Raw genomic sequence first — 72,089 nt, 5'->3', positions numbered from 1 at the left:
TGTTTAAAGCAAATTGTCAGAGGACAGAATAATTGAAAGTATTGCATGTGCACAAACATAATGGCATCTCTGAATTTTTAAAAAGTTTATGGGATTATAGGGTCTATAATAGAGTTTACAATTAAATGTGTGTTAAACACAACAATCAATAACTTTGTTTCATAGTAAACATGCATTGCAGATATGCATTCATTTAGGACTGCTGTCGCAGAGGGAATGTGTATTTAGAATAGTGTGAATTACAATAAAATCAATAAGTGGTTTCTTAAAGCTCTTAGCTGGCATTCAGTTTTGCATGCCTTGCAACAGCTATATGAGAGCTATCCACACATGTATTTATACTCAAAGTAAGCACATCTTTCATCAGAGTGACATCAGAAATATCATGCATGCATATCAACACTTGACTTTAGGCATAACAAACACATATATTGTACATTTTTTCTTTAAAATCAATACTGATTTTGTCGGCACCGATAGCCTAGTGGTTGTGCCGACATTGGTGCAAATGTGTTCATGGCGACCATAGTTCGATTCCCGTCTCGAGGTTCTTTGCCGATCCCGCTCCCCTCTCTCCACCCAATACTTTCCTCTCTGAGGTCCTCTCCGAATAAAGGCACAAAAAGCCCATAAATATAACTTAAAAAAAAAAAAATCAGTATTGATTTTGACCAAACCAACATTATTGCTGTTTAATGCAATCTAAAATCTGTAAAAATGCTAAATTAGCTGTTGTTCATTAAATGGTCACTAGGAGTGTGTGTGTGTGTGTGTGTATATATATATATATATATATATATATATATATATATATATATATATATATATATATATGTTGAACAACATTTACTGAAAATTCATATTATATTATATTTATGACGCTTTTGTTAATTGATCAAGCTGGCACAAAAATATAGGCTGATTAATCATTGTGACAAAGCAATACATATAATCATAAAAAGCAGTATTAACTTACCTATATGTATTGTACAACTTAAAATTAAATGTTTGTATTGTTATGGGTGTGATGCACAAAAGTTGTTGAAAAAAATAATTAAAATGTTTGTAAGAGAATTCATGGAGATGAATCAGACTTTTGCTAAAGAGATTTAAATCAGAGATCCTATTTAACTAAAAAAAAAAAAAAAAAATCCCACTTAAATCTCTGCAAATTTATAATTGCATAGTTTTTTTATTGCCACAAAATCATTATGAAAAAATAACATTAAAAATGTTCTATATATTGCCTAGTAAATAACAGTTATTTTAAAGCAAAGGATCATGGAAAAAAGGATGCAACATCATGATATGAAGAATAATACATTTGTATTTTTTATTTAGTAACACTGTACAGCATATCCAAGAGATTGTAAGAGCTTCATGAGCTCTAGATGGAGACCCACATGGACGGACGATCTTATAAGGCAGATGTTTATGACTCGTTATTTACAAGCTCTTTAATCTGGCCAATTTCCTTGCCCTTGGCAGTGGACAGGTCTATGGGTCGCTCCGGCTGAACCCTCGCGCCGCTGGTCATTCATCTCCTAGCGGGCAGCTAATGTGGGGCAGTCGCTGGAGCGAAAAGCTGTCAGAGCTGTTTTTCATTCATCGCCTGTTTTCCCGCATACATTTCAATTAGAGGAGCTTCGAGATGCTACCGGTCTGTTGTGGGAAGGTCTGGCAAAGCCCTCGTTTAATACTCCCATCTGTAAGATAAATATTAGCCCCGTCGCTGCCTGTATCGATTTGCGCTAAGGTTAAAAGCTTTGAGGACCTTGACTTGAATATGGGCTGCTCTACAACTTCCCTTCACCCCCGCGGTCAGATCGCATAGAGGTCTGACCCAGACAGTTGAATCCTGGTCCTTGATTTCTTCCCCCATTTGTGATTAAATGCTGCCTCCCTCCCCGTCACCCCAACCTTAACCCTGGACCTCTCCGCTCCCAGGTCACTTAACCTTGAACCCAATTACAAGATAAGGTTACTTAAAGGTGACCCCTGCTTTGCTTTACTCAGCTAATAGGACGGTCGAGAAAAAGGCCGGCGCAGCTGATACGCTTCTAGCTAATTCACAGGGGTTGACAAAGGTCGCACTCAAGCCATAAAGAAGAGCTTCGATCTCGCACGCAAAATGAAATTCAGCAATACACGAAGACAGTCAGGCAGAGAGCCAGCAGCGCAGCCTGCTATTCAAATAAGACATTTTTGATGCATTACAGTCAACTCGATGTGTTAACATGCATACACTGCCACAGTATTTACATGGTCAACCAATTTTGGATTTCTGGTACAGATTTGATCTTTTTTGTCTGAGCAAAAAAAAAAAAAAGAAAAGAAAAGGAAAACACTACTGAGATTTGCTTCCAATTTAATGCTCATTCAAACTAAGACTTAAAAAAGCACTTATTTTCATTGTATAAATATCTTACTGGATATTAACAATACAAAATGACAAAATATATACACTACTGTTCAGAAGTTTGGGGTCTGTTCTTTTAAACGTCTTTGACAAAAGTCTCTTGTGACACCATAGCTGCATTTTATTTGATAAAAATATAGGAAAAACAGTAATTTTGTGAAATATTATTACAAACCCGATTCCAAAAAAAGTTGGGACAATAGAAATTGTGAATAAAAACAGAATGCAATGATGTGGAAGTTTCAAATTTCAATATTTTATTCAGAATACAACATAAATTACATATCAAATGTTTAAACTGAGATTGATTTTGTTGATTTTAAATTTCATGGCATCAACACATCTCAAAAAAGTTGGGACAAGGTCATGTTTACCACTGTGTGGCATCCCCACTTCTTTTTATAACAGTCTGCAAACGTCTGGGGACTGAGGAGACAAGTTGCTCAAGTTTAGGAATAGGAATGTTCTCCCATTCTTGTCTAATACAGGCTTCTAATTGCTCAACTGTCTTAGGTCTTCTTTGTCGCATCTTCCTCTTTATGATGCGCCAAATGTTTTCTATGGGTGAAAGATCTGGACTGCAGTCTGGGCATTTCAGTACCCGGATCTTTCTTCTACGCAGCCATGATGTTGTAATTGATGCAGTATGTGATCTGGCATTGTCATGTTGGAAAATGCAAAGTCTTCCCTGGAAGAGACGACGTCTGGATGGGAGCATATGCTGTTCTAGAACTTGGATATACCTTTCAGCATTGATGGTGCCTTTCCAGATGTGTAAGCTGGAATTTTGATTCGTCTGACCACAGAACAGTTTTCCACTTTGCCACAGTCCATTTTAAATGAGCCTTGGCCCAGAGAAGACGCCTGCGTTTCTGCCTCATGTTTAGATACGGCTTCTTTTTAGACCTATAGAGTTTTAGCCGGCAACGGCGAATGGCACGGTGGATTGTGTTCACTGACAAGTGTTTTCTGGAAGTATTCCTGAGCCCATGTTGTGATTTCCATTACAGTAGCATTCCTGTATGTGATGCAGTGCCGTCTAAGGGCCTGAAGATCACGGGCATCCAGTATGGTTTTCCGGCCTTGAGCCTTATGCACAGAGATTGTTCCAGATTCTCTGAATCTTTGGATGATATTATGCACTATAGATGATGATAACTTCAAACTCAAAATTTTCTCTGAGAAACTCCTTTCTGATATTACTCCACTATTTTTCGCCATAACATTGGGGGAATTGGTGATCCTCTGCCCATCTTGACTTCTGAGAGACACTGCCACTCTGAGAGGCTCTTTTTATACCCAATCATGTTGCCAATTGACCTAATAAGTTTACCTAATAAACTGGTCCTCCAGCTGTTCCTTATATGTACATTTAACTTTTCCAGCCTCTTATTGCTACCTGTGCCAACTTTTTTGGAATGTGTAGCTCTCATGAAATCCAAAATGAGCCAATATTTGGCATGACATTTCAAAATGTCTCATTTTTAACATTTGATATGTTATCTATATTCTATTGTGAATAAAATATAAGTTTATGAGATTTGTAAATTATTGCATTCCTTTTTTATTCACAATTTGTACAGTGTCCCAACTTTTTCGGAATCGTGTTTGTACAAATTTAACTAGGGATAAAATAACTAGGGATGTCCCGATCAAGTTTTTTGTGAATATTATACACAATTGTGAAATACTGTGAAATTTTATGTGCATTCAATGGACACTTTACTATCCCGTGAGGCCATGAGGATTTATGAATGGCAGTGAAGCGACGCAACTGATGTTGGTAGGACGTGACAGGACATGACACCTACTACATAGGTGAATGTATGTATCAACTTGTATATTTACAATAAGCAGAATAATTGCAACAAAAAGAAAAAAAGTGGATTTTTTTTAGTTAGAAAGCATGAAGCTTGTGGGGTCAGAATGCCTGCAAGTTTGAAGAAAGAAGTAACCCATATAGTAATGCATTATGACAATGAAGTCTCAGTCTAATGGCAGATAAAAATAAAACGTAAATAAATCGCTGCATCTGTAATCGAATACTTCCCTACTACATAGTATGCGAAAAACAGTGTACTAACAGAGTAGTACCATGTATTTAGAGAAAAGTAGGTGAAAAGTCCCCGGATAAATTTCTACTACCACTGAGATTCTGAAGTGTGCATTCAATGGACATTTTACTATCCATGAGGCCACGGGAGGGAAAGCAACTCAACTGATGTTGATGTGACAGTAACAACATGGCACATGTATATGTCCAAATTTTATTACTAAGTAAATTTATTATGAAGTAAATTCAAATGTAGTCCTACTCACACAGTATGTGATTTTGGATGCATCGAATGACTTTCGAATGATTCCCCACAAAATTGTTCATAACGAAAAAATGCTTAATCGGTCCCGATACTGATCTTTGAGATCAGCTCAGGACATCTCTAAAAATAACTGTTTAAATATATTTTCAAATGTAATGTATTCCTGTGAATGGCAAAACTGAAATTTCAGCATCATTACTTCAGAAATCATATATAGTTCAGTCATGAAACTCTTCCGAGCAACTGATTGGTTCAATTAAAGACATTGGGTCATCCAATCATTCTGTTTGTTCAAACTACACAACCTATTTATTCCTGACTTCGCATTGGATCAGTTCATTGCAGTGCACCATGGGATTTCGCTTGCTCTCCACCTTCCCCAGCACCACCTGCCTGGATCTGCTCTGGGGGGGTTCTACCAGTTTCCTTGCAGCAGCCTAAATTCACTTCAATGTTTACATGTGCATTTTAGATTTCACTCATCCAGAAGCAGCAGCGTACCAGATCTAGTTCGCCAAGACCAAACCTATGTACATTCCATGTATATCAGTAAGAGAGTTGTCATGATTGAAATCATAATATGCTGATCTGGTGCTCAAGAAACATTTCTTATTATTATTAATGTTGAAAACAGTTGTGCTGCTTCATAGTTATCTGGCACAGATTTGATCTTGTTTGCATGAGTACTCCTACTCGAACTTGACACAGATTCTTACATTTTGGAATTTTTAACACCAAAAAATTACAAGACATTAACCAACATCTCCCACTCAGTAGGTTAAGGATTTGGACTCGACTCTGACTCAACAAGGTGGACTCGGACCCAACACTAGCAATTTTTTAAAGAAATATCGAAGTCCCCTGCAAGTCAAATAACCCTCCATACAGTCATACAAGCTTTTTTAAAATTTATTTATGAGTTGTATGGGAATGTAAACTGTCCAGACAAGTGATTAAACAGTCCTTCTTGACTGGATCTTGCAGTGCACATCATTATCTGTGTGAGCGTTATTATATTTCACATAAATGAAGACCCCAACAGGGGCTGCTCATCTGTCAATATATTTTCCCTTTAATTAAAGCAAATTTATCACTGATCCACCTACATTACATTTTACATTTAGTCATTTAGCAGACGCTTTTATCCAAAGCGACTTACAAATGAGAATAATTTATATTTTTTCACCTTTATATTTACTTAACATTTAGCAGATACTTTACATTCAAAGCAATCCACAGTGCACTAATTGCAGAGACATTCCCCTCGAGCAGCCTGAGGTTAAGTGCTGTGCTAAAGGGCAGTGCTGGGAGAGCAAGACTGTGATCGTGATAAGCCTCTGGTTGCGGGTTCACACTTGTTTTGAACAGCAGTCCAGATCAATTAACATTACATCACCACCACCAACTTACGGCCAATGATAGAATTTTTATAGATTATATATTTGTTTAGCCATAATGAATTCAAAATAGTAAGGTATCCATCTGAATGAAACAATCTCTGTACATTATTTTATGATAGGATACTTTTATGGTATGTCAGTGTATAGTTCATGAAATTTCTGTCATTACATGGGCCATTCTACTGAATTGGTTCTCATTCCTAGTTATTGTGCAGTTAATTCTTGCTGTATTTTCAGAAATATTTGAAATATTTTTCCTCTCCCCAAATTTGTCACTAACGAAAAACAATAATAAATAATTTAATAAGAAGGGCTATATTGGAGCCCGATCACACGAAAATGCGTATCAATAGTACGAGTTTGTAATCTCGTAGAATATATACGCCAAAATGAGTTTTGGCGTGCTTATGGTACGCAGTTTTTCGCGTACATATGATACGCACTTTATGGCGTATTATACATACGAACCCCCCACTCCCCCACCCCCATCCTACCCAAGAGCGTATCATATACACGCCATAAAGTGCGTATCATATGCACGAGAAAAATCCGTGTACCATAAGCGCGCCAAAACTCATTTTGGTGTATATATTCTACGAGATTACAAACTCGTACTATTGATACGCATTTTCATGTGATCGTGTTGTATATTGACCTATTAAGATTTTGTTTACATCTACATTGTAAATATATTTTTTGCTATATTTAAAAAAAAAAAAAGTTTTCAAAGGTAAATCAATAACAATTACAATTTTGCATTCAATGGACACTTTACTATCCCGTGAGGCCATGAGGATTTATGAATGGCAGTGAAGCGACGCAACTGATGTTGGTAGGACGTGACAGGACGTGACACCTACTACATAGGTGAATGTATGTATCAACTTGTATATTTACAATAAGCAGAATAATTGCAACAAAAAGAAAAAAAGTGGATTTTTTTTAGTTAGAAAGCATGAAGCTTGTGGGGTCAGAATGCCTGCAAGTTTGAAGAAAGAAGTAACCCATATAGTAATGCATTATGACAATGAAGTCTCAGTCTAATGGCAGATAAAAATAAAGTGTAAATAAATCGCTGCATCTGTAATCGAATACTTCCCTACTACATAGTATGTGAAAAACAGTGTACTAACAGAGTAGTACCATGTATTTAGAGAAAAGTAGGTGAAAAGTCCCCGGATAAATTTCTACTACCACTGAGATTCTGAAGTGTGCATTCAATGGACATTTTACTATCCATGAGGCCACGGGAGGGAAAGCAACTCAACTGATGTTGATGTGACAGTAACAACATGGCACATGTATATGTCCAAATTTTATTACTAAGTAAATTTATTATGAAGTAAATTCAAATGTAGTCCTACTCACACAGTATGTGATTTTGGATGCATCGAATGACTTTCGAATGATTCCCCACAAAATTGTTCATAACGAAAAAATGCTTAATCGGTCCCGATACTGATCTTTGAGATCAGCTCAGGACATCTCTAAAAATAACTGTTTAAATATATTTTCAAATGTAATGTATTCCTGTGAATGGCAAAACTGAAATTTCAGCATCATTACTTCAGAAATCATATATAGTTCAGTCATGAAACTCTTCCGAGCAACTGATTGGTTCAATTAAAGACATTGGGTCATCCAATCATTCTGTTTGTTCAAACTACACAACCTATTTATTCCTGACTTCGCATTGGATCAGTTCATTGCAGTGCACCATGGGATTTCGCTTGCTCTCCACCTTCCCCACCTATACATACGAACCCCCCACTCCCCCACCCCCATCCTACCCAAGAGCGTATCATATACACGCCATAAAGTGCGTATCATATGCACGAGAAAAATCCGTGTACCATAAGCGCGCCAAAACTCATTTTGGCGTATATATTCTACGAGATTACAAACTCGTACTATTGATACGCATTTTCATGTGATCGTGTTGTATATTGACCTATTAAGATTTTGTTTACATCTACATTGTAAATATATTTTTTGCTATATTTAAAAAAAAAAAAAAAAAGTTTTCAAAGGTAAATCAATAACAATTACAATTTTAACAATATTTCAAGTGCAATTTGAGATTTATTGTATTTTGTATCCAATCTTTCATTTTAAAAGGTATAAAGTTTATCATATTGATTTCAAAGTGAAGGATTCATTAGTTTGAATATACATTCAAAAAAACACTATAATAACATCTTAGTTGATAATTCAATATACTTTATTTTTGACAAAACATCCCATGTTAAGGTCGTGACTGCACATTTTTGGTAGTGTCAGTAATGTGTTTGTAGTGACCACATCACAATACAGAATTTTAACTTGCATACCAAACACTAAGAAAACATTTTAAAATACTAATGATTTGCATAACTGTACTAAAATTTTGTTTATTTCCCCCAAATAAATAATTATGTGTTCCCTTTTTTGTGACTGTTTCGGGAGTGACAATTTTAGGTACTTTGGATCTCAAAGATGCTAATCAGAACATGGTTACCTAGCACAGTTCTGAATGGTTGTATACACATAAAAACTACATTTTATGGAATAACACTGAAAAAAGTTTTGATATTTGCAGAAAAAAGGCAGGGTCATTCCTTAAAGTTACACAAAGATTTACAGACTTTTTAACTCATTTAACTCAAAATGATGGTATCTATCTATTATGAAAGAGAGGCTATGAGAGGGAGGAACACAGGAATATTTCCAGATCAAAAATGTAGGGGTGTGGTTAAAATAAGTCTCAGCCAATGGACTAAAACATACACTGTTTCGGTAGTGACATGAAAATGCCGGACACATTTTATTACTTAAAGATTCATGATTTAAAAATAAAATATAAAATAATTTTTTTCAACTTCACTTTTTAAAAAAAAACATAAATAAATCTAAATATATTTTTAAAAACAACAATGGAAAAAAATATTTTAATATCATTTATTATTAAGCTTTCTTATATTTCAAATATTATTGTGGGAATCGGTAGATAATCAAATAATCTAAACATAGTAAACGTCTAAAATTTGAATACTAATTTGAATATTTGAAAATGCTTTTAAATGTGTTTTTTGGTTGCGGGACAGCAGTTTGCACCAATTCTGTAGAATGGCCCATATATATATATATATATATATATATATATATATATATATATATATATATATATATATATATATATATAATTTTTTTTATCATTTCTGGGACAATACATTTTCTGTGTGTCCCAGTTTCAGTTCCAAGATTGAAATAAGGACCAGTGTGATTTTCTAATTTGTTATTCATTGCAGCCAAAGTTTTTTTTTTTTTTTTTAACCCTTTTCATCAGTATCAGTTCATTGTTTGTAAGTTAAGCCTTTGAAATAGGTCGTTGCATTTTGGTGAGAGACAAAGGGACTGTAAAATTACACAGCAATGCCAGAGTATGCTCAAAAAGTCTGTCTGTCTGCTAAGAGCATTCAAATGATACAGTACATATAACAGCCTAAACATACATCCGTGAAGGCAAACATTGTGCCCAAGCAGAACAAAGCAACTGGTACTGGTATTTTGACAATGAAGATAAAAACAACCCTGTTTCAGTGTTTAATACGTACAGTAGTTAGTGTTGCCTGATTGCTTACTGCTAGGAAATAGGGAGAAAAAGGCCAAAGAGGGAGGGAGAGATGGAGTGAGAAAGAGCGAGAGTGCCCTGGTAGCAGAATAGCCTGTTGACCGCTGGGTGAACCTTCCTCTGAACTAAAGATGAACCTTCAACTTGAGGAGCGTCGGTCACAGATCTCCCTGGGAGCTACAAACAGGGGCAGTCAACCCTGCGACCGACACACCAGCACTTAATACGCACATCTTGCACTATTCACCCCTGTGTACACACATTTTTTTCGCTTTCTCACACCTTCAACACAACCATACGCAAAACGTCAGTGCTGAAAATCAACAATAGCCGCTTTTTTTAGATGTGCCAGCTTGTGGCATCCAGATAGATGCATTGAGAATTCCTGCTTTGAATCTCCCTGAAACATGCAATAGTGTACGCGCACACCAGCAACTCGCGCTTTATCAAGCACATACGCAACCATCGCTGTACCCATCCTAACACGACACACCCAGCGGGGCGATTGCAAAATGCGGTGCAGGGGTCATGGACGGGTCAGTGTCGAACATACCATTCCTGTCTCTGGCATTCTGTTGCAAATGTCACAAGGGAGATGACTACAGGGGCGTTAGGCAGTGTAAACGCGACTTTCCGAGATGAAAGCTGAATTACTTTTAAGAGTCCCGTTAACAACAGCATTGTGTTGTGAAGTGGGGCAAATGTGAGCCAGAGGGTGTTAAACGGGGGTGAATGGAGATCTGAACCTATAGGAAATGTACAGTATGTACTGGACTATAAGAGTAAAGAACAACATCTAGTTCTGCGTGCTAGACGTAGAAAGCATATAACCTGAACTTTACCTCATTCAAAAAATGAGATTTAAAAAAAAAAAAATTATATATATATATATATATATATATATATATATATATATATATATATATATATATATATATATATATATATATATATATACTTTTAAATTATTTTCATAGTATTAATATCTTACTAAATATAAACAAAACAAAGTGACTATACACACATATATATATATATATATATATATATATGCTTATACATTATATATATATATATATGCTACTGTTCAAACGTTTGGGGTCAGTAAGATTTTTATGTTTTTTGAAAGAAGTCTCTAATGCTCACCTAGGCTGCATTTATTTGATAAAAAAGTAAAATCCGTAATAATGTGGAATATTATTACAAAGTGAAATGTTTTTTTTCTATTGAAATATATTTTAAAAATGTGATGCAAAACTGAATTTTCAGCCTTTAGTGTCACATGATCCTTCAGAAATCATTCTGATATGCTGATTTGGTGCTCAAGAAACATTTCTGATTATTATCAATGTTGAAAAAAGTTGTGCTGCTTAATATTTTTGTAGATGTTTTGCCTTGGAATGCACAGCAAAAGTTGATGCAGTTTCCACTGAAACAGGAAGACAGGACAGGACATATCGAACAGCTCCTCCCCTTGTTTAAAATGGCCAATAGCGTTTCGTTTATATCACTGCTCGGCCAGAGCCGTTGAGCTTGGTAAAGCCTCAGTTTTCTTCTAATCTCTAACTGTTTTTCCTCCTATCGCTCTAAAATATAGCATTCTGCGTCCGATACGTTTTGTGGTCTGCGCCGAGTCACGCATTTGATCCACTCTGTGCTATCACGTCTCTGGACCGGAGCAGACTGTGTGCGCACTGCAGTGTTAATTTCGTTGACGAATAATTTTCGTCATAATTTTCATCAGCGCCATTTTTTCATGGATGAAAACGAGACGATGTCTAAACAAAAATGCATTTTGAATGACTAAAACTATGACTAAAATCTACTCTAATTTTCGTCAACAAATAAAAACGAGACGAAAATGAAAGAGAGGGACGATTTGGGAAGATATTCAGGCAGGACTGCAGTCCTCTGTGGAAGATGCGCACATTTATGCCAAGCAATTGCTTATAAGCTAATGTTGATGAATTATGACAATGTTTACTACACAATGTTTATATGGTAGTATGTTTAGACGGTAAGAATGCATAATTATAACCCTCATGAGCAGCCTGCTACAGTGCACACTGCAGACATTTCAGAATAAGAGTCACAGTCTATTTCAGGATGGTTTATAATAATTATTTTTTCCTGGTCATTATTGTTATTTTGTTTACACAATAAACTGTATTTAATTTAAATTCTATTTAATTCATAGTAAACTACTGTATCTTGTCACAGGAAGGAAAGACTAAGAACATTTTTTGGCACATTATTCAATATATTTTACAAGTATAAGGGTTATTATAGTTAACTAAACCTAAAACCAAAGAAATCTTCATTACTTGAAATAAACGTTAACTGAAATTAAAAAATAAATATATTAAAAAATGTAAATTTATTTTATTTCATCTAGTTTCTAAGCTTTAGCTTAACCTGAGCTATTAAAAAAACAAACAGAAATAAAAACTCTTAGGGCCCTATAATACACCCCGCGCAAGGCGCAGCGCAAGTGTGTTTGCTAGTTTGCGTCCGGCGCCGTTCGCGTTCAGCACCACGTCCTTAAATTAGTAAATGCATTTGTGCCAGTTAGTGCGCCCATGGGCATGCTGGTCTAAAAAAGAGGTGTGTTCAGGCGCATTGCTATTTTAAGGAGCTGAAAATAGACTGTGCCATAGACCAACTCAAACCTGGTCTAAAGTCTAAAGTCAATGGCGCAATATTTGTTTGTTAGAGCGCGTTGGTAGAAACTGCGCCTCTCGCGTCCACAGTGCGCGTTGACTTTCCTTATTACACACAGGGATGCGCATCACACAAACATGCCAAATATTAAAAACAAAAGGATTACAGTGTAAAGGAATATTATTGTGTAGGTTACATAAATATAAAAAAGTTATGATGAATAGTCATTGCGTGTATTAGAATTAGGCTACCTGTTTTCAGTTCAGCCTATTACTACTTATAATGATGAACGAAACTGGCTAATTAATTGAACAATCGTGCCAATAGACACACATATATTAATTGACTCATCGTGCGGAGCTATTTGAAAGCCTGCATTTGCAAGCCCGCTTTAACTTCGCGCACAAGCAGATCGGTTTCTTCGCTTGAAAAGCGTTCAGCTTTTCCACCAACAAATTCCGGCATGTAAATAGAAATCCGCCATGGCGCGAGCGCATCTTGCTCTTATAGGGAATGGGAGATGACACTCTTATTGGTTTATTGAACGTTATGCCCATTACTCATTAAGAGAATAGGGACAACCCATTTCAAAAATGCGCCCCAGCACATGGACCGTTTTTCCGTCGTTAAAATAGCAAAAGTGGATTTGGACACGCCCATGGGCTTTACACTTTGCATTTAGATCATTAAAATAGGGCCCTTAGACATTTAAAAGCAAAACCTAAAAGACATAAACACACAAATTACTAAAACTTTAAACTGAAATTACAATGAAAGCAGAAAAACTAAAAATCAAATCTAATAAAAAATGTTTAACTATAATAGTACCGCAATGATAAGTGTGTCAATCCCTGAAAAGTACTGAATTTAGCTCTTTCGTGTCTTTTTGCACTTGAATGGTCAAAAACCGTCCGCTTTGGCGAGTAAAGTACAGTTGGGTGAACATAAACAGTTTGGGGAATATCAGCTGTACCTATATCATTGTATAAGATCTGTGTATTGTTAGAGAAACGCTTAATGCATTAAAACTGAACTAAATTAGATTTTAGTAGACTAAATCTACTGTAAAAACCAGACTAAAACTAAAACAATTTCCGATGACTAAAATATGACTAAAACTAAATGGCATTTTAGTCAAAAGACTGAACTAAATCCAAATTTGCTGTCAAAATTAACACTGGCACACTGTAGCGTTTCGCGTGACACTACCGTGAAACCAGACTTCATTCGCCTCAATGGAAAGCATATTTAAACTGTCTGAATCGTTCCCTATCCCCTATATAGTAGGGCTGCATGATTTATCGCACAATATGAAAAATAACATTGAACTTAAACAAGATTATCACTTAAACGCAATTTTTTTTGTGCGATTATGAAATCGCTAAGGCTGCAATTTTTATTTATTTTTTATGCGCAGCTTGTCAATGAAGTATGGCTCCAAATGCTAATCTATCTGAAAGCACTGTGAGTTTGAGTCGCTTATAATGTACATTTGAAAAAGCAACATGCGTCAAATATCCTTTCAGACATGAGAAGCATCTATTAACATCTTGTCCAACAAAAGACAACATTTAATATCATGTTTTTACTCAAAACTCACTTCATAAAGACAGTTGAGCATCCTTCTGTGAGATGATGTGGCTTGTTACACAGAATAAGGCAGTCGTGTGTTTATTAATCATGTTCTCAATCTGGCCTTCAGATGGAGAAACATTTACTACTGATCACAGAGCTGTACAGCTCTGACAAGCTGCGCATAAAATAATCGCAGCCTTTGCCAAATCGTGTGCGGTTTAATCGTGATAAATCATGCAGCCCACTATATATGTGCCATTTATCATGTAGAAATTACAGGTGACTGATTTTAGCCGCAGCTTCAGCGTCTATTTATAATGTCGGGGGCAGGACGCTTCAGATTTTAGAGAGCATTTGATTTGACAGAAAGTCTTATGAGAAGCTGAAGTGCAGTGTGATGTCATCAAAATCATTTATCCAAATTGGCGGAAGTGAGAGACTAGTGCCATGTTCTAGGCAACCCATAACCCGTGTTTTTCCAACCTTCTACCCGTTTAAAGTACACTGGAACAGCAGTCAAAGCCGTGACTTCCCACCCGTGCACTCGTACTAGATCTATGTACTCCCAGTTACGGGTTCTGAAGTCACATAGCCCGTGAAACAACAATGGCAGCCCCTACAGATGCGGTGTTTAAGCAAGTACACAGTAAAATAAAAGGTATAACAGCTTCTCTTGCCTTATGCACAATTTTCCTCCTCTGTTTCCCTCAAATAAGCAAGGAGTAAGCACCTTTGGCGATAGAAATAACTGTTAATGAGCATAAGCCCCGTAAGGTCCGCCATGTTGGTTTGTTTACACTTTTACACAGTTTGACGTGACTTTCCTGGAACGCTACAAAGTCGTGAGTCGTGATTTGAAGTCATGACTTGCTGGCTCAAAAACCTGCCTGGAATCTTCTAAATACGAATGTTGTCATTGTTTTGAAGCACTCTAGCTTATAGATAAGAGTAAAGCTAACATATTCAAACTAAAAGCCAAAAAACTTCCATTTTGATTTTCATGGTGACTTTAATTTATTAGCATCCAACACAAATTATTGATTTGACTTTCTTTCTGTTTTTTAGCTTCCCTGGACAAATTTGTGTTCATGTCAGGAAATATTGTAATGGAAAAAAAAAAAAAAAGACTAGATAATGGTCCTTTAATCCAATTTTATAGAAATTGTACTAAAAAGAACAAAAACAGACAAAAAGTATAAAAATAAGTAGGAATTTTATTTCTAAAAATTACTATAGCAAGTTCAGTAGCACTTTAATTTCATAGTCCTGTTTCACATGTACATACTACTTATTGTAGTAATTACACTAACTGGGTAATAACTAGGTACTAACCTTGAATCTACCCCTGAGCCCATGTAATTACCTTACATTACTCAATACTTTCATTAGTAAGTACACTGAAAGGGCACATACTGTAAAATAAAGTGCAACTGCAATTTTCATGAGCTTTGAAAGGGTTAGTTCACCCAAAAATGAAATTTCTATCATTAATTACTCACTCTCATGTCGTCTCAAACCTGGAAGACCTTTGTTTGTCTTCAGAACACAAATTAAGATATTTTTGAAGAAATCTGAGGGTATCTGATCCACACATAGGCAGCAACAACTTTGCAGAGCTTCAGTGTTTATGTCTGAACGCGGTCTCAGTACTGGCCAGCTCCTGCGACAGCATCACACGCATGCATTGTGCTGCTCACGTGAACAAAGCTGGCCAATACTGAGCTGCCGTTCGGACATAAACACTGAAGCTCTGCAACGAAAATAGTGTAGCAGTATGACATAGGACAGAATTTGTTGAATAAAGTCATTATTTTTGTTTTTGTGCACAAAAGGTATTTTCGTCGCTTCATAATATTAAGGTTGAACTACTGTAGTCATGTCGACGGTTTTAATGATGTCTTTAGTACCTTTCTGGACCTCAAAAGGTGCAATGTTGGTGCTGCCTATGTGTGGATCAGATACCCTTGGATTTCATCAAAAATATCTTAATTTGTGTTCCGAAGATGAACGAATGTCTTACGGGTTTGGGACAACATGAAGATGAGTAATTATTAATGACAGAAATTTTATTTTTGGGTGAACTAAACCTTTAAAGGTGCCCTAGAATCAAACTGAATTTACCTCAGCATAGTTGAATAACAAGACTTCAGTACATGGAAAAGACATACAGTGAGTTTCAAACTCCATTGCTTCCTCCTTCTTATGTAAATCTCATTTGTATAAAAGACCTCCGGAAAACAGGCGAATCTCAACATAACACCGACTGTTACGTAACAGTCAGGATCATTAATATGTATGACCCCAATATTTGCATATGCCATATTTTTAAATTGTCTTTCTAAATGTTTCGTTAGCATTTTGCTAATGTACTGTTAAATGTGGTTAAAGTTACCATTGTTTATTACTGTATTCACAGAGACGAGAGCCGTCTGTATAATTCATAAACACAACTTCATTACTTTTTTTTTTTGTAAATCTCTCCAACAGTGTAGCATTAGCCCGTTAGCCACAGAGCATATAGCCTCAAAATCAATCAGAATCAAATGTAAACATCCAAATGAATACTATACTCACAGGAATCGATGCATGCATGCAGCACGAATGACGAACATCTTCTAAAGATCCATTTGAGGGTTATATTAGCTGTGTGAACTTTGTTTATGCACTGTATAACTGCACTTCTAGTCGAGGAGGGCAGGGAGCTAGAGATTTAAAGGAGCCGCGCAGCCTGAATCGGTGCATAGTTAATGATGCCCAAAAATAGGCAGTTAAAAAATTAATTTAAAAAAATCTATGGGGTATTTTGAGCTGAAACTTCAGACACATTCAGGGGACACCTTAGACTTATATTACATCTTTTGAAAAGACGTTCTACGGCACCTTTAAGATGTTAAGATTACCTTTCCAGGCTTGGAATTCATACTTTTGAAATTCCCTGATATTTACATGTGTGTTTGTTTGTTTGTTTTCAAGATTTTACATTACTGTATTCATTACCATACATCTATGTTATTCATACAATGTATAACTGCACAGTTCAAAATATATAACTGTAAAATGGCTGGTGAAGTTCCAGTAGATTGCTTCACCTGTTTTGCAACAAGAAGTTGTACTAAATTTATAATAATAATAATAATAATAATAATATATAAAAAAAAGAACTAACAGCCGGGGTTTTTTACCTGTGCAAAACTCACCACTACAAAGGTGTGCCTGTGGTTGACAGGGCATTGCTATATAGTTTAATTTTCATGCTATGCAGAATTTCCTGTAAAATAGAAATATATAACATAAAATAGGTTAAGAATGCTATTTAGTGTTGAATAAAGTCAATATTTGAATAGCTTGTTGAAAGCCATGGCATGTGCATATGAGAAAACAGATTATGCAGATCATACTGCCATAATAATCATTATGTTCTTACTGTATTACAGGGCAGCTAAGAGCCAAGGACACCTTGCCATAGCAAAAAAAAAAAAACAAATGGAAAGCCAACTGTCCCTGAGGTCAGAACAGGTGCAGCAGGACCGGTCAGAGTCCGCCGGGACAGCTGTTCTATTCCTGTCCGGAACAGAGCTGGCTGACTGCGGATCCACTGAGAGTAATGACAGATGGACAGGTGGGGGAGCCCTCGAACGGTCCAGAGATATGCTTTTTACACTCTACCTTTTACACAACAGAGATAAAATTGATGCCACTATCAAAAAGTAAATGCTTATAAATAAGCATTTGTGTTTGTTTCTAATAGTGTTTTGCTGTCCTTTGGAAACAGATTTATTCACTCCGATGAGCAATTTCCACACACACAGACTCATGGAAAAACACAGCGAATCATGCAGCTGCAACACCCCGCGCCAATTAACATGACTGCGACCTCACACATCCGGGTCAGTGCATCCGACCAGGGGAACAAAGGCAGAGCTGGTCCCAGAATGCGAGGTCCCAATTACCCTTGAGTGAGATCCACAGAGCATAATGCTGCAGGTGAGAAGTTGGATGGGGCTTCTGTGAGAGGCTGGCAGAGACACAATGAACCTCTGTGGCACCGGCTTGGAATCGCTGCGTGTCTGCGATGAAAAATGCTGAGGGCACAAGACAAAACAGTACACAGACTAATGAATTCAGTGCATGTGTAATTTATGACGAGCAGACGGGCCCCTCGATTCTCTCTGGTGTTAAACTGTGTGCTACAATTGTGCGAAATGCGTCAAATTAATAGCGTATATATCAAGACAGATCATTTAAAGTGTCATCTGAACACCAGTTATATACACATAATAGTATCTTAAAAGAAAAGTTCACAAAAAAATGTACTTTCTTTAGTCATTACTAGTCATTTCAAACACATTTTATCCCTTTGGAAGATGAAAGGAGACATTTTAAAGTGCTTCTATTTTAAGATATAGAAGCACTTATTCCCCATTTTGTTTTGGAGTCTCCTACGATAGGTTTACATGCCTCCAAGACTCAAAAAAAACACTTTAATTTACTTATAATGTACATTGTACATCACCTCATTTCTCAGAGTCTGAAAATGGTTTGTTCACCGATTCGGTCTCTCTAAACCCCTCCTTTCAGAGAGCTACTTTGCTCTGATTGGTCAGATGGCCCAGTCTGTTGTGATTGGTCGACTGCTCACAGCACATGTCAGAGACGAAACGCCCGTTACCATATATGGATTTCAGCTCTGGAGGCTTCATCAGCACTTGATACACAGTAATACGAACAGTAACAATGGTGTCGGATTATCTGTATCAATTCGAGCCCGAGTCCCAGCAGCCAATGAAGGCCATAGGCTGGCATTATGCAAATTTACTACATAGGTTTGTAACAGGAAGTGAGACTGGAATTGCTGTGCTGACAACTCATTTCAGCAGTTCAGAAATACTTCCTTTTGGGAGACAATAACACTGAGATTTTTCAACAGTGGCTGTGTCCCAATTCATTGGCTACACCCTTTGAAGGCTGCATACATCATCGAGGCAGTCTCATTTAAGAAAAATAACCATTAGATTGCAACGTAAGAAAGAAATTACAGTATTTTACACCTCACAATGAATATCAGTCAATTTTATTACAATTACTTTTCTTAAATATGACATCCTTGATGACGTTTGCAGCCTTCAAATGCGACCTCCAGAGGATGCAGCCTCTGAAATGAGATGCAGCTCCTGTAAACAAAGTAGTGTGTTTTTGGTTGTGAGGGAAAGATTAAATTTCTCAGCTTCCCAAAGAACCCAGCGTTAAGGGAACAGTGGATGAAGTTTGTTTTTCTGGGGCAGCAAGGGAGTTGTATAATGATGTCGCAGCTTGCAGACGATCTCTACGCAAAAGCTGTGTGCGCTCATGACACTTTAGCTCCGCCCATGGCACTGATGGCAGGCACACTTCCAGGAGTGTATCTATCTTTTATAAATATGATAAAACTAAAGACTTTTCGGAGATATGAAGGATGCAATATTACTCTATATGTACTCAAGATTACCATGAGATTGGCAGAAACTGTGTGTGATACCCCCCCTTTAAAACTTTAGAGACATTTTACATTCACAAATGGCTATATTACACACTGCATGAAAGGTAATTTTCAAAAATGCATAATAGAGGTACTTTAACGAATATTTATGACTAGAGGTGTGATGAGACAGTTGGCTCACGAGCCAAGATAAGATTTTTACACAGAGATGATTACAACTACACAGCCCAGCCTTAGATAGCTTTCATATTGGGAAATATTTGCATGCATCAAGGACCTGTTTTCAAAATGTGCGGTATTGAAATCGCGTTTGAATGCACGCTCACGTTTTACTTTCGCTTTCAATTTTCCATCTCATGGCACGAGATCTCATCATACCCCTATTTATGACAGTTCATAGTGAATATTATCATAGATAAAAAAGACCATAAAAGTAGTCAGAACGTAGTATAAAAGTAGTTTTGAAGTCATACAATAACTGAGGAGTAGATCAACATTTTAGTTGTTATACACCAAACCTCTAAAATATAATTTGTCTTTGCATCAGATTCAAAAATGTTGCATTGATACATCAAAATAGTCATTACCACGCCATTGGACAATTTTTTTTTTTTTTTTTTGTCCTTTCTGAAGCCTGATATCCCCTAATCCCCTAACTTTGGGTGAACCATTCCTTTTAAAATCGGTTAAACAAACATTAATTGATCAAAACATGCAGATACTAACTGCTCAGGCAAACACAGCATATAGTGGCAGATGTGATCAATTGCCAGAATGAAGTGTGGAGAACACATGATAGGAAATTTGCCTAAAGGCCACGAGGACTCATCTGAACTCATCCCCTTTCTGTTAACAGTTCAATGGCATGTCATCTCTGCAACAATTAGCCTGCCCTTACTGTACCGAGTGACTCCATAGGATTTGATTGTGATCTAATGTAGTAGATCCATCAGTGCTGGTGTCACTGCAGTGGAGTTCACACAGATATCAGAAATCAATGTGCAGCTCTGCAAAGGGCATATGCAGTTTTTGTCAGTGATGTACAGGCCTGTAAACAATCTGCGCATACAAAAGTGAAGTAAAACTCAAACACCCATCATTTACGAAGTTCTAAACATTCGCTGCCAGTGAAGTCCACATCTGTGATTCAAAACCTAATTTAAAGAGAAAAATATAATGTATTATATATTATATTATTATATAATTGTATGTAAAATAAATATTTTGACAAAGTAAATAAGGAAAAATAAATATTATTTAAATAATTTATTACAAAATAAAATTAAATAATAATTTATTCAATAATACACATTTTAAAACAAACTAATATGGAACTTATTTAATATTTTTATTTAAATATTATTTAATTAGTATTACTAGTAGTACTAAATTAGTATTTAAAAAAATATTTTTAGTACTGAAACTTAAAATAAAATAAAAAGAAATATATATATATATATATATATATATATATATATATATATATATATATATATATATATATATATATATATATATATATATAAATTTAGATAATTTATTGAATATGAATTTAAAACAAAGAAACTAGTAGGCTATTAGTATTTATTTTAATTAGTATTAATAGTAGTACTAAATTAGTATGTAAAATAATAAATTATTTAGATTTAGTACTAAATTTAAATGTAATAATTAATATAATTTATTTAATATAAATTTAAACAAAGAAACTAATATTAGTATTTATTTTAATTAGTAATACTAGTAAAAAATATTTAGTAATTATTTAGTAAAATTATTTGTACATAAAAATAATTTATATTCACCATATTTATTTAATATAAAATTAAAACAAAGAACTATTAATTATTAATAAAGACTATTAATATTTCTTTTAATTAGTATTACTAGTAGCATTAAATTAGTATTTATTTAAAAATAATTTATTTGAACATAATAATAAAATGCCCCTCCTCGAACCGTCACCTTAACGTGGTGGACGGGTTTGAGTGCCCGAATGATCCTAGGAGCTATGTTGTCGGGGGCTATGCCCCTGGTAGGGTCTCCCAAGGCAAACAGGTCCTAGGTGACAGGTCAGACTAAGAATGGTTCAAAAAAACCCTCATGTGTAGAAACACAACAAGGTCTGTCACCTTGCCTGGTATGGCTCAACCGGGGCCCCACCCTGGAGCCAGGCCTGGGGTTGGGGCTCGCATACGAGTGCCTGTTGGCCGGGTCTTACCCCACAGGTCCCGGCCGGGCTCAGCCCGAAGAAGCGACGTGGGGCCGACCTCCCCATGGGCCCACCACCTGCGGGAGGGACCGTAAGGGGCCGGTGCAGTGTGGATTGGCCAGCAGTCGAAGGCGGGGGCCTTGGCGACCCAATCCCCAGACATGGAATCTGGTGCTATGGACATGGAATGTCACCTCGCTGGGGGGAAGGAGCCTGAGTTTGTGCGGGAGGCTGAGAGGTACCGACAAGAGATAGTTGGGCTCACCTCACTAGGGACTCCATCGTTCTACTGGGGGACTTCAACGCTCACGTGGGCAATGACAGTGACACCTGGAGGGGCGTGATTGGGAAGAACGGCCCCCCTGATCTGAACTCGAGTGGTGTTCTGTTACTGGACTTCTGTGCTAGTCATGATTTGTCCATGACAAACACCATGTTCAAGCATAAGGATGTCCATCAATGCGCTTGGCACCAGGACACCCTTGGCCGGAGGCCGATGATCGACTTTGTGGTTGTATCATCGGACCTCCGGCCATATGTCTTGGACGCTCGGGTGAAGAGAGGGGCGGAGCTGTCAACTGATCACCACCTGGTGGTGAGTTGGATCGATGGCGAGGGAGGAGGCTGGACAGACTCGGCAGACCCAAATGTACTGTGAGGGTCTGTGGGGAACATTTGGCCGGGCCCCCTGTCAGAGAGATCTTCAACTCCCACCTCCGGCAGAGCTTCGATTGGATCCCGAAGGGGGTTGGAGACATGGAGTCCGAGTGGACAATGTTCTCCACCTCCATTGTCAACAAAGCTGTTCGGAGCTGTGGCCGTAAGGTCTCCGGTGCCTGTCATGGGGGCAATCCCCGAACCCGGTGGTGGACACCTAAAGTAAGGGATGCCGTCAAGCTGAAGAAGGAGTCCTATCGAGCCTGGCTGGCTTGTAGGACTCCAGAGGCAGCTGACTGGTACCGGCAGGCCAAGCGGACTGCAGCCCGGATAGTTGTGGAGGCAAAAACTTGGGTCTGGGAGGAGTTTGGTGAGGCCATGGAGAAGGACTATCGGTCGGCCTCGAGGAGATTCTGGCAAACCATCCGGCGCCTCAGGAGGGGGAAGCAGTGCCCTGCCAACACTGTTTACAGCCCTCAACTTAGGATATCGTCGGATGGTGGAAGGAATACTTCGAGGAACCCCAACGACACGTCTTCCTCTGAGGAAGCGGAGGCCGAGGGCTCAGAGGTGGATTCGTCCATCACCAAAGCTGAAGTCACCGAGGTAGTTCAGAAGCTTCTTGGTGGCAAGGCACCGGGGGTGGATGAGATCCGCCCTGAGTACCTTAAGTCTCTGGATGTGGCAGGGCTGTCTTGTTTGACACGCCTCTGTAATGTCGCGTGGAGGTTGGGGACAGTGCCCCTGGACTGGCAGACCGGGGTGGTAATCCCTTTTCATAAGAAGGGGGACCAGAGGGTGTGTTCCAACTACAGGGCGATCACACTCCTCAGCTTCCCTGGAAAGGTCTATGCCAGGGTACTGGAGAGGAGAATTTGGCCGATAGTCGAACATCGGATCTAGGAGGAACAATGCGGTTTCTGTCCTGGTCGTGGAACACTGGACCAGCTCTATACCCTCTTCAGGGTGCTAGAGGGTTCATGGGAGTTTGCCCAACCAGTCCACATGTGCTTTGTGGATTTGGAGAAGGCATTCGACCGTGTTCCTCGTGGCGCCCTGTGGGGGGTGCTCTGGGAATATGGGGTCCGGGGCCCTCTGCTAAGGGCTGTCCGGTCCCTGTATGACCAGAGTAGGAGCTTGGTTCGCATTGCCGGCAGTAAGTCAGACCTGTTCCCGGTGCGTGTTGGACTCCGGCAGGGCTGCCCTTTGTCACCGGTCCTGTTCATTATCTTTATGGACAGGATTTCTAGGTGCAGCCAGGGGTCGGAGGGAGTCCAGTTTGGGGACCATAGGATTTCGTCCCTGCTTTTTGCAGATGATGTTGTCCTATTGGCCAAATCAAACCAAGACCTTCAGCGTGCACTGGGACGGTTTGCAGCCGAGTGTGAAGCGGCTGGGATGAGCAACAGCACCTCCAAGTCTGAGGCCATGGTTCTCAACTGGAAAATGGTGGCTTGCCCCCTTCAGGTTGGTGGAGTAGTCATGCCTCAAGTGGAGGAGTTTAAGTATCTTGGGGTCTTGTTCACGAGTGAGGGAAGGACGGAGCGGGAGATTGACAGGCAGATCGGTGCAACTTCTGCAGTAATGCGGTCGATGTACTGGTCCGTCGTGGTAAAGAAGGAGCTGAGCCGTGAGGCAAAGCTCTCGATTTACCAGTCAATCTACGTTCCAACTCTCACCTATGGTCATGAGCTTTGGGTCATGACTGAAAGAATGAGATCCCGGATACAGGCGGTCGAAATGAGTTTCCTCTGTAGGGTGGCTGGGCACTCCCTTAGAGATAGGGTGAGGAGCTCGGTCACTCGGGAGATGTTCAGAGTAGAGCCGCTGCTCCTCCACATCGAGAGGAGCCAGCTGAGGTGGCTCGGGCATCTGTTCCGGATGCCTCCTGGACGCCTCCCTGGGGAAGACTCAGGACACGCTGGAGGGACTATGTCTCTCGGCTGGCCTGGGAACGCCTCAGAATTCCCCCGGAAGAGCTGGAGGAAGTGTTTGGGGAGAGGGAAGTCTGGGCGTCTCTGCTTAGACTGCTGCCCCCGCGACCCGGCCCCGGATAAGCGGCAAAAAATGAATGAATGAATGAATGAATGAATGCATGCATAATAATAAAATGTTTATTTATTTATATTTACCATATATTTAATATAAAATTGAACAATAATTTAGATAATGTATGTAACATAGATACATCATTTAAATAATATTTATTGAATGTATAATATTTATATAATATAATTTTATGCACTGTTTAGTTTACTAATCAAAACTAAGAAAATGTTAACTCTGTATGCGGATCATCAGGTTTTGTTCATGTCAGCTTGAGCACTGTTGTCGTTAAAGCAAAATGAGGACACATCAAATATTAATAAATTATGAAATTCATAAATTTTTTAGTTTAACTTCTTTATTTAAATTATGATAATGTGTTATGTAATTAAAAACTGTGTTAAATTAAATTAATAATTAAATAATGACAAATACAAGCATTTTAAAGCACAAATGTGTACTTTAGGACCCCACTAATTATGTACTAAGATGAAAATGCTTATAACTTCACCACACCACTCAGCTTTCTACTAATGGCACATACCGATTCTGGCTAACATTGACAGGCCTTAGGGCCATGTGATGATGACTTTCTAGGTCAAATGCTGCCTAAAGCCAAGACAGCAAGAAGGGAGGGGGAAGGAGAGAGACTGAGGGGAAGCAACACAGGGGGAGAGCAAGCACAAAGTGGAAACAGACGTGCCTAAAAATAAACCATCTGAAATATTTAACTTACTGACCCAGAAACTGCATCAGTGTAATCATATCTGTGCTCCAGCAGAGGGGTCGGCAACAGTGAGAGTATGATATCATTAATGTGGAGTATGGAAATCATAATGAAACAGGAAGAAGAAACCCCCAGGGAAATTCGCCTGCAAACATGTAGCCAAGAAAAATCCTGTGAATCCGGGACGCTTTAATCGCTCTGTCCACTCATATAGAATTGTCTAGAATCAGTGAACTTTTAACGCAATGTGTGTCACTGGGCATCAGTTCAGTACGTGACTCATAGAGCCCTCGTGAACAGAAATAAACAACTGAGCTAATGGATGACCAAAAACGGTGCTTTTCAAGAAACTGTATATTTCAGTGAATAAATGTTCTTATTCATTAAAGAATCCAGAAAAGAAAAACAATCCACAAAATATTAAGCAGTGAAAGCAGTTTTAAACATGGATAAAAATGATTAAAAAAAAAGTTTCTAAATAAAAAAAAAAATATGCAGACTATTTCAAACAATTTTGTATTTTATGACACATCAATGGCCTAAAACACATGCCACTTAAAATTATAACGTTCAACCAAAAACGAGAAGTAATTTACTCACTCTTGTGTCTTTCCAAACTCATATGACTTTCTTTCTTCTGTGGAACACAAAATGAGAAGTTGAGAAATGTAAATTTAGTCTTCTAAAGCCATTCTTTAGAATGTCAAATCACTGATATTTACCCTAAAAAACACCATATTTAAATTTTTGGGTGACCTGTTCCTTTAAGAACTGCCCAGTTCTCACAGGCTAATCAAAATTTATAATCAGTGCTGGGTAAATTACTTACAAATTGCACTCAGTTACTGATTCCAAATTACATGACAAAAATTGTAGTTGGTACCATAATCCATTACATTATGCATTTTAGGTCATCTGAATATGTTTAGATTACTTTTGACCTAACTAATTCATCACATTGATGTGAATTGGATAATCTTGTACCATATTGATATAAAAAGAGAAAGAATATATTACAATGTAATATATATATATATATATATATATATATATATATATATATATATATATATATATATATATATATATATATATATATAATGTATGTGTGTGTTTAAATGACTTACTGAGTGATAATAATAATTATATTAATTATGAATTAATTATGAATTAATGTGTTCGTCAGGAGTTGATTTGAAATGCAATGTTGAGAAAACACTCCTTAAAAATTAAATGATTTTTGTAAATCCAATAGTGAAATACTTTGTGGCCTCTTAGTTTTCCTTGTAATTACAGCCCACCTGACTAGTGGCTGGTCTCTATGGGAAATTTGACAAAACTAGAAGACTTACTGAATGTATAAAAACAATATATTTTTTTTTAGAAAGGAAAAATTAAAACATGAAAAAGAAGAATTAGGGAGAATAAATAGATTATGAATGATTTACTGCCATTGTGTAAATAATAAGTAATCATGCTGTAGTCTGAATACAAGTATTTTAAAACATAATATAATATAATTATAAGTACTTAATTTTTGGAATCTGATTACATAATCCAGATTACATGTAACCCGTTACTACCCAGCTCTATTTAAATTGATAGTTTTGAATAATTCACTTATTACACTCTTGAATCCCCATTTGAGAATCTAAAATGTAAAGTTTGGAGGGAGATTGAAGATTATGCCTTTATTTTGGGTGTGTAATAATGAAACTCTTGCACTTTGGTAATCACTATTTGAGAGTTGCTCTGGGGCAGTTGGGAGGCAGTGCAGCACCATTAATATTGATGCCCCGTGGCTTAACTGGGTTTTTGGAGGGACTTTCTCCCACATCAATATTGATGCCATTGCCACATATCCTCGTCAGGTCCTCTTTAAGGATTTATAAGAGCTACAGAAAGGGTAGATGACTTTGTTAAAATGCTGTGGAAGTTTTGGTCCCAGTGACTGTGCTGGAAGAATTTCTTTTAGTCACAGTCATTAGTTTTATGGGACTGTGATTGGTCTAGATTTTGATTCCAGGAAGGGTGCTTTGGAAAATGAAATTGATTTCATTTTCAAATGAAAACCCCTAAGTAAATGGGGTTTTGATTTCAGCACCCCTGATAAGCAATTGTCCCAAATTTCTCCAGGATGGCTTTGTGTGCTCTCTAAAACAGCCGCAGGGAAGGAGCTTCGCTTCAGCAGCTGGCTTCCTGACAGAGAGCCAAAAATGAGAGACCTCGTATGCACAAAGACTGACCTCAATTCAATTTGACGTCTCAACTATTGATCTGGCTGGCCAACCCTCCCAGAGTCAGACCGCTTGCCCTTGTCCTTGCCCAAGTTTAAGCGCTATAGCTACGGGCGACTTCATTCTTAACATTGCTATAGTTCATCCAGGCCTCTTGTTAAACTGAGATTGTCACATCAGTTAGAGGTTAAACGCGTGTGACTCAAGCACTTCTCAACAACACCCCATTTGTTTGCTATAGTAGAGTTCGGAAAAATCACTGTCACGTCTGAATGATTTATGGGGCATGACTCCAGATTTGTCATTTTAACCACAAGCTGAGACATCACATGACTATTAAAACAGGTCAGGGTCTAAACAATGAGAAAACTGAAGCTGAATTTTTATTAATCCGAAGATGTAAAATACAATAAGAATCCGTATTGTTGCTTGAAATATTTATGAGATGATAAAAACCAACATGCATCTACATTCAGACATTTAACTTACCCACGGGGCACATGGTGCTGCAAATATATTTTATATTCACAGTGAGGTAATATTGCATGATGTTGAGGTGAAGAGGTCACTGCTGAACTGGATTGACAGCTCTGAAATGAAGGTAGAAGTAATTTTCATACTAGCTTCTCTATTGCTGGAAGGGGTTTGGAGACCACAAGGTCACAAGCATGACTTATAACCCTGCCAACAGAGCTCTAAACAGTATGCATCACTGAATATTTTCTTAAAGAAGAATTGTATGAAAACAAATGTTAAAAGAGGAGGTAAAATTAGGTATTTTTAAGTATAGTTAAATAATATAAATAAATCAATAATATTTATTTATAATGTCAATATTTTTTAAATGATTTAATTCATATTTATTGCACCCAAACTAAATTGCTTAATGTATTCAATGATCTTGAAAGATCACAATGGCTAAGTTTCAATCACGCCCTAGAAATTCCCATAATGCACCATTTAAAAAACAAAAACAAACTTGAAATTGAGTCACCAGTGTCCCTAGTTTAGTGGTTCAAGGCTCTGAAAATGTTTTGAAATAACTGTCCTACATTTGGTCCTACGATCATTCGAACGTACGGACAAAAAATGTGCCTACGCCTCTCTTCCAGGTGTGAAATTTAGAAATCACAAAAACTGAAAATGTGCGCAGCTGAGTGATTTCAGATCTCCGCCTTGTAAACTTCACCTAATTAATGTCATTAAAAAATAAAAGAGCAGCACCAGTCAATGTCCAAATCCTTTACTTGAGAATTGCAAGGCAGCAAGAATTGCTTAGATTTCGAAATACCTGCAGTACTCCGACTCTCTGCCACAAGGAAAAGTACGTACTACTGCTTAGCGTGGCGCTAAGCAATTTTTCACATCGAAGACCATTTTTATAAATATGAACGTTGGTGTGGATTTTAGTGTACGTACACTTTAAGATCAAATCTGTGCTCACGCAAGTTTTATAAATGATTCCCTTTGTGCCTGAATTCATATTTTAGATACAACGATTCACATCATAGGAAACCACAGTGAAATGAGACACAGCCAATATGTTTAAATGATTAGTTCACTTTAAAATGAAAATTACTCACCCTCAGGTCATCCTAGGTGTATATGACTCTCCTCTTTCTGATGAACAAAAAGTTTTTTTTTTGTAAGTTGAATATGGAAGGCGGTCTGGCGAAAGCCAGATATTTGACTTCATAACTTGTTTAATATGGACATTTTTCTTATACACAAACACATCACTTCACTTCAGAAGGCCTTTATTAACCCCCCGGAGCCGTGTGGAGCATGGCCGTATCTACCATTGAGGACACCGAGGTCATGTCCTCGGTATTTTTTCCCTAAATTTCAAATTAGTCAAAGCTGAAATCCAGCAGTGATGATCAATGCCAAACACAGAACCCGGTCCGTGTCCGAATCCATATGTCGTCTGTATTTTCCATGGGCGTCGGAACCATTGTATGTGGGTGGGACAAGACCCACCCACTTTTTAAGACCAATGATATTGGACCCAATCACTTTTACCGTCTCTAATCCCCCCCAGGTGTTGCTACTCCACAAACCACCAACAGAGCATAAAAAAATACCAAAAATAAAAATATTTTTTAAAACATCGCCAAGTAAAACGCTGCGTTTATAAAGAAATGTCTCTTTACGACCACAACAAACGGGACAATTTCAGACACGCATTCCACCTTCGGCTCAGCGCCAGGCGCAAGTCAAACGAGCGCGGAAAATGTAGCTTCATTTGAACAACAGTGAACTGTGGTCAGATGAGATGTTGTCAGGCTATGTCAGTAAAACTCCAATCAGCTGTTAGGCTATAGCCTACTGTGCTCGAAGCGTGAACTCAAGAATTGCTCGCGCGCTGCATATTACTGCATTATAGTTTAACTAAAGCGCTAAAGAAACTACGGGCATGCACCATCATTATTCTGAGGTAAATGAAGTCATGGAATTACCAAACATGCGATTAAGCTGCCTCAAAATGTGCATGCATGTATTTATTTGTTGACATGGTTTTAAAGCTATTGTTATCCACTTTGTTGGCCTTAAAACGTCTTAAAATGCATATATGTACATCAAGGAAATCAAAATTTTCTCGGGGGAGCATGCCCACGAACCCCCCTAGCAAATTTTGTGACCTCGGTAAATATAAAACCCTGCATACGGCCCTGGTGTGGAGTACATTTATGATGGATGGATGCACTTTCTTGAGCTTTAAACTCATTGCCCCCCATTCACTGCCGTTATAAAGCCTGTACACGTCAGGATATTTATTAATATAACTCCGATTGTGTTCATCAGAAAGAAGAAAATCATATACTTCATGGCTTAAGGGTGAGTAAATCTTGTAATTTTCATTTTGAAGTAATCCTTTAAGTCTTACTGTCATTGAGACCAAACAAGCTTTTAGAGAAAACAGCTGAAGAACATTTTGGCAAAAACACAAAAAAAGGTGAAGAACATTATGGATTTAAGATCTGACTCAAATGGGGAAATAGAATCATACACAGAATCATACACTTCAAAAAATGAAGTACATATTTTAGCATTTTTGAAAAATCCACTTATAAGAATGACCAACTTTAAGTAATGCATTAAGATGGCTAGAAGTCATGGGACAAAACCTGAAACATTTTGTGGTTTGATGAGATTTAAGTTGAACAATTTGAGCTGATGAAGTTGGTGAAATTCAAATACAGACAAACATCCTGGTAAAATGGTCCCTTAAAAAGTTATGGCCCAAACCAGAATAAAAGAAGAAAAAAGGTCTAGCAGGAACAAAATGCCAAAAACAACATCAGCAATTCTGTGAATGACAGATTTTATTTCATTAATTCATTTCTCCAAACCTAAAATACAGAAAAACATACTTTGATAGAAATATTCTGTGAACTAATACAACAGGTCCTGCTTTCAAAGGTCCCAATGGCTTTTATATCCAAATGCTGCCTTAAAAGCTGTAGTGCCATGTTAAAAATGTGACAGCGGGGTTTAAACATATTCAGACGAGCGAGAGAGTAACAAAAAACTTGATGAAACCTACAGTATGCTACACAAAATACCTGGTCATCAAAGGCAGACTATTGGCATAATTGAGGTCTTGAGTTTATCGAGTGAATTAGGGTAATCTGTGTCATTTTGTGCGGTTGCCTGTCACCTCAATACTTTACATGATCAAATCAGACTTTACCGTATTCTAGATGGGTTGTCTTGTGATAAAGTTAGCATAGCATATGGTTGGCTTGAACACATCAGTGCTTTCCTGACATTCCACAATGTTTCAGAATACCCTATTTTACCCTAGTGTTTTTCTTGATGCTACAGGAGATAAACACCTGTATTTAACAAGACGCATGTGCTTGATACGGCAACATTCTGTCTGGATGTGCTGAATATTTGGATGTAGCTGAGAAAAGCACAGAAATTGAGGGTTATCTGGCTGGTTTCAAGTGCCTCTTTCTAGTCCTCCCACTTCATCAGAGACCTAAATGCAAAAAACAACTAGACAAAATTTCACCTCAGTCATAGGTTCCACAAAATGCTCCCGAGAGTTCAGATGCCTGTCCTACTTTGGCAATGGCTTTCTCTCCAACGAGTCCTGCAAGTGTCACACCTTTCTCTCGGTTTTATTGGGGATGTAATACAAACCTCGCCCACCCCAAATTCAGCTGCTGGGATCTTAGTTTCAGTTTTTACTTCACCACACACTTACGGACAGAATCTTGACTCTCCCGTTAATACAAGTGGTGCAGTTTTCGAGGTCCGTCTACAGTTAATAGCTTTTCTGGTAAAGTTTTGGCATCAGCTTTAATGGCTTCTGGTTGAGTCAAAATCAGGAATGGACATTGCACTTTGGGCCAAACAGTCCTTGTTCATAGAAAAACCTCTGTGGGAAACAGTTCGGAGTCTGTATGAACTCTGGTCCATTCCAATTGACGGAACAAACGGCTGGTGCTTCAGATAAGTGAGCGGTGATGATGTGGCAGAAAGGGGCGTGGCTTGCTGACAGATTCTCTGTATCGGCCATGACCCAATGGTGGTGGGGTTGTGATATTGATTAAGGGGGTGGGATCAGGGCCCGTTCTCGTTGTAATGGAGTGAGATGGGCCGGTCTCTCTGGACGGGCATATAAGGCCAGTTGTAGCTGGAGCCGGAAAGCAGCATGTCCCGCAGCAGGGTCTCGATGGGCGTTTTACCCACTAGTCGTACAAAGAACAGCTGTTCGATAACAGGAGATGAAACGATGCGCAGGGAGGGTAGCCGTAACAACAGGCGGCCGAAGCGGTTGGGTTGATTGGGGTATTGGTTTCGCACATACTCTTCAAGAGCACACTGGGACTTCTCCTGGATGCTCTCCACATGGGCCACATCAGACAGACCCATGGCATCTAAAGTAGAAAGTAAAAGCAGATGGAAAAATTAAGGAATACTGTACTTCAAATGTGTTTCTTTTGCAGTTGTTTCACTGAAATGAATTGGGTACACCCCACAGGAAGTTTAGCTGGAATTTGAATTGAAATTACAGGAAGAGGAATTTTCAGAATTGCAATTCAAAAAATTCTACACAGACCATCCATCTATCCATCCATCCATCCATCTGAAATACTCAAGTGTGTAAAATTGCAGGATTTTAACCAGGGCTGCCCTCTAATAGTTGATTAATCATTACTCAACTAGAAAAGGACCAAAATTTTATTAGTTGGTTAGTCACAGAAAAAGAAAAAATCCTTGTGGCAAAGTCACGTAGTCCGTGAGGTACAAATTGTTAAAAGCAGGTCCTTGTGGTAATTACAGTATGTCGGGCAGGAAATCCAAATATTTGCCTATCATTCATTGACCTCAAATATTGCTTATCATTTGAAACATGTTAGTAGTAGCTTTACATGGCTGCTCGCTCTTACATTAATCCAGATAAATGTGCTCTATTATTAGGCGCATATCCAAGCGTTTGTGCGGAGTGTGGAAGCTCAAGTATAGCGCTTACTGCAAGACATGGAGGCGCCGGCGTGACTACTTGCATTTTTTTCTGATAACAGCAGAAACAACTTAAAATACTCTGTCATTTTTGGTCGTACGAGAAAAGAGTAATAAATCATTCGAAACAGTAAAAGGTCTACTTTTATTTGTATAAACTCACAATAACAAGAAAATGTTGTGCCTTTTGTAAAACAAAGAAAACAAACAAACAGGATGCACATTCTGCCATTTCAGTCTCCCTGAACTGGAGACGTCACAAAAATGAACCGAACCTCAGCGTATAGGCTACTTGCCTCACATGCATGAGAAATACAAACCCGATTCCAAAAAAGTTGGGACACTGTACAAATTGTGAAAAAAATAGAATGCAATAATTTACAAATCTCATAAACTTATATTTTATTCACAATAGAATATAAATAACATATCAAAAATGTTGAAAGTGAGACATTTTGAAATGTCATGCCAAATATTGGCTCAATTTGGATTTCATGAGAGCTACACATTCCAAAAAAGTTGGGACAGGATCACCAATTCCCCCAATGCTGCAGCGAAAAATAGTGGAGAAATATCAGAAAGGAGTTTCTCAGAGAAAAAAATGCAAAGAGTTTGAAGTTATCATCATCTACAGTGAATAATATCATCCAAAGATTCAGAGAATCTGGAACAATCTCTGTGCGTAAGGGTCAAGGCCAGAAAAACATAACTGGATGCCCGTGATCTTCGGGCCCTTAGACGGCACTGCACCACATACAAGAATGCTACTGTAATGGAAATCACAACATGGGCTCAGGAATACTTCCAGAAAACATTGTCGGTGAACACAATCCACCGTGCCATTCGCCGTTGCCGGCTAAAACTCTATAAGTCAAAAAAGAAGCCATATCTAAACATGATCCAGAAGCGCAGGCGTTTTCTCTGGACCAAGGCTCATTTAAAATGGACTGTGGCAAAGTGGAAAACTGTTCTGTGGTCAGATAAATCAAAATTTGAAGTTCTTTTTGGAAAAACTGGGATGCCATGTCATCCGGACTGAAGAGGACAAGGACAACCCAAGTTGTTTTAGCGTTCAATTCAGAAGCCTGCATCTCTGATGGTATGGGGTTGCATGAGTGCGTGTGGCATGGGCAGCTTACACATCTGGAAAGGCACCATCAATGCTGAAAGGTATATCCAAGTTCTAGAACAACATATGCTCCCATCTAGACGTCATCTGTTTCAGGGAAGACCTTGCATTTTCCAACATGACAATGCCAGACCACATACTGCATCAATTACAACATCATGGCTGCGTAGAAGAAGGATCCGGGTACTGAAATGGCCAGCCTGCAGTCCAGATCTTTCACCCATAGAAAACATTTGGCACATCATAGAGAGGAAGATGCGACAAAGAAGACCTAATACAGTTGAGCAATTAGAAGCCTGTATTAGACAAGAATGGGAGAACATTCCTATCCCTAAACTTGAGCAACTTGTCTCCTCAGTCCCTAGACGTTTGCAGACTGTTATACAAAGAAGAGGGGATGCCACACAGTGGTAAACATGACCTTTTCCCAACTTTTTTGAGATGTGTTGATGCCATGAAATTTAAAATCAACTTATTTTTCCCTTAAAATGGTACATTTTAGTATTTTAACATTTGATATATCATCTATGTTGCATTCTGAATAAAATATAGAAATTTGAAACTTCCACATCTTTGCATTCTGTTTTTATTCACAATTTGTACAGTGTCCCAACTGTTTTGGAATCGGGTTTGTATATCTATAGAAAGCTTGAAATGTCTACTTTTAAACAAAATCAATCGAAAACAAATACTCTCTGCTCATGTAATCCATATAAAAGGTGCATTTCTCTCTATAGGCACGTTTACTACACTGCGGAGATTGCGAGGGAGCATCGTCAACATCTTTGCAGCCGATACTCAAAAAACACTCGTTTATTAATAAATAATTAAAATGTCTTCTTGCTATTTTTTCCCCGACACATTCATAATCATTACTTTTGCCATTGCTTTTTGTTAAGCTTTATGCGTGTGCTTGAGTGCAGAATAGGCTATATTATGCCTATATATATATTAAACAATATATATATATATAGATTAAACTATCATTATGGTTTAGTATATATTTAAGTAATTGAATTTAAATAAATATGCGATAAGTCTACTAATGGATGACTGGACCTTTTTTTTTTAGTCAGTGGCATAGTCAGCCCTAATTTTAACCAATGACCTTCTTCGCCATTCTCTCTGTTATGCTACTCATCATTGGGGTACGCTTACTCTTAATCCTGCTGAGCTTCAGTTCTGATAACAAAAGCTTAATTGCTTCATATTTCTATGAGGGCGAGGATACCTGCTGAGCAGGACACAACCACCACTTCTGTCTATGTCCCATGAGTCCAGATAAAGACATCTATAGTTACTGTAAGCAACGTTTTGTAAAGGGGGGCACTGATGTGTCAGTCCCTGGCGTAATGTCAGTGCTGACAAGTCTTGCGTGCTTCTGTGCCAGTCCCCCTTACACTGCCGTTGCACGGCAAAGGCATCCCCCTCTCTCTTTGTGTTTCACAGTGTGAACACACGCTGGGAGCTGCCACCGCACCGCGTCAGGCAATCGGGGCAACTGGCTGACATTAGAGGCCTGTTGGGTGATGTGAGGTGATAGGAGGTTTGGGCTGAGGTTATGGGCCACAAGAGTTTGTCTGTCCCTGTTAGCTCATGCCGGCGGGTCTCGGCAGGGGGTGGAGGGGGCTTTGGCTGGAATTGCAGGATGGATCACATTGATGCCGTGGGCTACAGAGGTTATGTAGGTCACAGCCAGACTGAAGCGAATCCCTTTTTCCGCAACTCAGCATGCATAATTTAGCCATGTTGGTGGAAGTTGAGGTGGGGCGGGGGGCTGCTTGCCTGGTTTCAATAATAGATGGAAGCGTGAAGGATTGAGTGATAAAAAAATGAATCAAGAGCGGTGGGTTCAGTCATCCATTTGGAAAAGTGTAGGTCTGGGCTGGAAGAGGGTTTCTGACAGGTAGAGCAGGAATCAGAAATAATCTAAACCAGTGGGCAAGACATCTCAGAATCTTAAGCTCTGTGCCAAAGCGTTTGGCACTTTTTTGTTTTTAATGTTTTGTGTAACGCATTTATTTAATTTATTTGCCAACAAACACAACTGAAAGCCTCACAAAAAAAACTCCAAATAGTGGCAACTAGACATAAATAGATTAACAAAACAGTCCAGATGTTTTTTAAATGGTATTATTAACATTAACTCTGTGCTCCTAAACGGACTCATAATTGAAACATTTTAAATACTAATCAAACCAAGTAGTCTTAAGGTTAGTTATTCTTACCAGAGGTGAAGAGTACGATGGACTTTAGGCAGGAGTACTCAGCTGTGTCCACCTGAAGGGCTTTTAGTTTCTCCACCTGCTCTTGGAAGACACGTATGTGGTCCATGAAGGCCACCACCCGCTCGGCTGACATGGGAGAGGCGTGTAGACCAGCAGCGGCCAGCAGGGGTGCAACATGCAGCGGCATGGAGCACTGAGCAGCATTCAGAACAAACAGCTCACTCCACGACATGCGTAAGAGCGCAACCTACAAACAAAAATGTGGCACACGTGTGAGAGACTGCAACAGGTGGTCTTTTTTTAATTAAGAAAAATTCTAAAAAGAAACATTAAAGTATAAAATACATGAATACAAAATGTATGCATTTCTTGTGTAAAGTCATTAAAAATAAAATATGATATAATACCATGCAGAAAAAAATACATAAATATAGAAATTATAAAATATAATCCAATTATTAATGAGTCCAATTTAAAATGAAAATTATTAAATATTACATATGTGGAAAAATAATATTTGATTATTTAGTTTTTTAAGGGCTGTCAAAATTAAGTCTTGTTAACGCATGCAATACATTTTTTCAGTTTAAAAGAACTTAAATCTGTACTGGTGTGCTGTCTGTGAATCTCCTGTCTGTGTGACAGACACACACGACTCATGCGCACAGAAAGCCAGTTTCAGCTTCAGTTCAGACAGCACCACATTGAGTTCTCTTTCACGCTTGAACGGACAAAAATATATGCCAGAATGGCCGCTTTGTCCAGTATCCTCATAAGCACAGTCTTAAATTAATTAAATAAAACTTTTAATTACCATAAAGACTTGTAAGGACTTCAAATGTTTGTCAGATCTGCATCATGTTCATCAGATCTTAAAGCAGGGGTCTCCAAACTCGTTCCTGGAGGGCCACTGTCCTGCAGAGTTTAGCTCCAACCCCAATCAAACACACCTGAACCAGCTTATCAAGGTCTAATTAGGCATACTAGAAACTTCCAGGCAGGTGTGTTGAGGCAAGTTGGAACTAAACTCTGCAGGACAGTGGCCCTCCAGGACCGAGTTTGGAGACCCCGGTCTTAAAGTGACAGCAGCCTAATAACCCTGCTGCTATCTGTCATTAATGTTAATCAAAGAACAAAACACAAAGAGAAAATCACTCACTGCCCTTGACTGCATAGCTTTTGTAGCTTTAATAAAGATTAATCTATATTTAATTTATAACTTGTGCTGTGAAGACTGTTAAGTGTTTGATAATTTTATTCAATTTCTGTATATTTCCTACCTGTTAGATCAAATATTTAATATATACTGTCTTTGTTGTTTCTACATTAATTTGGAGATTAAATGTGAAATTATTACCTTATAAAAATATATTAAAAACTCTAATGTTAATCTCGATTAATTCCATAAGAATGTGTGAATAATTAGTTAATTTGTTTAATCGATTGACAGCTCTAATATATAATATATATATATGAACCAAGCTTGAATATGCTAAGATATTTGCTTTACCTGGTCCATGAGCTGTAGGTCAGGAAAGAAAGGGATGTTCTTCGCCCACTCCACGGCACTGAAGAGCAAACGGGCAGCCAATTCACAGATGTTCTCGATGCCCATTAGGTTGTTGGATTGCATACACTGGGCTCCATAGCGTGAGGTGGGGTACGGCTCGGCCCGTAGAAGCAGAGAGATGAAGCCCGAAAGGTAAGGCTGCCCGTTGTACGGGTCACTCCCATTGCTCAGGTACTGCCCTGGACTGGACTGCGAGTTGGACATACGACCCCTTTGGACAGCTGAGGAAGAGAAAATAAAAAGCAAAGAGCCATTAGAAGCGGATATTAATGTGTTTACTTGCAAACACGACCAGATCCATTCACCAGAATGGATCAAGCCAAATCTCTTTCTGCTTTCTAATGTCTAAGTGACTGCAGTCATAGCATCTGTGAAACCCATCAGAGAGATGCTGACCCCTTTGCTATCCATCAATGAGTAATGAGTGAGTGAACACTATGGTTGAAATGAGGTTTTTCACACTTCCTCAAACAAATGGTTCAGCCAGAGGCGAAGGGCAAAACAGAGGCCATTCCTGCAACGACGCAGCTCAGTGCCCATTTGGGAAACACCTGTTTAACTATCCTGCTGTCTGCCCAATAACTCCATTTACTATAAACCAGAGGGAGCATGAAATGAACACCGAATGAAAAAGAGAGAAAGAGTGACAAAAACCCAGAGGGAAATGGTATTGCTCAGAGGTTTCTTAGACATAATAGAGTTTCATGTAAGTATCAACTTATCTTAGTTGTTTCTCATAAATGACAGATCTGGACCTGGATGTATTATTATAGTTTTATTATAATCATTTGAGTAAAGTATATGTTCTGATATATTTTGAAATGCCTTTAAAGGGGTCATAGCATATAAGCAAAAATAATTGTAAAATTAAAGTTGTTATTTAAAGTTGTAAGAAACATAAGTTGTAATTAGTTATTTTTATATAGTATAACATATATGTATCATAATAGACATTGAAAGGAAGGAACAGGTACAAACAATGCTCTCATTATGATATGAAATACAATCAGATTCCTTTAGGAAGGAAGGAAAAGAAAGTGGGGATTCAGATACTTTTGTTATGGAAACTACAGCTACCTAATGAATGCTTCAATAATGTGTATAATTTACAACTGAATGACAGAAAGAATGTCCTACTTCTTGTCTTACACAGCTACAGAGTAAAAAGGATGTTTTATGTGTCATTTGTGGACAAACAATAGTACAGCTCTCTTAAGGAAATTCTACACCTATACTATGAAAAGTTTGGGGTCGGTTAGATTGTTTTAATGTTTTTGAAATAAGTCTGTTATGCTCACCAATTCTGCATTTATTTGATCAACAATACAGTAAAAAACAGTAATACTGTTAAACATTATTACAGTAAAAATATATATATATTATTTTTTATATATTTTAAATATAATATATTCCTTCAGAAATCATTCTAATATGCTGATTTGCTACTAAAGAAACATTGTTTTATTCTTTCGGTGTTATTCAATATTTTTGTGGAAACCATGATACCATGATTTTTTGATGAAGAATTTTATGTCTAATGCATTATAAAGGTATTAATAATGTACGTTATAATGCATTATATCTTATAATAAATAATTGTAACCAAAGTTAAAATGCATTATAATATTTACAAATTCTGAAATTGTTTGTTTTGTCATGTTTCAATGCATTATACTCTCTAAATGTGTCTTCAATGAATAGATAAGTATTATAATGTATTATACACCTATATACATTTATTATTCATGAAGTCATACAATGCATTATAAGCTGCATTACAAGGCATAATTATTGCATTAAAAATAATTTTATAATGCATTATACGGGCTTTAAGTAAAGTTATAAATTTTTCATAACAAAGTAGTTGTTTTTAGTATTTTTTTATCAATTTAACGCATCCTTGCTGAATAATAAACATGTTAATGTCTTTCAAAAAATAATATCTTACTAAATATATAGTATCTCAAGCATAATTAAAATTCCAGTTCAGATAAAAGCCAAACACTGGCATGTTACGCTAAAGGTGAGGTAGGTCATTACTGCACCACTAGTGGCACCAAAATGAATTGCAATCAGTTTGTTTGAGCGGCCAGACTGAATTTGACATAAGAACATTGGGTTTGGGGACAGGACTACCTGTTAGTTCAGAAAAAAAAAAAAATGGAGGACAATTTTGGAGGTTTGGGAATTTAAAATGGACCCTTTTCTCGCATTTATTCTCTGTCTGCATAAAACAGGAAAACTACAAAAAAAAACTATGTCAGGCACTCTAGCAGCGTAGATTTAGTGAGAGCCATGGTTAAACCGCATTCTTATGGCTCTAAAAAAATCTAAATCGTGAACGTTCTTCACGTGTGTCATGGGATTAACACCACTCACACTCAGAGGTCAAAAGTTACAGAAGCTGGACTTTCCAGTTCTTCGTTTGCTTTCTCTCACTGTTTGTCATTCTCTCCTGAAACTGGTTGTGATGGAGCTCCGGCATGCCACAAGGCGAGGAGGGCGGGGGCAGGTGCGCAATATTTGCTGAGCAAAAATGTGTGACATTGAGGTGTTTGACCACATTTCTGCACAAACATTTAACATAATTCAGGTGTGCAAATTTATTGCATGAATTATTTTAAATTAGGAGCAAGTCACACTTGAACAAGTAAAACAGAGACACATGCTGTGATAGAATATAAAAACGAACAGTAAATCTGAATCTGTACAATTTTTACAGCATTCTTAAACTTACATTTCAGTAATTATTTTATCAACAGTGTAATTTTAGTATTATTTATATTTTATTATACTGTTCATTAATATTTTGAATTAGCTTTTATTTTTGTATTTCTATGCTTCATTAGGTTTTTGGTAACACTTTATTTTAAGGTGACGTAGTTACATGTTAGTCCATGTACTTACTCTAGTAATAACAGTAAATTATGCATAATTACAAGTAACAAACCCTAACCGTAACTCTATAGGAAGTACATGTAGTTAATTAATATTACTCAGTACTTATTTGAGGAAGTACAATGTAAATATGTCACCTTAAAATCAAGTGTAACAAAGTTTTTTGTTTATTAGTTCTTGATTTTTAAAATACTTCTAGCTTCAATTTATTGTTTATTTCATTTTTTTAGTTTAATTTCAAATTTTTTAGTTTAATTTTAGTACTTTCTGAGTAGTTATGGGTAATATTTGTCATTTTCGAGTAAGTAGCCTGTAGGTTATTTTCTCGGAAATGACAAATAATATTATCCATAACGCATTGTTTTTACAGCATACTACTGTTTCCAGTGGCATTTTACTATGTAACTTTTAGTTTTTTTAAAGTTATGTGAAGGTTAAGTGAAAGTATCATTGTTTACTTTTAAAAGTTTTTCATCTAATATTTTTAAATAATTTCATTTCAGCATTATTTTAATCAATGAACAGTTTTTTTTTTTTTATAGTTTTAGTTAACAATAACAACACTGATTATCAGCATAACAATAGAGTTAAAACATTTTTATGCACCCGTTTTTTGAGTTGGCTATAGTGAAAAATCTTAAACTTCATAACATTTCCTTGTTTTACACTTTTTTAAAATCCTAAAACTGTTTAAATCTCTTCAAAGGGGAAAAAAAAGAAAAAATCTAGGCATCTTAGACTTTTTGTCACTGCTGCATTTGAAGAATCACAAGGCATTATGTTACACAGAAAATCACAGTCTCCTCTGCCGGAGGTCACCTGTTCAAATGAGTTGAACAGCAGGATTAGCCAATCGACCAGGTGGCAGGGTGATATTTACCCAAACCCCACAGAGAGCCGTCACATTTGGACTTTGCTATGATCCTGTCTATTATTAATGTTTACTTTCCATTGACTTATATTTCACCCTGCACATGGGAAGTGAGTGACTTACAGGTCATGGGATGAAGTCACAGTTTCAGCACGTTTCCCGAGAAGCTCGGCAACAGCAGCACATGGCGGACATGCGCTGTTAACCGCATCTGCATGCTTGCTGCCAACATCCAATCCTGTTACAAATGTGACATTTTCACATCCCAGGCTATTCTGCATGAAATTTCTGGGTGGTTACTAGGTAATTTAGGTTATTTTATTTTTAATTTTAGTCTGTTTTTGTAATCGTGTTGTGTTTTTGTCAGTTTTATTAGATTTTTTTTAAGTGCCCTTATTATGTTACTTTAAACGTTCATAATATACATTGCACATCACCTCTTTTCTCACAGTGTCTGAAACTGTTCAATAAAGGATTCAGTCTCTCTAAACCCCTCCTTTCTGAGAGCCTACTCTGCTCTGATTGGCCAGATGGCCCAGTTTGTTGTGATTGGTTAACTGCTTACAGAGTGTGTCGGAAACTAAATGCCCATTACCATATATGGATTTCAGCACTGTATGCTTCTGCGCTTGATACACAGTGATACGAACAGTAACAATGGCGTCATTACAGTATCAATTCCAGAGTCCTTTTAAAGTGCAAAGTGGAATCGCAGCGCAGAAAACAGCATCTTCTTGCTAACACATCAAGTCTAGTCTCAGCTACAACTACAGTGTTTGAGGGCGGGTCAAAGTAAACATTGTTTATGGGCAGCCGATGAAGACCATAGGCTAACATTATGCAAATTTGTTACAAAACTACGTAACATGAAGTGAAACTGGAATTGCTGACGACTCGTTTCAGGAGTTAAGAATCGATTCTTTCTTTTAGGACACAATAACTTTATTTGTTATGCACTTTGATATTTAGAACTTTGCAGACATTTTTCACAAACAGCTACATTACACACTACATTTTTTATGGTTTTAGTTTTAATTATAATAACCTTGCTTTGTATTGGTCCAAGTCAAAAGAGCCCAAGTCTCTGTCTGTATTCTGGTCTCTACACTAAAAAATGCTGGGTTAAAAACAACCCAGGTTGGATTGAAAATGGACAAACCCAGCGGTTGGGTTAAATGTTTGCCCAACGTGCTAGGCAGTTTTATTTAACCCAACTATTGTTTAAAAATTACTGTATGGCTCATTTACTATATGTTCATTTATTAAACATATTAATAAATGTAATTTTGGGTAGGCTGAGTTTGTAGAACTTGGGTTGTTTTTAACCCAGCACTTTTTAGAGTGTAGATGTAGCTCAAGTTCCTCATTCAATGTAAGTCTATGAGATTTAGTATGCTAGGCCTTCTGCATGTGAACGTCAGACTTTCTTAAGTCCGTGGTCGTTTTCTAGCTTTGACAAAGGTCACGGCCTTGCACAAGGAACATTCCAGCAGATGCACGTACTTGCAGAAGTCTGTGGAACTGACAAGGCAATCAAGCTGCTTTCTTTCAATCAGAGGCGCCCTTTGTCAGGCTGGAATGTCAGTCATGTCAAGAGCAGCCGTAAGGTGTAAAAACAGGTAGAGCGATCGAAGAAGAGGAGTGCTAGGAGGAAGGTCATCTCTGAGTTTAAGACATGAAAGCGCTAGATGAATCCTTCAGGTCTTGAGTTGCAGTTTCTTCAGATCTATGTGTTGGTGCTAGGTAAAACATTAATGCTCCAAACCAATTTTCTTATGGAGGAAAAACCTGCAGGAAGGTTTTTCAGAAATTTTCATTTGTGGAGCTCAGAAAACATGGCAGCATATGGGTTTGGAACAACCTGAAGGTGAGTACATAATGACAGATATTTCACATCATAATTGATGCTCTTCTGGGTTCTTTGAAGTTTCTACAGAACATCCCCAGAAGGTTCTCATGTGGAATCAGGCTGCCATCTATTTTTTACAGAGAAGGTCACAATCTGTTGTCTGAAATCACTAAAACTACATGCGTATGTGAGGGTCTCAGTGGAAACAGCAGCGTGATTCTGCCCCATTCATTACCAAACGCATGTGATGAACTCGTAGGAGGAGAGAGTGGGATTTCTGAGTGCAGCGGAAAACAAAGAACCTTAGAACGAAATGCATATGACCTCATCCATAACAAAAGTTCAAGAGTTTCAAGGCCATCACTGATCTATACTATCGAAGGCATTATCTGTCTGATACCTTAACCATGTACTTTTTGAAAAATGATGATTAAAAAGTTCTAAACATATGTTGAGACTAGCTTGTTCATCTTATCCTGTCAATCATATCTTCATATTTACCTCACTTACAACTCTTCATTCATGCTTCCCAACTCCATCTTTATTCACTTATATAATCTGTTAATTTATCTATGCATTAAAGGGTTAGTTCACCCAAAAATAAAAATTCAATCAATAATTACTCACTCTCATGTTGTTCCAAACCCGTAAGACCTTCATTCATCTTCAGAATACAAATTAAGATGTTTCTGATGAAATCCAAGAGCTCTTTTACTCCTCCACAGACAGCAATTTAATGACCACTTTCAAGGCCTAGAAAGGTAAAATGGTCCATTTGACCGGGCCTTGAAAATGGTCATTAAATTGCTGTCTATGGAGGAGTAAAAGCGCTCTCAGATTTAATCAAAAATATCTTAATTTGTGTTCTGAAGATGTACGAAGGTCTTACATGTTTGGAACGACATGAGGGTGAGTAATAAATGACAGAACTGTCATTTTTGGGTGAACTAACCCTTTAATTCTAATAATCTTACTTTAAGTACTGCAGGGAGGTATTGTATCTTAGGCTACGTTCACACTGAGAGCCTTAGTGCTCAAGAATTTTTTGTATAGCTGTTCACATTGTTGTTTTTAAGGCAGGAACACATCTAGCCGACGGTCGGCTGTCGGGCAGTTTTTGTTCGTTGTCCGACTGTTTTCTCAATGTGTTCCGCAACATCGGATTTTACATGTTGAGTCAACTTCAGAGCTTGTCGGTCTGACCGGCCATCTGATCATTCTGATTGGCTGTTCAGCTACTGCCACCTGCTGGTACGAAAAGGCATTTCATCGTACGCAGACACAGAACGGATGTGCTACTTTAGACCCAGACGCTACAGACGTGGGCCAACCCCGTAGTCTGCTTTCGTCGCCACTAGTTTTTTGGCGTCAGCTTGGTGTGTTCCTGCCTTTAAACGTAGCCAATATCAGATTCCAGTGTGAACAGATCATGGCCCTGGACTGACTCGCATGTGCAAAAGAACGATAAAAAGACACCACACAGCACACCGTCATAAACACGGAGGATATTAAAGGGATAGTTCACCCAAAAATGAAAATGTTATGTTTATCTGCTTACCCCCAGCGCATCCGAGATGTAGGTGACTTTGTTCCTTAAGTAGAACACAAATGATGATTTTTAACTCCAACCATTGCCGTCTCTCAGTGAAATATTGGGAGTGAATGGGAACTCGATCAATAAGAGTCGAAAAAACATGCACAGACAAATCCAAATTAAACCCTGCGGCTCATGACGACACGTTGATGTCCTAAGACACGAAATGATCGGTTTGTGCGAGAAACCGAACAGTGTTTATATCATTTTTTACCTCTAAAACACCACTATGTCCAACTGCGTTCAGCACTTGCTTAGTGAGGTCTGATCGCGCTCTGACAACGGCAATGATGTCTCGTGCTTATACTTCAATGAGTGCTAGACATCACTGCCGTTGTCAGAGCGCGATCAGACCTCACTAAGCGAGTGCTGAACGCAGTTGGACATAGTGGTGTTTTAGAGGTAAAAAATGATATAAACACTGTTCGGTTTCTCGCACAAACCAATCGATTCATGTCTTAGGACATCAACGTGTCGTCACGAGCCGCAGGGTTTAATTTGGATTTGTCTGTGCATGTTTTTTCGACTCTTATTGATCGAGTTCCTATTCACTCACATTATTTGACTGACAGACTGCAATGGTTGGAGTTCAAAATCATCTTTTGTGTTCTACTGAAGGAACAAAGTCACCTACATCTCGGATGCGCTGGGGGTAAGCAGATAAACATAAAATTTTCATTTTTGGGTGAACTATCCCTTTAAAGTAAGCAATTACACATTTATTTATTGTGTGATCTGCCATGGATGCCAGCGAATTTAGTGCAGGCAATATAAATAAAGACGAGGATGCGAAAAAAGAGCAGAGTTTTTAAACATTTATAATGCTTTGCTTGTATATAGAACTGTCACTGTAATACTTGATACCTTTCGCAACTCTCTTGATTACTTCAGATATGTAAAATCTTTGAAGTGACTCCTATGAGCGCAGAATTGTGACAAATGTCAATCTAGAGTGATGTAAAAGTCGCATGTATTCCAATTTGACTGAGGTTGCATTGAAAAAATCAGACCTGTATTGGATTTAGGACCACATATGGAAGGTGCTCAAATCAGTATCGAAAAGATCAGATTCCATGTGGTTTATGCTGTTCACACTGTCATGACAAAAACAGATCTGAGTCACATATGAGCAGTCGAATTTGGACCACATTCACCTGCAGTGTGAACGTAGCGTTAGAGCTCAAGTCCTGTGCTTGATCTTCGGTATCATGGACAGCATGCCAAATCTGTTTATCTATATCACACTCAGATTACAGATTACATGAACTAGTGAACTTGTGAGAGACAAATTATTGGCAGGATTACATCAACCTGGAATGACCAGGAGCCAACCAATACAAAAAAAAGCTAGCTCTGTGAGTTACAGAATCTGAACTGCTAAGGTGTTTTTATGTAAAATACAATGTTGAGAATCCCAGACACGACACTAAAGTGGAAATTGTACCACAAACCAAGAATATATCATATTTATATAGTTAATTCATTTCATCTATGTATTTATCAAAGACTGTTGAGCGCCTCAAAGATCTAATTTGAACCTGTAATCTGTAAGAAATGCTACAAGATATTGTTCACTATATGTCATATAGATATGTGAATGTTAATCATAAACCTCATGCACAAGGACCAAAGTATAAGAGTGTTTTGTTTGTTTGGCTCAAATTGTGTTATGACTGCAGAGTAACTGTAATGGCTAAGTACATGGTGCTTCTCTTGGTGAGTGACTGAATTGCATAATTCAGAGGAGATATCATTTATGAATGAAAAGAAGCGAGGCTGCATGTGTTCCTGTCTATATCTATTTTGTCTGTACAAATGCAACACACACTAAAGTATCTTTCGAAGTTGTAAATAAAACAAAGATTATTGGAGTACAAGAAAATACCATTTCAGTTTTTCTACTACCACACCATTTTTTTCAGTGCAACCTGATGGGCATAAAGAGCGAGGACAAAAGTGCATATTATTGATTGAAGTGAATGCATGCAGACAGACAGGTAAAGCAAACCAATGTCTTAACATGTCTTAACTGTTAAGGCGGCTGATGTTTTCACAGCTTCTAACCTGTCATTCTAAATGACTGCAATGCTTTTACATTTTAGTTTCAAATAGATTCATCACAGTATATGGGGTAAGTTGTCACAATGGAATCGGCTATCATAGGCTGTTCATTAACATTACACAGTGAAATATTTACGAGAGACAAAACAATTAAACAAATAATAATTAATACATTATATAAATGTTGAAAACAATTTTGACTCTTATGACAGCTTTCCTTTGAGACAACTAGCCCTGGTCTCCTCTATGCATTAAAAACTCAACAGGCAACTAAGGGAAACTAATTGGAAAATCCATGAAAGAGCCAATACAATAATGACTGAGTTGAGGTGTTTGAGATGGTTAGTGTCGACTTTGACAGAAATGCAATATTATAACAGAGGGTACAGAATCTTTCTGGACCCATATTCAACATTGAAGCTGTCTTGTAATACACAGATAGCTCATATTCACATCAAAGGTCAACAGACTACAGGATCAGGAGACTGAATGTTCTTTCAGTCTAAAGCAATGACTAGATGAATTTTCCCTGCAGTGATTTTCATAACCTAAACCAATTAGGAACTTTGCTGAGTTTTCACAATCATCTGCAGAGTTACGAATTACAGCAATTATAAAAATAACACTAGTATTTTAATCTACATTTGAAATGGACCATTTCTGAGGATGACTTTGCAAACTGATTATGCCACAAATTACTATTTAGACTCCAAATGTCTAATCTTAGTCTGCAAACAAGGAAATTTGATGTTTGATTTGTAAAAATTATTTTTTTCTTTTGCTGTTGAATGTTATTTGCGCAATTAAATGAGCAAATATTCAAGATTAGTCTGAATTATATTTTCAAAAAAAGAAACTATATATTAGAATAAATTGTTGCTGTAATGAGCTTTTGTGCTGAAAGAAAGAAAACAAATCTATCCATCACTGGTAAATTCTTCATTAAATAAATGCTCATGGTTCTTATGTTCATCATTCTTATGAAGAACCTTTTCTTGAGTTGCTATTTTGTTCTTTTGAGATTAAAAATGTTTTTGATGTTACATGGTTATTCAGATTATAATATGGTTTTTGGGTCCTTAAAGCACCAGTAGATATTTTGCTGTAGAATAAAAAGTTCTTTGAGGAACTTAGTCCTTAATCAAGGTGAAACCTTTAGTTTTACGTTTAAGAGCAATATCGCCTATTTTTGTAATTTGTGCAACATGTTAGTGAGCTTTGATCAGTTTTCAGCTTTAAATAAAATTTCTTAAGTTGAAAAAGTGTAATGAACTTTAACTTAAAAATATTTTTTCAAGTGTAGTGGGAAATCTGTAAAAAATGTTTTACAGTATGTGTAAAAAAGGTCACTTATAAAATTTGTTTTCACAAAAATATAGTTAAAACTGATATCTGTCAGCTCAGACATCAAGATATGTTTAAGACTATGTTTAAGAAAGAAAAATTACTGAACTATTCCATTTGAAAGAGATCTAATTGATTTATAATCTATATAATTTTACAATAGTAACAATACAAACATCTTTTTATAATTACATATTAATATTTCAAATTAGATGTCTAAATGTCTAACACGATGGTTATTTTTTTAGTTCTTTGGAAAACCATCTGGTGCTTTAATGAACCAGAGAACAAAACTGATCTGAATAAGATGCAATGTCAACTAATATCATCTTTCTGTAATCAAGAACATGGTAAATCTCCAAAGAATCATGTAGCAACTCAAGAACTTTATATACAACCAAAATTATCTTGATTAGAGGAGCTAGGAACATTTAAGAACCACTACGCACCATGGATTGGTTTGATACAAATTTTGTAATGTTTCCCAGTTTCAACTATAGCATTTGAATCATTTTACATTTCTGATCAGGTTTGTCCTAGTAATACAGCTTTTAAATATGTATTTGTCAATTGCATGGAGCAGGTAAACACTGTCAGATCTTACCCTCTCTCCTCATTCCGACTTTCAAACACTTCTTCAGCCGGCAATACTGGCACTGGTTCCGATGGTGCTGGTCAATGGGACAGTCGCGGTTCCCCCGGCAGGTGTAACTCAGGTTCCGTCTCACCGAGCGTTTGAAGAAGCTCTTGCACCCCTCGCATGTAAACTGGCCGTAGTGTTTGCCGCTGGACTTGTCCCCGCAAACCATGCAGTCCACATTGGGAATTTTGTCCCCGGAGAGCGCGTCGTTGCCCGGGGTTGAACCTGAGGGAGTTCCCGGTGTCCCGCCGGGCTCCTGACTGCACATTTGCAGCTGGGACCCCGGATCAGCCGAAATGTTCTCTTGCCACTGATTTACTACCATTGCCATGCTATCCCGCAACACTGTCTGTGGTAACGACCGATACAATGTGACTCCTTTCAAGCAGGGAGGAGAGTTCAAGCGATCCTGAATGAGGCTTGAGGAGATCTGGACGAGGCGCGAGGCGCTTCCAACCACCTCTTTCTGCGACAAAAACTTTGATAGAGTGAAATTTACTTCTCTACTCAGAACAGGTCTTGGAATATTTACAAAGTAAACGAGAAGGTGGCATAATTATTGCGCGAGAAATCCCCAAAACATGTTCAAGTTTCAGTCGCTCCGAATACTGTCAGTCTTGCGCGAGAATGTCCGAGTGTCGCGTCACGAGAGGACCATCCGTGCTTGAAACTCACGATCTTCTCGAAATCCCACGTGTGAAGTTTAATGAGAGATACACTATATGTATTATGTATTATTATTATTATTATTAACAGAAACTATAAAAGAAACGAGCGTTTTCCAGTAATAATACTGACACGATACCTAATCGTAATCTTCAAGACCGCACGCGAAATGTTATTGATGCAAAAAACGTGTAAATAAAATAAAAATGAATAAACGCTAAAAGATCTTTCCGTATGACACAATTCTTTGTACCAAGAAAGTTCCTAAATAATCCGTCAAAACTTGTAGGTTGTTTACAAGAGGAGATTCAGTGCGTTTCACCCGCCAGCTGTCCGATTCATCTCTGAGAACCGTAGTTAAGAATTCGGTGAAAGTGACACTAAACAGCCGTGGTTACTGGAGCTCCACCCACGGCACTGCATATATGGACATGGTGACCATATTAGTATATGACGCCTTCTTATGGGGCGGGGCTTGCATACGCTAAGCTTCTCAACTGGTCAGTGGAGGTGCTAGAAAAGAACTCTTTGTCCAATTGGACAAAGGCGCTGCTCTTGCACAATTAATGTACATTGTTTAACAAGCAGAGAGAATCTCAAGAGTTCTTGACAAAAAGACATTAACACTGATTATTTTTTATTATCATTATTTGCCAGGACAAAAAAAAAAAAAAAAAAAAAGCACTGAAAGTGGCAAAAAATGTAGTTCCCTTGTGAATTCTTCCATTTTAATCTTTAATCTAACAATATTTTCTGGATTAAACGAGTCATTTAGATATGTTACACACAGAAACTGTGTTTTTAAACTTAAAAACTATGCACATTTTTTAAAAAAAAGTCTCTGACACTTTTACTCTCATCAGAACAGTTCATCCCTCAAATGCATTGTTAGAATACAGCTATTATTTATGTTACTTATTATTTCAATAATACTATTAACAAATTGTGTGTTAATAATATTATTTTTATACATCATTACAGATTTCAGATTAAATCCAATACATAACCATGTTTGCTTTGTGCACAATTTCAGTGCATAAAACACTTTCAGGCATGAAATATATAATGCTAAATAAGCAAATAAATTAATAAAAATAAATGTACATTGATATATAATGAGAGAGGGGAAAATGATGGGATTACTTGGCATGATTGTTACCTTGTTTTTATTAGTGTTGTTGAGGTGTTGGAGTTTACACCATTTGACAAAGGCTCCTCGCAGGAGTCTTCACTTCTGTTAGTTTAGTCTGTAATGAGCATATTGGGAAGCTGTTAATGCACAAAAGGCCACAGTGTAAATTACAGTGACATGCACTGGGTTTTACATTACACCTAAAAGCTGTGAGGAAGCGTAAAAGTTAAAGACATTGAACTAACTAACTGATGTCATAATTTATTATTTTAAGACTTGTTTATATGCACTTAAAATGTGCAACTGTTGTAAATGATTCAACATTACTTGTTACAAGAATATATTGGGATTGTCATGTAAAATCCTGTAGTAAATGTGGACTGGATTTTATTGGAGAATTATTTTAGAAATCTGTAATCCCTCCTTATTTTAATGCATTTTGGATCAGCTGTGGTTGTGTTGAATGAAGTTTGACTTGACTGCTTAATTAAAATACTGCCTTTTACAACTAGTTCCAGACAGCAAAGGTTAAAAGCTCTATTTTTTGCCAAAACTTTGTCATATCACGAAAATTATATATATGAGAAAACTCATCACTCTTAAAAATAAAGGTTCCAAAAGAGAACCTTCACTGTGATGACATAGAAGAACCATTCTGGCTTCCTCAAAGAAATGTGAAGTTCTTAAAAGAACCATTTTTTCTTAGCCTGAAGAACATTTTAATAATATAAAAAACCCTTTGTGCAATGGAAAAGTTTCATGGATTTTAAAGGTTCTTCATGGAACCATAGATGCCAACCTTTATTTTTAAGAGTATATGAAGCTACAGGAAACATTTGTCCACTTCTTACATATCCATTTGGACTGAGACATGTAACTATGATAAAGAGTACAAATTCTGAAGAAAAAAAAAATGTGATTAATTACGATTAATCACATCTAACATATAATTTTGCGTGTATATATATATATATATATATATATATATATATATATATATATATATATGTATGTGTGTGTGTGTGTGTGTATAGACATAATATACAAACATAAACTATGTTAGATGTGATTAATCGCAATCAATCGATTTGACAGCACTAGTTTGAAGTAATCATAATGCAACAGGCACTAAATGAGAGAACTTTGTTTTAATATGTCCATTGTTGCAGGTAATGCAGTACAAGTAACGCAATTATGTAATCAGATTTATTTTTTCAAGTAACTAGTAAAGTAACATTACTTTTAAATTTACAACAAAATAGCAGAGTTACTTTTTCAAATAAATAACGCAAGTTACTTTGTTTTCCAACGCTATCTCATGACCAATTCGTACATATTTTATGAGGTGGCTAATTCACATGAATTTGTACAACCTCACTTGTACGAATTCATACAATTTGTCTAAACCCCAGTGATTGGTAGGTTTAGGGGCAGGGTTAGGGGTAGGTAATTCATACAAATTCATACGAATTTGCCACCTCATAAAATACGTCCAAATTGCTGTGAGATCAGATTGTGTTTTTCTATTTATTGACTGGCATCTTTCCTGTCCCCATGTTGAGTGAAATCGGAAGTAAGTGCAGAGAGGTTGTATGCACTAATGTAGTTTTAGACCAGAGGTGTCCAATTCTGCTCCTGGAGGGCTACTGTCCTGCAGAATTCAGCTCCATCCCCAAATAAACACACCTGAACCAGCTCATCCAGGTCATCTTTAGATAAACATCACATTTGTGTTTCTTTTTTGTTGTTTTTATTTCTAAAGTAAGAGTTTAACTTTTCCTGTGTCCTATTCTTCTGCAATCCAGAATGGCAGCACATCTGAAAGGTTATATGCATTATGTAACGCATTACTTTCTATAAAAAGTAACTAAGTAATTCAGTTAGTTACTTTTTTTATGGTGTAACACAATATTATAGCACATTAATTTTAAAAGAAAGTAGCTTCCCCCAATACTGAATATGTCTATTAAAACATTAAGAGCACCTCAATAGCATTGAGAAACATTAAAGGTGCCCTAGAATTAAAAATTGAATTTATCTTGGCATATTTAAATAACAAGAGTTCAGTACATGGAAATGACATACAGTGAGTCTCAAACTCCATTGTTTCCTCCTTCTTATATAAATCTCATTTGTTTAAAAGACCTCCGAAGAACAGGCGAATCTCAACATAACACCGACTGTTACGTAACAGTCGGGATCATTAATATGTATGACCCCAATATTTGCATATGCCAGCTCATGTTCTCAACATTATGAAAGGCATTAGACAAGGACAGGACGTCTGGATCTGTGCACAGCTGAATCATCAGACTAGGTAAGCAAGCAAGAACAATAGCGAAAAATGGCAGATGGAGCAATAATAACGAACATGATCCATGATAACATGATATTTTTAGTGATATTTGTAAATTGTCTTTCTAAATGTTTCATCGGCATGTTGCTAATGTACTGTTAAATGTAGTTAAAGTTACCATCGTTTCTTACTGTATTCACGGAGACAAGAGCCGTCGTTTTTTTCATTTTTTAAACACTTGCAGTCTGTATAATTCATAAACACAACTTCATTCTTTATAAATCTCTCCAACAGTGTGTAATGTTAGCATTAGCCACGGAGCACTATCAAACTCATTCAGAATCAAACATAAACATCCAAATAAACACTGTACTTATGCGATTAGACATGCTGCGTGACGAACACTTTGTAAAGATCCATTTTGAGGGTTATATTAGCTGTGTGAACTTTGTTTATGCTGGTTAAGGCAAGCGCAAGCTCCGGGGAAGGGGAGCACGAGATTTAAAGAGGCCGCGCAAGGAATCGGTGCATATATAATTATGGCTCAAAAAATAGGCAGTTAAAAAATTAATTAAAAAAAATCTATGTTGTATTTTGAGCTAAAACGTCACAGACACTTTCAATGGACACCTTAGACTTATATTACATCTTTTAAAAAGACGTTCTACGGCACCTTTAATATTTTCTTACCTCCGTCCAAATCTTCACTGTGTCACTGTGGGCTGTTTCCTCCATTGAGTAAGTGCAGTATTCCATTAACCAGTTTAAACAGTTATTCCTCCCTCTCTGTCCAACGTCACATGCAAAGTAAACATTCATCTTTGTGTTGGTGCCTTTGCAAAACAATAGCATTAAAACAATCAAAACACTGCCAGGGTTATTTACAATGAATTAAAACACTTTTAAATATGAAGCGTATAGTAAATAAATGTAGATGAGAGAAAATAAATTATTTAGATATACTCACGAAACATATGGTCCCCAGTTTAGCAGCATGCAAAGAAAAGAACTTGATGTTATTGTTGTCCCTGTTTAGCATGGCACTTCAAGCGCTAGAGGCCATAAAGTTGGCCTTTAGCTTAGCCTAATTGTTGTCACATGTAACCCTACCTGTCCCCCAATTAGCCTTTTGACTGGCTATTAGATCATTCTGTGGCATAGTGACCGAGGGCATTATTCGGTGGGGATGGTGATTATGTGTAATTCTATACAGTGATGGCATTTAAAAATGTTGATTTGAAATGAATATAGTTTTCTAATATCATCCAATTAAATTAGAGGTTAGAGGTTCAGTTAAAGCACATTTAAAGGAAAAGTTCTGTCACTGTTTACTCACCCTCATGTTGTTTCAAACGTGTATGCTGTTATTTTTTCTGTGGAACAAGAAAGGAGGATTTATGAAGGTTTATCATTTCTGTCAAGTTCCAAAAGAACAAAAACACCATAAACTTAGTCCTTACAACTTGTGAGCTGATCAGTCTTTGTGGTCATGAAATAGCTTTCCAAAAACAGACCAAAAATGATGTGATCTGTTATGATGTAAGTGAGAACCTGAATCTGAATGTGAATAAAAAACACCACACAGGTTTGGAACAACATGGGGTGAGTAATATTGTAAAAAAAATCCCTTTAATGAGCAATACTGAATCTATAAAAGTGCCACTAGATATATCTGTCATATTAAACTGAGCTATATAGAATTGTATGATCATCGTGAGAACAAGCATCCATGTGTCAGATGCATCTCTGGCTCTGTAATGATAAATGCAGAGGGAGCTCAAGCTTAGTATGAGGTGACTGATGAGCACAACAACTGGCACAGTGACTCCCAGATTGAGGTCAGGGAGTAAACATGACCACATAGCATGGCCTAGGAAATGCAAAGGCCACTGGTTTGCAGGTTAATTTATGGAAGCTCTGACAGTTTGTGACCCATGATTCAGTGCCCCTGTTTCTGACGTGAAAGACAGCCCTGTCCAAAAATGTACCCATAAACAATCACTTAGGTAACCTGAGTGTGAAGCAAAATATGGTCTGAAGGCCCACTTTCCAAAGTCGTGAATGATCAGTTGTCATCAATTCACCTATTCATAGATCAATTAAAAGCTCAAAACAAAAACAAAAACATTTGTTCTGAAACTGTTTATTTAATGTTTTGATATTCAAAGTATCAACCATAATCTTAAAATTTAGATAGACAGATAGATAGATAGATAGATAGATAGATAGATAGATAGATAGATAGATAGATAGATAGATAGATAGATAGATAGATAGATAGATAGATAGATAGATAGATAGATAGATAGATAGATAGATAGATAGATAGATAAATAGATAGATAGTGTGTGTATATATATATATATACACACACTATTATTAATCAAATTATTAATCAAAATCTTTCAATCAAACCTTCAGACATAAAGCTAGCCGTTTATATGTTTGTTTATTCCCATATATGTTTTTCAATCAAGTTATTATGGCTTTGTCTATTCAATTATATATAACATATATAATTATATAAAATAACAGAAATATATAGAAAATCTATATTCAAGAAAATCTAAATGATTTACAAATTATATAAACATATATGTGACCATGAACCACAAAACAAGAGTCATAAGGGTATTTTTTTTTTTTTTTTTTTTTTTTTATTTGAGATGTATACATTACCTGAAAGCTGAATAAATAAGTTTTCCATTGGTGTTTGGTTTGTTAGGATAGGAAAATATTTGGCCAAGATAAAACTGTTTGAAAATCTGGAATCTGAGGGTGCAAAAAAAATCAAAATATTATTGAGAAAATCACCTTTAAAGTTGTCCAAATGAAGTCCTTAGCAATGCATATTGCTACAACAATTATTTTTTTATATGTTTGCAGTAGGAAATTTACAAAATATCTTCATGGAACATGATCTTTACTTAATATCCTAATGATTTTTGGCATAAAAGACAAATCGATAATTTTGACCCATACAATGTATTGTTGGCTATTGCTACAATTTTGTGGTCCAGGGTCACCCATATATATATATATATATATATATATATATATATATATATATATATATATATATATATATATATATATATATATATATATATATATATATATATATTTGTCTATAAAAACAGCCAATTTATAATATGACACTCTTATAAGGATGGATTTAAATTTTGGATGAGTGCCTTTACATTTGTTCTTCATATTGCGTTTTTTTCGGTCAGTGCGTTCTTTCCTCTGTCCGATTAGAGTTGATTAAGAGGTTAGACGTTGTGAAGCATGGCGTCTTTAACTGAGATTTATCTGTTCCTGTACTGACCCTCATGGGGTTGCCTGCTCTCACCCCAATGTCCTCTAGATTTATTTGGTTATTTGTTTATCTATTCTGAGGAGTCTTGCATGTCTCCCTAATTTTTTTTTCCTGTTTATACATCCAAGTCTCATTTTTCACAGCGGTAGCAATATGAAGCTCTTGCCATATGCTGATACAGTCAAAATACAGGCAAAGGTGCTGATGACCCTCATGACCAGGACACCGCCTGAAGCACAAGCCACTATGTTCTGCATTGTACAGACTCAGCCGACATCTATTAAGACATAACCTCCAGGTTTTAAACTGAAATATTGAAATTATTTTCCTTTGAGCTTGATACCACAACATATTTCCATTCAAGAAGGTCTTGAGAACCTTAGTTTTTCATTTCTGGGTTTAATGAGCAAAAACTGGTTCTGACTTTCAAAAATTTCATTGACGCAACACCAAAACAGGCACTTGTCTATGCACACATTTCTTGTTAGGGGTTTTGGGCTAAACGGGGAGAGCAACAGTATGTGGCTAGCATGACCTGACATGCCTCTGAAGCTGGAGGGGGGCTTGACCTTTGCTCCCAGGCTTCAAACCTAGGAAGATGAAAAAAAGGGATTGGTTAGGAGGGTGACTCCTTAAACAAGAGCTTCTGTTTTAGACAGGAATGTCAGTTCCATAAAAAGATGCCTATAGAGAAGGAAAAAGTAACCAAAAGTGAACAGAGAGATATTGAAGATATAAAAAAAAAATGTGTAGACTGTGTACGGGAGACCGGGGCTAGTTGTCACGCTGGGAGATTGGAATAAGTGCTCGGTTTCAGTAACTATGAGGGTTTGTCTAAATAATTTAGTTTATTAACGTTTCTGTCCTTCAAACTAATATTCCAATAGATCCTAATACTTTTGTAATAGTTGTTGGAGAGAACAAGACAACACAATAAAGGTAACATATAAAGATACATTTTAATTAAAAGGTCAAACTGTTCTCAAGACAAGGGTATTTTTCATATGTTCATAGGTCAGGTCAAGTTGTGACGTGTTTTATATGTTGCAATTTTATACTTTTTCCATGAAAGTAAATATCTTTAAATGAACAAAACTTGTGTAATCTTGCATTTTGTAATCTTGGTAAATGTTTTACATTTACTAATTCATTTTAACATTAAAGGTGGAAACACATTACAATAAGGTTTCAGTTGTTAACATTAGTTCATTATATACTAAAGTACTAACAATTAACGGTTTTTCTACAGCATTTATTAATCTTACTAAATGTTAATCTCATTATTTACTAATACTTTTATAAGATCAAAAGTTTTCTACATTCATTGCACTTTGTTTTGAACTTTTGGACAGAGAAATGGACTTCCACTCACTGAAACACAAAACTTGGCACTCAAGTACAGCGCGCCACCAGAGAAAGATATTTGATTATAAATTATCAGGCTGGAAGACTGTGACCAATGAGCTTAACAAGGCAGAATACTGGGCTGTAGCAGATTTGCTAAACACCCCCACCAACCTCTCTGCCATAATGTGATGTTTATGGCCATTTTTACCCCCGGACTTCAGTCATGCGATGGAGCAATAAATTACTCAAGCAGGCCCGCTGGAGGGAAAGTCCTTGTGATTCTGTGCTGCGGCTCTAGCGGAGAGAGCGTGACATAGAGGGTCACATCTGCAGATAACCTTGTGTTTTCTCACTGTTTTTCTCCGACATGGCGGCCTCCTGGAAAGCACACATTACCCTCCCGTGGAGGTTCAAAATCTGCTCTGGGTGGAACAGTGCTGACACGTAGCATCAATACATCTTTAGTGGAGCATTTTTGTTCATGTCATTTTTGTGTTCAGCAGTAGATAAAGAGGCCGAAAACAGGAAGCGGGAACGTGCGGAATCGTGAAAAATGACACTGCTGATCTTGGAGCAGATTAAAAGTTCAACCTCAGTTGGTCTAGTTTTTTATAGTCAAAGTCTCATTGGACTACGATTGAGGTGGAAGAGAGTTAGAGGTGTGATTGATCTTCAGTAGAGCTTACAGTAATCATTCAATAATTTTTAACATTTATATTTAGCATTCCTGATGGCGTTAGCAATGGCAAGCTCATGGATTTGGTTCCTAGGGAATGCATCAGATGTATACCTTGAATGCGATGTAAGTTGCTTTGGATAAAGTGTCTTCCAAATGCATAAATGTAAATGTACTGTTGCTCAACATGTAAAACACAGTACTAGCAATGCCAAGGTCATGCGTTCAATTCCCAGGGAACATTCAAGCTGATTAAATGCACAGCTTTAATGTATGTCATGTGAATGCAAGCCCAGATTCTACTTAAAACCAAAAGGTGTGTGAAGAATCTGCGCTTGCATCAGACACGGTGTCCAAAAAGCCTGGATTTCACATAGAAGGGAGGCCAAATTCCCTGCAGTTAAAATCTCAGACGGTGGTCTTTAACACATTCTCTCTCCCTCTCCCTCTGCCTCCCAATCCCAATAAAAACCTTCTGACCACAGGTTGACCTTTCGCCGTTCTCCCCCATCCAATGCTCTCCGTTCATTCCACCACCGCAGTCCAGCGGAGGCCAATGGGGGCCAGCAGCTGTGGGGAGGGGGATATGAGGTCACGAAGGTCACGGTACTGGTAAAGTCATCGGCGAGGCTCCAATGTGGGGCATCATTTCCCCCCTTCAAAGGCAGTCCTGACGTCCACGGGGGCTGCCCCGATGGCCCCGCTGTTCCTGAGCTTTCAAGACCTGAGACGGACAAGGGTAAATAAAGTGATACCAGGTGTTAGCTAGCCTCCTCCCAAAAAAGTCCACCAAATTGGGGCCCCATTTCACACTAAGAAACCCCGTCCGGGTGCGTAAGGCATGGCAGTGGCTAGAGCCAAAACAACAGTTTGGAGTTTGGTACTGTCTAATCCATTGAGGATTGAGTATGCAATTCAAACTCTCCCAAAAAAAAAAAAAAAAAAAGCCATCTTAGCTCAGATTTGGATCTGGAATGGGGGGCATCAAAGCTCACGACCACCACCACCAAAAGAAAAGAGCTGACCCCTTGAATAACTGTGAAGATCAAGCCAACTGAATGGGAATCATTGTGGCGAAAACAAATCGGCTCTGACAATGAGTGAAGAACAAACAGAGAGACGCCGTCAGCGCACAAGTGCTCCTGCCCTGGTGTTAGAAGCGAAAGGGGCGGATTTGAAAGCTCCACCATGTGCAGGATGGCCCCTCATCTCTTTCCGAAACCCTCGAAAAGTGCACAGGGGCCCCAATTAACGCTAATTAACATCAACGACAGGCAAGGGGTCATTAGTCCAGCTAATCCATGGTTTACATTTTCCTCCTGGAACCCTGCTGGCCAATTCTCACCCCAATCATAGAAAGGACATGTTGTTAAAAAGGCCAGCATCAAAGCGTTTCCACTCCACAAACTGCCCCATTAGTCCCAGATCTGGACTTCGAAGGGATGGAACTCAAAGCCCCAGAGGGCTGGGTGTCAAGCCAAGTCTCTGTGGTTTGGACCTCAATCTGAATCGTCAACAACTTGTTTGGGTCCTTCATGATCCACGGCCATTTGCAGAGCAGGTGGTCCATGAAAGAGGTTAAATATGTGATACAGTAAAACACCCCATTATAGGCGATTCATTCTGTCAGTCTGTACTGGTAGTGGAGAATGCAATGCTCTGAGGGGTGAGAGGATGGCTCTGTTCCAAAACCTAGTAAGCTCTCTATGTAGGCAGCATTTTAAGGCATCACAGGTATGCTTTTGCCCTAAAACTTGTTATGAAAAAATAAAAACAGTTAAACTTAATTAAAACGACTATTTTACCTGATTAAAACATCAAATAAAAAAAACAATAAAAACTTCTTATTCTTACTTATAGGTCGTTTCCCATGTAAAGAGCCCCAAATCAGTCACCTATGAGGTTCCATTTGAGTTAGGATGCTACCTTAGAAGGTATATAGAGAGTAGAAAGCAAGGCAGCTCACTCGTTTTTGGAACAGAGCCGATGTCAGTCCACAATAACATTACACTCTCTAGAGGGGATGAGAAAAACATAATACAGGGCAATGACTCACAGCAGTGGGGTTAAGAACAGTCAAAGATGATGAAATGTTTCATGACAAACTATTCTGGGAACATTATTCATTATTAAACTATTTAAATTAAAGGTTACACTTTATTTAAATGGCCCACTTTTAGACATTTGACTAACTATAAGAAAATTGTCAACTACATGTCAACTAAGTTAACTCTCATTAGAGTACAGTATTAGTAGACTATAGTTAGCTGTTAGTAGACTGTTAGGTTAGGGTTAGGTATTAGGGTTCAGGTTAGTAGAATAACTTGACGTGTACTTGCAAAGTTACTTATAGTCAATAGATTGTCTGTTGGGGAACATCAAAACAAATTGTTAGGGATTGGGTTAGTTCACCCAAAAATGAAATCTCTGTCATTAATTACTCACCCTCATGTCGTTCCACACCCCTAAGACCTTCTTCATCTTTGTAACAAAAATTAAGATATCTTTAATGAAATCCATTAGCTGGACCTTGAATATGGTAATTTTGTTTGCTTTCCTCTCGGATTTCATCAAAAATATCTTAATTTGTGTTCTGAAGAAGAACAAAGGTCTCATGGATGTTGAATGACATGAGGGTGAGTAATAAATTACAGAAATTTCATTTTTTGGGTGAACTATCCCTTTAAGTCTCTAATACTCTACTGAGAGTTAGTTGACATATAGTTGCACAGTTACTCATAGTTAGTAGAATGTCTAAAGTGGACCATCAAAATAAAGTTTTACCAAATTAGATAATTAAAACAATATTTGTTAATAAATAAGTAGTCATAAATAAGTAATCTGAAAATTATATATACAGACACAGACTTGCATACACACATTTAGATGTAGATGTAATTTAGAGTGACTTACATAAAATATATATTGCACAGAAATATGTAAAAAAATTAATAATAATAAAATAAATAAATAAATAAATTCTTATTCTGGCATAGGAGTCACTCCTGAGACACAGAACACATGTTGGATGATGATCATTTACAGAGTTCACAATAGAGAGACAAGTAAAGAAGACTGAAGCTGTTTATCCTTTATAGAGCCCAAGACTAAGCTTTCTAACAAACAAAAAGCCAGGGTTGAGTTACAAGATTGATTTTGTTTGCCTCCGTTTGATGTTTTAAAGCAGAAAGGTAAAAATTAACCCAAAAAAACAAAAATAATTTATATATATATAAAATGAATTCATTTAAATGTCTTCAACTTTTTCATTGGGAAAATTAAAAATAAATAAATGAATAAAAATCGGGTAACACTTGAAATTTCGAAACACTTATGACGTAGCAAAGCCTCGTTTACTGAAATCACGTGACTTTGGCAGTTTGTTTTCAAACAACAGTGTTTAAATCTGTCTTCAAATGGACCAAAACTTTTTCATTGGGAAAATTAAAAATAAATAAATGAATAAAAATCGGGGAACACTTTAGTTTAGGGTCCAATTCGCACTATAGGTGCTTCTTAACATGCTTATTACTAGGATATTGGCTGTTTATTAGTACTTATAAAGCACATAATTAAAGCCTTATTCTACATGACCATATTCTATATCCCTTAATCCTACCCAATACCTGAACTTTACAACTACCTTACTAACAAGCAGTAATTAGGAGTTTATTGAGGCAAAAGTCATAGTTAATAGTGAGAATTGGACCCTAAACTAAAGTGTGACCAAAAATCGCATTGTTTCCTCAGATTAATTGATCAGTGTGGAATCATAAACATAATTTTGGCTTTCTTTTTCAAACTTATGTCCATTATTCTGAATATAGTAAACTACACTTCTAAAAACTTCAACAAAAATGTAATCCAACTATACTGAAACGCACATTTAAACTAATTACTTCTGTTGTTTTAACAGAGTTCGACACGTAACATAGGGGTCAGCGGTTATTGGGAAATCATGCGTTCGGAGGCAAAAATGTTCTTGTCTGGAGAAAATATGTGCAACTTTGAGTGAAACCTCATAAAGCCTCAGAGCTAAAGGGCAGTTTGGAGATGTTTTAAATAAAAGTTGCTCAGAAAAGCTCACACATATACTGGCACCTATTGCTCTAGGGCTGTTCCCTACCCTCCCCCGGCCCTGAAACCCGATCTGTCGGCATGCAGCTCGGAATTCTTCATTCACCCTGACATTTGACCTCTGGCCTTTTTGGCAGCACACAGAAGAGAAGATGAAGTGTCCAAGGCTCTTTTTCTCCAACACAAAAAATCTCCTGTTCTTGCAACCCTCCCACACACTCGCACACACACACACTCACACACACACACAGAAACACTTTTGGGATGACTTCTACCAATGTCTCCCCCTTGTTCCTGTGATCCACGGAGCACAATTACGTATAATATCTGGCTAATAGTCTGTGACTTCAAGGGAGCATTTTAAAAGTGCGATTCCCCCTCTCCTGTTCAACTGCCCACAGACTAGTGCAACTTAAAAGCTTCGCACAATGCTTTCTGAACCATCTGACCATTATGAGTGGTGTATTATGGAGCTCCTCTGTCATTTTCCTCTTTGATTGCACCATTACAATGTAATCAGTGTTTGAGCCTGACTGAAAAGGCTTCTTGTACTGCGTCTGAGTAATTCTTGCCTTGCGAGTGTGTGCGCACAGCTTTAGTTCCATTCATGTGCACGACAACAAACTGACTGTTGAGTGAGTGTCGTGCCATTTGATATACTGCCTCACTTTGTCAAGCGGTTATCTCGCTTTGTTACTTTTCCCTTTTACTTGAAATTTGGGCGGTCGATACCTAACAGACAAACACATACTCTCTTTGAAGAACAGGTTCTATAAGGAACCTTAAAGGGTTCTGTCAGGTGCTTCAGATATAAATCCTTTTAGGGGTTCCCATCATAGGATCATTTGAGTCATGTTTTAATGATTTTTATTTCAATGACATTTTATGCATTAAAGGGTTAGTTCACGCAAAAATGAATTACTCACCCTCGTGTAGTTCCACACTCATAAGAGCTTCGCTCATCTTCAGAACACAAATTAAGATATTTTTCATAAAATCCAATGGCTCAGTGAGGCCTCCATTGATAGCAAGATAATTTCAGATGCCCAGAAAGCTACTAAAGACATATTTAAAAAAGTTCATGTGACTACAGTGGTTCAACCTTAATGTAATGAAGCGACAAGAATATTTTTTGTGCACCAAAAAAACAAAATAACGACTTTATTCAACAATGTGAAGGTCGATTTCAAAACACTGCTTCATGAAGCTTTGAAGATTTACGAATCTTTTGTTTTGAATCAGTGGTTCAAAGCATGTATCAAACAGCCAAAGTCACGCCCCCCAGTGGTGAACCATTGAAATTTCGAAACACTTACGACGTGATGACGCCTGGTTTACTGAAATCGCGCGACTTTGCCAGTTTGTTTACAAACAGCAATGTTTAAATCTGTGTTCAAATGGACCAAAATATGCAATTAAAAGCCAAAGAACTTAATATGAGCTTAAATATTTCTCATAAAAATGATCTGTGCTGCTATCCATATTACTTTTATAGCTCAATTGTAGCAACGATTGTCCCATTTGTGTCTATTTTTATTTCTCCTATAAACATCTCAAAGCTTTTAAGATTATGGGGTCATTTGCTCAAACAGTCTCAAAAACAGTAGACTTAACAGTGTTCTCATGCAGTTTAATGTTGTTTTAAGTTGTCTGAGATGTTCCTTCTAAAAGGAGTAATATAAAAACGGGACTTTCGGAATTCAACAAAGCTGATGCTTTAAAACTTCTCTTTGACTAGACTAGAATCCTTAAATGGTTTCATCTTTAAGATTGGGCAACCACCAAGTGTTTTTTGGAATTTTATCTCAGACACCAAGTTGATACCTAAATGAAACATAACTGAGATCTTTATCAAGTCTCCTGCACTATGAAAAGCAACTGCTAAGCAATAAACTCTTCCTATTTGACTCATCTTAAAGATCAGGAAACAGTCACAAGAATTCTAGGAGAAACATCTAAGACAAAGTTGATACCTAAATGAAACATAACTGAGAACTCCACTAAGTCTACTAATTTGGAGGTGGTTTGTTTTAAACATCAGCTTTACCCCAAAAAGACAAATAAAAACAAACAAAAAAAGATTTTAGTGATCTTTGACTTTTATTTGCAGACTTTGTCAAAACTGAGGCAATTAAAATCCACATTCATTTTATAGCTCTCACTTTACTTGCATCTATTTTTATTTATCCCTAAAGGAGAAACATCTCAGACAAAGTTGATATAATTAAAACATAACTGAGAACACCATTAAATCTTTTGAGCTATGAATGAGCAACCAGTTAACACTTCCTCTTTGACTAGACTAAAAATGGCCTGTCAACTAAACCTGAAAGCAAATTATCCTTAAATGGATTCATCTTTAATATCGGGAAACAGTCACAAGACTTTCGGAATTCTAAAGTGTTTTTTTTTTTCTTCTTCAGACAAAGCTGATACAATCTCCAAAATAGCAGACTTAATAGAGTTCTCATTTATGTTACATTAAAGCAGACTAAAATGACCTTTCATCTAAACCCAAAATCAAACAATCCTTAAATGGTTTCATCTTTAAGATTGGGAAACTATCAAGTGTTTTTTGGAATTCTACGAGAAACATTGATACCTAAATGAAACATAACCGAGATCTTCATTAAGTCAACTATGAAAGAGCAACTGCTGAGCAATAAAATGTACCTTCAATTATGCTGTTTGGATTAATAAAAGTAGAAAATCTGTAAAGACAGCATGTGGTTTCATTTATTCTGTTATCTGAGGAATCCTTTCAACCCCAGTAACCAAGTGTGGTGGATCCTTAACTGTGGAAAATCAATGAAGGAAAAGCTCTCCTGATCCTCCACACCGTGTCTGATTAAATGTAGCCGATTTCTACGCCTGTGCTTAGGGAGCCAGAGCCTGAATGGAGAGCCAGAGGGAAACCAGTGTGTGGCGTCGCCCCAAAAGCCCCGAAGGCAGAAAGAGTAGGATCCCGCAAACTGGTTATTATGGTCATCCCTGATCACAGAGGGCATTTCCCCTCAAGCTGCCCCCCTTTTCCATAGCCAGAATCAAAACGACACATGGCTACACACGCCTGTGCATCGTAAGCACACAGAAACAAACACTACGACTCACAATAGGAGCATCAGAACCTGTCCTAACACTCTCCCCGGGGAATCATGGGAAAGCAGCTCAGCCTCCGCATCTGTCTCCTGCCTAAAGGGAGAGTGGGATGACATTCCTTCACGACAGTCCCACCCGCGACAGGCTGCCTTATGAAGCCATCATTCACCCGATCAATGGCTCAGCGGCCTCAACCAGCCTCCCCAGGAGCGAGAGAATAGGGATGAGGAGGAGCTGTGGGCTCCAGTGGGCCGGACGGCCCGCTAGCGCTGTGATCTTTCACTCCAGCCAGTGAAGAGGCAGAAGGGAAAGTGATTAGCTACCCTCCTCTCACAGCCAGCCACAAACAACAGCCTCCACCGGGGAAAGGTGCAACCTTTTTAATGGAGATACGACACTCAATACACAACCTACAATATGCAAGTGTGACATTTGTCCTGTGTTAAATATGTACTATGCCATCTTTTTAAACTGCTTAAACTGAAACAATTTTCACTCAGACGCTAGTACATTTCACAATTAATTACAAAGAAACAGATTTAAACACATTGAATTTTTGACATAAAAATTTTATTTTTGACCTTCAAAGACTGAAATAGTAATTTCTTGTAACATACTCCCATCATATTTTTTTACAGTGTAGGAGTGGGTGATATGATACATTTTTTTCCCTGTCATTAATATGCATCACTTATGCATCAGTGATACACATCGACAAATAGTAATTAGGCTTGTCACTTCATCAAATAGTTATAAATTACAAAACCTCACAGGTTTCATAATTCTTAACAACTTAATAAATCAAATTAATTAAATTAATAACAAATTATACAACTACTATAAGTATATCCAACCTTACCTGGCTACATACAGTACCTTCAAGTGGTAAGTAATTTAATGTATAGCAAAAGGTGGTTACACTTTATTTTAAGGTGTCAGTATTACAGTGTAATTATACATTTAAGTATTGGGTAATAATAATTAACTACAAGTACTTACTACAAGGTTAGAGTTAGGATGAGGGTTTGGTTTTGGGTTAATTGCATGTAATTATGCATAATTTCTAGTTATTACTACAGTAACTACATGTAACAATGACACTGTAAAATAAAGTGTTACCCAAAAGTTCAACTGCTTGATTGTTATACTGCCAAAATCAGCAATATAATAAAAGATGGATATATAGTACATCTTTACCTACAAACAGTATACTCACATAAAGCAATATATAGCTAATGTTTGAAGTGGATCAAAAAATTAATCAAAGTTGTCCTAAGAAGAAGGTTTTAGCACAACTTTGATGAAAGGTTTTGATCCACTTCAGATGTTGAGTACTGTACTATATATAGCGTGATTGTTTATATCACCGCAAAATGTAAACTGTATTATCACACAGCTGTATAAAGTTACAACAGTTTCTGGTTCTCGAATCTGACTGGCTGAGAGCCGTGCGATATTTCATTGATAACAGCACTCCTACCTTTTCACCATTTGTATCACTCCGCTTAAAGTGACTGTCATGTCAGCCAAGCAAATCCACCATATTTTTTACATATACTACACTTGTTATACCACGAACTGTAGTTTTAAGAGTTTTTAGGTGAGAATGTAGTTGTTTGGACCTGAAATATGTTACTCATATTTAATCATAGCGCCTATTTTACAATTTGTTTGGACAGTTTCAGAAATGCAAGCTCCAGGCTGTCAGCGGCCTTTCAGTGCTCGTGTACCCACCGAGAACAGCTTAATCACGGCCAGTGCTTCGGAGATGTTCTGCTGGCTCTTATATAGTAGTTAAACATGAAATATAATTCATTTATTTTGTGTAATTAATTTATATTGTGATTCGTGCCTATGGCCGAATCACAGCTGTGTTGATATACAACCATATCGTATAGCTACTTGTGTGATTTTGCTCATATATTATATCCAACTTTTTCCACATACAGCACTCACGTAAAGCAATATGTACTATAAATGCCTGATTTTAATTTTTTTTTTATCACTCAACTCACTTTATCACTTTATATAAAATAAAGTTGGACATATACGTATTTCCAACTTTATACAGTATACTGTAGGGTTATATATATATATACTATGTAGCATCTCTCAACAGTTTTGTCATAAAATGTAAACTATACTATTATGCAGCTCAAATACATTTGACTTGACATTTCAACATTTTTGGCGTGTCGACAAATTAGGAAAGCACCATAGTCTTGCAGCGAGTATTCATTAACCAACATCTACTTGATCCTTAATTTGTCTCTGGTAATTCATCTACAGAGCACAAAGGTTTCCATTAACAAGAAACATCGGAGCATTGCAAGACTCAGCTGTCTTTATTTTGCATGATGAGAATGCTGGCACTGCATGATGGTTTAAATGGGCTTTTGATGACCTCAGCTTCTGCTCTCTGTAGGAGCAAATCCTGATCAAGCTAAACTGGGCTTTTATTGAGCTACTGAAGCACTGATTGCACTAGCACTGAATGAGCGCCATTCAATGGAGTCACTAATTGGCCAAATAGGTTTATAAGGCAAATTGGTACAGAGGGAGGATAAGCAAGTGTGACCCTAGATGTTAAACCAAAGCCTTTTTCAGATGAGACTAGTTAAGTTTGTTTCAGTCAGAATCAAACACCTTGTTTTCTTTAAAATAACTTGTGCATTCTCTAAGAAATCTCAACTCAAAAGAAATATCTGTGATTGCAGATTAACACCAATTTTCAACAACACAACTTATCCTTGTTTATTTTTTGGATCTTACCGTCTTGATTAATATATTTGGACCATTTTGCTAAATTTCTGGGTAAAATGAGAGAGTAAATCAATAAGGAGAGTCCAATCACAAAAACTGTTTATAATGATCACTTAACAACACATGTAACTCAAACATCATTTAGAACAATAAAACTCATCCAAGTGAGTAAACAGACCGGTTTTACCTTAGTTTTACTTCTAAATGCAAATTTCAGTTGCACTGAGAGGCATGAAAGACATTGCAAATGTAAGTTTGGACAGAACTATTCATCTAATCCTGCCAATTGATGTGCGACACTCACAATCCATTATCCTTTACAACTCCTCTTTAGATTTGGAGGGAAAAAAGCCCCTCCATTGTGCCAAACACACTTGTGTTTACCCTTATCACTCTTATAGATTATGTGAACTTGTGAAACACTTTTTTCACAAAGAGGGTCAAGTTAAAGCGGATATGCCAAAATATCATGCTTTCAACAGGGGGAATGAATCAATGCTTTGTGAAGCCAAGAGGAGAAACTAAAAGAAGCCTTGTAAATGTAAAGGCTTGCATTTACATTTACTCATTTAGCAAAAGTGTGTGAAGAAATGTATGGAAAATGAATAAAAGTAATGAATGTAAAGGAAAATTAATATTTCAATTTAATTTTCTGGTAAAAAAAAAAAAAAGGTAATAAGGAGATTGTAAAACTAATCCATATGAATGGAGTGGATTAGTCCAAATTTTCTGAAGAGACTCGATCGATTATATGATGAACAGATTAAATTTATTCACATATAAACATTGACCAACGAACTCAACCGAAGCTGCTTGACGTGTGAGAACAAAATCTTTCCGAAAGCTTAAACTTGCTGCGTAACAAACGAAAATAAACCTGATTTGTTTCTCGCATGCGTTAAGCAAGCATGCTTGAGCTTCTGTTTACCACAATTGATGTGTGAGTTGTTGAATGTTTACATGTGAATAAAAGCCTAAATTAACTCTGTTCATCATATAAAGTGATCGTGTCTCTTCAGAAAATTTGGACTAAACAGCTTAATTCATATGGATTAGTTTTACGATCTTTTTATGAACTTTTTGAAGCGTCAAAGTAGTAGTTGTGTAGCTGTCAGTGGAGGGACAGAAATCGCTCTGATTTCATCAAAAAGATCTTCATTTATTTTCCGAGCATGAACAAAAGTCTTACGAGTTTGGACATGAGGGTGAGTAAATAATGACAGAAGTTTCATTTTTGGGTGAACTATCCCTTTAAGATTCAGATTTTCACTGCTAAAGCTGCAGATTTTTTGGCATGATTGTGTCTTCCAAATCTATAATTACTTCTGCTAAAATGGCCCTTTCAACCTCTGAAAACAGTCCACTAGTTAATTGCACAATTACACAAACACTGCGCACAGTGACTACAATGGACCCGTGGCACACACAACCCCACAGAACTGCATGGGTCCATATTTATTTACGTTCGTTAGCTCAGTCTGATTTTCAGCAGTTTGTGAAGGAGGTCATTATGATGCCACTCTACAATCCAACAGGTTTTTGACCCCAAACAGCATTTAACACTGGGATGAGCAAATCTCTAAGCCGTGCATTGAAGGAAGGCTTAAATGCGAACTATGCATTCATTCACGGAGCGTTTTTTCAACACAAGGGAGCGGAATCTCCCGAGAATGAACCATCTCAGGGAGTTTCTAAAACTGCAGGTTCTGGATGAGCTGCTAAGAAAGAAAGAAAAACAAGAGATGAAAAAATCCCCAAAGGTCCCTGTCCTCCCCGTCAACCCCCACTGTGGCCCGGCCTACAGGGCTTTTCTCTAGTGCCGGGGCCTCCGTTTGGCCCCCCTCTGTCTCTTTCAGCCCTCCACAAAGCAGCAAGCCACGTTATTTGAGGCACTAAAGAGTTAACCCTCCTCACTGCTCCAACACAATGGCCTCCCCATTGAGGGCTTTCTTCATTTAACCTTCCTAATGACAGGTTTCATCCTCTTTCCCCTGACAAAAAGGAGGAGCAGGAGCTAACCCACCACCTTTCTCTTTTACCTCCATTCACATCTCCTCCCCTTTCCACACCTCCCAAAAAGTGCTGGCTCTCACTTTAGGGTCTGATGTGACAGCTCTTTACAGTAAATGACACTGTCATCGCTTTGGGTGACAGTTTTGGGCTGTCGAAGCATTTCAAGCTTTCACTAGAGGTAAATGCAATTACCAAACTCAGAACAGCACTTGTTAACTCTCTGCTATCCCAGTTTAATATGCAGACACAACTATAAATTAACAATTTGTAGGCTGAATCACCTGAAAAGTCAAAACAAAACATTGCTTTGTTTGTTTGGGCAGAGAAAAATGACAACATACCTTAACCAATGGTGTGGGTTTGGGGTGGGGCCATCTGTCTGTCCGACCAATAGGGGGAGTGTCCAGGAAACACACTTTACTACAGATGCACCAATTATGGCTGGTGAAAAGCCAACTTTTAATTTATAAATCAATAAGTGGCAGATATAAAAATTCCATTTCGTTTTTTCTCAATAAAAAATAAAATCAATAATTTTAAATGCCATTTAAAATGTGATTTTATGCATTACAACATTATAACATTAAGTATGAAAAAATGGATTGACATTTGCTAAAAATTACATTTAACCAGAAATTAGTATGCATGTTATATTAATATTATATTTAGCTGTAAAATATAGCTTGTTATGCTGTTTGATATTGCAAATTGGTTTTTCTTACCATATTATTTTAAAGTACACTCTCAGAAAAATGGTACAAAAGCTCTCACTGAGGCGGTACCCTTTCAAAAGGTACTAATATGTACCCTTTAGGTACTAATATGTACATTTTTGGTACCAATATGTACCTTTGAGGTACTGATCTGTACTCTTTTAGATACAAAGGTGTATCTTTTGAGTATATAGACATGCACACACAAACACACTTTCTAAAAGTGAAGGGAGGACATGTGCAGTTAATATCTGACATTTAGCATGGGTCAGTTCTTCCCACTGTTCTGCTGGGATGAGAAGACATGCTTCCTGTTGTTTGAGCTCACAGTTACTCATACCGAAAGCCGGTGCAGACGCGAGGAGAGTGCGAGAAAGCTGCCCACTTCTGCCAGAGCTGAGCAGGGGTGCGACAGGGGTGAGTAGTTTTGACTGGGGGTCGACAGAGAACATTGTCAAGAGTGTTCGCTCTAACTCAGCCTCCATGTCTCCTGTCTCTGTGTCCCACCCTTTTCCACACCAAAGTGGGGGGGATTTTTACGGTTGACCTTCTCCTCACGCTTTTGTGAACCTCTTCACCTCATGTCAATTCTCTTGACCTACTTGGTCGCCCCGGAGCAAGCCACTTAAAAGAGCGAGATGAAATTCTGTAGGACACGCTCACATATGTTTCTTGTTGTCAGCAAATACTAATACTTTATATTTTGATTCTTGCTATTGAAGAGTTTGAGTGAAAAAACAGAAGCAACTGTTTGTTATTGCTCTCATAAAAGCAGAGGAGAATATTCACTTCATACTAAACGCTTGATATGATGAACAGATTACATTTATTCACATATAAACATTGACCTGCCTATTTTTATTATATATATATATATATATATATATATATATATATATATATATATATATATATATATATATATATATATATATATATATATAATAGAAAAAGGCAGTACATCAGATATAAAATATTGATATATATA

The 72,089-nt window shown here is 37.3% G+C and overlaps 1 protein-coding gene across 3 annotated transcripts; it reads right to left on the bottom strand.

Annotated features, from left to right (window-relative positions):
* Window positions 1-30,556: 30,556 nt before the first annotated feature.
* nr2f5 (nuclear receptor subfamily 2, group F, member 5) lies at window positions 30,557-54,636 on the bottom strand. Of its 3 annotated transcripts, XM_067410789.1 has the most exons (7): window positions 54,555-54,636; window positions 54,431-54,467; window positions 53,785-53,913; window positions 50,826-50,913; window positions 37,684-37,964; window positions 36,174-36,420; window positions 30,558-32,230 (listed from the first exon to the last, which is right to left on the bottom strand). In XM_067410789.1, the coding sequence occupies exons 5-7, from the start codon at window positions 37,945-37,947 to the stop codon at window positions 31,914-31,916; spliced, it is 828 nt and encodes a 275-aa protein (XP_067266890.1). In that variant the 5' UTR covers window positions 37,948-37,964; window positions 50,826-50,913; window positions 53,785-53,913; window positions 54,431-54,467; window positions 54,555-54,636; the 3' UTR covers window positions 30,558-31,913. The 3 variants fall into 3 exon arrangements, with proteins under 3 accessions (XP_067266889.1, XP_067266890.1, XP_067266891.1); XM_067410790.1 differs by lacking the exons at window positions 54,431-54,467; window positions 54,555-54,636 and adding an exon at window positions 54,062-54,428 and having other exon boundaries at window positions 53,785-53,927; XM_067410788.1 differs by lacking the exons at window positions 50,826-50,913; window positions 53,785-53,913; window positions 54,431-54,467; window positions 54,555-54,636 and adding an exon at window positions 48,965-50,023 and having other exon boundaries at window positions 30,557-32,230.
* Window positions 54,637-72,089: the final 17,453 nt, after the last annotated feature.

Source organism: Chanodichthys erythropterus, chromosome 2 (assembly GCF_024489055.1).
Source record: "Chanodichthys erythropterus isolate Z2021 chromosome 2, ASM2448905v1, whole genome shotgun sequence".
Classification (NCBI taxonomy): domain Eukaryota; kingdom Metazoa; phylum Chordata; class Actinopteri; order Cypriniformes; family Xenocyprididae; genus Chanodichthys; species Chanodichthys erythropterus.
Note: the sequence above shows the minus strand (reverse complement) of the source record. Positions and strands in the feature narration are given on the sequence as shown.

Bases quoted from the DNA above. Each gene is read 5' to 3' on its own strand.
- nr2f5 (XM_067410788.1), bottom strand. From the start codon at position 49,331: ATGGCAATGGTAGTAAATCAGTGGCAAGAGAACATTTCGGCTGATCCG. The intron at 36,421-37,683 runs GTAAAGCAAATA...TTTTGTTTGTAG, and splicing joins ACCTACAGCTCATGGACCAG to GTTGCGCTCTTACGCATGTC. The intron at 32,231-36,173 runs GTAAGAATAACT...TTTCTACTTTAG, and splicing joins CATCGTACTCTTCACCTCTG to ATGCCATGGGTCTGTCTGAT.